The sequence below is a fragment of the Triticum aestivum genome, chromosome 6D, assembly GCF_018294505.1.
Source record: "Triticum aestivum cultivar Chinese Spring chromosome 6D, IWGSC CS RefSeq v2.1, whole genome shotgun sequence".
NCBI classification, from domain to species: Eukaryota; Viridiplantae; Streptophyta; class Magnoliopsida; order Poales; family Poaceae; genus Triticum; species Triticum aestivum.
This window is the reverse complement of record NC_057811.1, coordinates 94,712,304-94,784,392: the sequence shown is the minus strand read 5'-3', so window position 1 is coordinate 94,784,392 and position 72,089 is coordinate 94,712,304. Positions and strand designations below refer to the sequence as shown.

Below are 72,089 nucleotides of genomic sequence, written 5' to 3'. Positions count from 1 at the left end.
TTAACGCGTTACTCTGTTCTTATGAACTTAATACTCTAGATGCATGCTGGATAGCGGTCGATGTGTGGAGTAATAGTAGTAGATGCAGGCAGGAGTCGGTCTACTTGTCTCGGACGTGATGCCTATATACATGATCATACCTAGATATTCTCATAACTATGCTCAATTCTGTCAATTGCTCAATAGTAATTTGTTCACCCACCGTAAAATACTTATGCTCTTGAGAGAAGCTACTAGTGAAACCTATGGCCCCCGGGTCTATCTTCATCATATTAATCTTCCAACACTTAGCTATTTCTTTTGCCGTTTTTATTTTGTTTACTTTATTTTGCATCTTTATCATAAAAATACCAAAAATATTATCCTATCATATCTATCAGATCTCACTCTCGTAAGTGACCGTGTAGGGATTGACAACCCCTTATCGCGTTGGTTGCGAGGATTTATTTGTTTGTGTAGGTGCGAGGGACTCGCGCGTAGCCTCCTACTGGATTGATACCTTGGTTCTCAAAAACTGAGGGAAAAACTTACGCTACTTTGCTACATCACCCTTTGCTCTTCAAGGGAAAACCAACGCAGTGCTCAAGAGGCAGCAAGGTGCAGATGTCGTATGGGGCTCCTGGGGCGTCGTCCTCAGGAACTCATGATCCTTCCCTGGGGCGTCGTTCGCTGAGATGACGCAACACGCGGCTCCCGAGGCCGAAGCTCCGGAGGTCTCGGGAGGTCGCGCTGAGACGGCGCCCGACTGCTCTCCGCAACCCGGCACCCCTGAAGCTGTCCCTTCGAGCACTTCTCCGGTCGCACCCGTGCCGGCCGCCACGTCCAGCGCTTCGGCCGGCTTTGCATGGACTTCGAGGAGCTCCGCAAGAGAAAAGGATCCCCGAGCAGCAGCGGTATCTTTTGGCCGTTGAAGCGAAGGAAGTACATCGCCGTAGACGAGTAAGTACTGTACCTTTGTGATTTCTTGAGTGCTGCTTTCCTTCCTGACGGTGGTCCTTCAGGGTCCCTTCCGCCAAGGCCGTTGCATCTCCTGAGGAGCAGCCTCCTCTCTCCTTGACTCCCCCGCTGGCCTTGAGCGCCCTGCGCCCGCGCGCCTCTCCTGGCGCGGGGTCGGTTGGAGAGGCGTGCTCGCCTCCAAGGCGCCTTGAGCCCACGGCCTCGTCGCCCCTCCTTGGCGGCCTTGCTTGGAGCTTGGCGGTCGTGCCCAGAACCCCTCCTCTAGTTATGGACGGTGGCTGTTGGCTTTGGTCTTCGGCTCCTCGCCAGGCAGCGGGCCCCATCTAGTTCGGGCCCCTCGCGAGGCCCGGCTAGCGCATGGGGCAGCGCCAGCCCCCAGCCCCCTGCTGAGAGGGGCGCACCGCTCCAGGCCTCGCCCACAGCCCCCGTGGCGGAGGACGAGATGGGCCGTGCGCTTGAGTTCGAGCACGGGCGAAGCGTTGTTCGTCATGAGCTCTTCCAGGAGGCGATGGGCGCGATGAACCGACTCGATGAAGAACTTGCGGGTGTCGACGCGCGCCTTGTTGGCGGAGGAGTGGCACAAGTTGAAGGTGGCTATCAACCTCGGCCGTCGTCAGCGTGATCTTGACAATGCGAAGGCCGAGGCATCTCTTAAGGTCTCTCGTGAGACTTGCTCCAGAGCTTTGGAGGAAGCTCGCGAGGCTGACCGTCGTCGCGAGGCTGCGGAGAAGCGCGCGTGGGAGCTCCATGCCTGGAGCGTGTCCCTGGAGCAGCAGGTGGAGGCGCGCAAAGCCGTCCTTGCATCGCTTAGGGGAACGCACGCCGAGGAAGAAGAGTCCGGAGGCGCGAGGAGGCGTTGGCACTGGAGGCCATGGAGCGCAGCCTTGAGCTTGAGCAGCTGGAGACGAGGGAGTGTCATGTTTCCCAAGCGGAAGATGCCGTTGGTGCGCGCGAGGCCAAGGCTCAGGAGGAGGTCGATCGCCGGGTGGCCGAAGTTTGCGCGGGTCTTAAGGGTAGGCATGACCTGAAGCTACAGCCTGCGGAGACTGAGGCTGCAGGCAGGGCCGCTGCCCTTGGGACCAGGCTTGCTGAGGTAGAGAGGCACGAGGAGGCCACGGCAGCCGCCCTGGTCACGCCACAGGCAGAGTTGGCCTTCGCCCGCGCCGAGCTGCTCTCTCTTCAGAAATGGGTTGATGACACCGAGGCCGTTGCGCGGCTGAACAGGGAGGAAGTGCTTCAGCGGCGGACATTGGAGCGTGAGCACGCCCCCATGCTCCAGGTTCTCAGGAACAGGGCTAACACTGCGCTGGGCCATATCTGCCACGAGAATGCCCCTCATCCTCATACGGACGACTACGCCAGCCATCTTCGCTTCTTCTCCGACGTGGTGACGCATCTTGAAGCTCGATCCGATAGAGCTCGCCAGCTTGTCGAAGAGAGGAGTCGCGGCTTCCTCGGGCGCGCGTTCTCCCGTGTCTTTAGTTACCTCTAGAAAACCTACCAGGATGTTGACTTTGACGCCGCCATCGCCCCAGTTCTGCAGGCCATCCGGGGCAACCTGGCGTGGTGGGTGGAGGACAACGTGGATGCGATGGTCAGAGCCTTCGCTTCTGAATACGACGCGGTGGTGGTCGCTGCAGACGAAGGCGACGTGGTCGACGACGGCAATGCTGGCGCCGGTGAAGGTGGATGCGACGCCAACGACGGCGACACCGACGCCAGCGGTGCATCTGAAGATGACATGGGGGACGCGGCGAGCGACATATCCGGCTGATCTCACGTTTCCCTGCTGTTTACCTTGTAAAAACTTGCGCGCGGCCCCTAAAGATTGTAAGAGCATTTTGAGAGGGGGAGCCCCTCATGTAAACAAATCGCAGTTTTCATTGTTCTATGTCAAGTTGGGCATGCGCCTTTGCGTGACCGTGATTCCGATGGAGAGTCTTCGGTGTGGCTTACCTTAGAAAGCGCATGCCCCAAGCTGGGTCGTAAGGTCATGAGCTCCTAAGGAACTTCTGAAGAGTCTGCCGACTCACCCAAGAGGGCCTCGCGAGAATCCAGCACCGATAGTGGTGTTGATGTGCGCGGCGCGCATGCGGCGCCCTGCCCCGCTCGCGAGGAGCCCGCGAAGGGGAGGCAGCGAGCGTAAGCTCCGTGGTAAGGCAAGAACCAGATAGCGAGAAACCGTCGAACGAGAAAAAGTACCCCCCCCCCCCGCACTTATCAATGAAAATTCAATTTCAACTCAAATCCAAATCCAGAAGGCAAGGCTACAGAACAGAGATCCAAAGCAAATGGCCGCGTCCGGCGCCTAGTCTAGTCTTCTTGTCTTCGAGTCTTCTCACCAGCGCGGAGCTAACTGCTGCCACTAGGATGTGGGAGGGAGCCCCTGAGGCCCGAGGGTGGCTCTCCTGAGGCTCCGGGGCGTGTACAGCCCCACTCATTATTACGTGAGAGTGTCACGGGCGGCGATCTTCACAGGCGTGAGCCTTACTTCATATTGCCAGACGAGGGCCCCGCCTTGCGACACCCTCTACCACTGTTGGGACAACCATAGACCAGGACGGCACCAAAGGGGCAAAGGGGACGCCAGCGGTGCCCTCGGCGACCACGGGTCCTCTGCCGGGGTAGGGCTCGCCGGCGCCTCCCCGGCAGAGGGCCTACCTCCGGGTAACGCCTTGCTCCGTGCGGCGCGGGTAGGGGCCTTGCTCCTGGCTCCTCCCATGCAGCCCCCAGTGGGTCTCTGCTTATGGGGCGGGAATCACCATGCCGGAACCATCGCCTGGCGCCGCGACCTGGTTCACCTGTGACTCATGGTTAGCGTAAGCTTGTACCTGAGGGATTAGTGGTACCCTGTATCTGTTGTCGACGGTGCGGCTAGTGGGGCTCTCTGGCGGCTCATGGAAGGCTTCAGCTCCTAATGCCTCCTCCTCCCATCCTGGCCCGAGAAACGAGATGGGGTCGTCCTCCGGCGTATACTCCTGGTCCATCATGCGGGGCACATAGGCCTCCGAGGCCGCTGCCCCGAAGACCTCGCCGAAGTGCCCCACGCTCCATGTTACTCGGCCTGTCACGCTGTCCGGAGGATGGCAGGGCGGTGCTCCGATGGGGTCGTACGTGGCAACACTTTTGCCCGCACCCATCTGGTGTGGTGCCGGCGCGGCAGGGCGCCCTCCATCGTGGGTCATGTAGACGTCAACAAGGCCCCCGGGCGCACCCGGGAGCACGCGGGCACGGCGAGGCCCGCCGTGGGACCCAGCCGCCGTCTGAGGCATGAGCTGATAGCAGAAGGGCGGCGCTCCCGTGGCCGCTGCATCCAGTAGCTCGGCGACGCGTTCCAGCAGCGCATCCCGGCCGCTCTCCATCAGTCGGCACCGCAGTAGCTCCCGCGCCACTATGAGTGCGGCCCGCATGTTCGCCTGCTCCCACCGGATGTGTGGCGTCGTTGCCACGGCGTGGCTTGCGGCCCTTGCAGTGGCTCGTGCTTGTCGTGGAGTAAGGGTGGACAGTGCCTGGCCGTGCAGCCCACGCCCAGCAGCGTTCCATGCCACCTGGAGCGCGGGGTTGAGGTCTTCCTGGGCAGGCGGTGCCGCCCGGGCGGGCCAGGCTGCCGAGCAGTTGGCGTCAGCCCTCGGGTCATCGGACATCGGAACCGCGGAGCGTCGGCGGATCGACTGGTGGGGAAGAGGCTCCGGCGCACCCCTACCTGGCGCGCCAAATGTCGGATCACTAGTTCCGGCAAAACCCTCAAGGTTCGAACAATGGGGTGCGCACGAAGATTTCCTCCCTACCGATCCATGTCCTAGCTTTGCTAAGTTCTAACGGACTAACTCGACAAACTCACAACACAAGGGACACGAGATTTATACTGGTTCGGGCCACCATTGTGGTGTAATAACCTACTCCAGTGTGGTGGTGGTGGATTGCCTCTTGGGCTGATGATGAACAGTACAAGGGGAAGAACAACCTCCCGAGGTTGAGGTGTTCTTGTGCTTGGTGTGTGGCTAAAGATCAGATACCTGAGGCTCAGTTGTCTCTTGATCTGTCCCCCTACGGTGGTGGCTAGTGCTACTTACATGGTTTAGGCTATGTGATGATATTGGATCATGGAACTAAAACCGATTGAAATTGGAATTTCATCAGAAGTTTTATCCTATGCATCTGGTTCATCGTGATCGTAATTATAATTATATATATAATTTTTGGCCTCGCGAAGGAGAAAGTATCGCTCAAGCTTGGGGGAGGCTTAAGTCAATGTTATATTCATGCCCCAATCATGGGCTCTCAAGAGAAATTATTATTCAAAATTTTTATGCTCGGCTTTCTCTCAATAATCGCTCCATGCTCGATACTTCTTGTACTCGTTCTTTTATGATGAAGACTATTAAATTCAGATGGGATTTATTGGAAAGAATTAAACGCAACTCTGAAGATTGGGAACTCGGCGACGGTAAGGAGTCAGGTATAACAACTAAGTTTGATTGTGTTAAATCTTTTATGGATACCAATGTTTTCCGTGAATTTAGCACTAAATATGGACTTGACTCTGAGATAGTAGCTTCTTTCTGTGAATCATTTGCTACTCATGTTGATCTTCCTAAGGAGAAGTGGTTTAAATATCATCCTCCCATTGAATTAAAGTAGTTGAACCTATTAAAGTTGAAGAAAACACAATCACTTATAATGTTGATCCTATTGTTCCTACCGCTTATATTGAGAAACCACCTTTCCCTATTAGAATAAAGGATCATGCTAAAGCTACACCATCTGAGAAAATTAAAGTTGAACCTAGTATTGCTATGGTTAAGGATCTCTTGGTCGATAATATTGATGGGCATGTTATTTACTTCTGTAATGAAGATGCTAGAATTGCTAGACCCGATACTAAAATAAACATAGACCTGTTGTCGGCATGCCTGTTGTTTCTGTTAAAATAGGAGATCATTGTTATCATGGCTTATGTGATATGGGTGCGAGTGCGAGTGCAATACCTCATTCCTTATACAAAGAAATTATGCATGATATTGCACCTGCTGAGATAGAGGATATAGATGTTACAATTAAGCTTGCCAATAGAGATACTATTTCACCGGTTGGGATTGTTAGAGATGTTGAAGTCTTGTGTGGGAAAATTAAATATCCTACTGATTTTCTTGTTCTTGCTTCCCCACAAGATAACTTTTGTCCTATTATATTTGGTAGACCCTTCTTGAATACTGTTAATGCTAGGATAGACTGCGAAAAGGATATTGTTACTGTTGGTTTAGGAGATATGTCTCATGATTTTAAATTTGCTAAATTTCGTAGACAACCTCATGATAAAGAATTTCCTAGTAAAGATGAAATTATTGGTCTTGCTTCTATTGCCGTGCCTCCTAATGATCCTTTAGAGCAATATTTCTTAGACCATGAAAATGATATGTTTATGAATGAAAGAAGGGAAATAGATGAAGTATTCTTTAAACAGGGACCTATTTTGAAACACAACTTGCCTGTTGAAATTCTAGGGGATCCTCCTCCACCCAAGGGTGATCCCATGTTTGAGCTTAAACCATTACTTGATACTCTTAAATACGCTTATCTTGATGAAAAGAAGATATATCTTGTTATTATTAGTGCTAACCTTTCAGAGCAGGAAGAAGAGAAATTATTGAAAACTCTGAAGAAGCACCGTGCTGCTATTGGATATACTCTTGATGATCTTAAGGGCATTAGTCCCACTCTATGCCAACACAAAATAAAATTGGAGAAAGATGCTAAACCGGTTGTTGATCACCAATGACGGTTAAATCCTAAGATGAAAGAAGTGGTTAGAAATGAAATACTAAAGCTTCTGGAGGCAGGTATAATTTATCCCGTTGCAGATAGTTAGTGGGTAAGTCCTGTCCATTGTTTTCCTAAGAAGGGAGGTATTACTGTTGTTCCTAATGATAAAGATGAATTGACCCCACAAAGAATTGTTACAGGTTATAGAATGGTAATTGATTTCCGTAAATTGAATAAAGCTACTAGAAAAGATCATTACCCTTTACCTTTTATTGATCAAATGCTAGAAAGATTATCCAAACATACACATTTTTGCTTTCTAGACGGTTATTCTAGTTTCTCTCAAATACATGTGTCAAAAGAGGATCAGGAAAAGACCACTTTTACTTGCCCTTTCTGTACCTTTGCTTATAGACGTATGCCTTTTGGTTTATGTAATGTACCTGCTACCTTTCAAAGATGTATGACTGCTATATTCTCTGACTTTTGTGAAAAGATTGTTGAGGTTTTCATGGATGATTTCTCTGTTTATGGAACTTATTTTGATGATTGCTTAAGCAACCTTGACCGAGTTTTGCAGAGATGTGAAGAAACTAATCTTGTCTTGAATTGGGAGAAGTGCCACTTTATGGTTAATGAAGGTATTGTCCTGGGCATAAAATTTCTGAAAGAGGTATTGAAGTTGATAAAGCTAAAGTTGATGCTATTGAAAAGATGTCGTGTCCTAAGGACATTAAAGGTATAAGAAGTTTCCTTGGTCATGCCGGTTTTTATAGGAGGTTCATTAAAGACTTCTCAAAATTTTCTAGGCCTCTGACTAATCTCTTACAAAAATATGTTCCTTTTTCTTTGATGATGATAGTGTAGAAGCATTTGAAATACTTAAGAAAGCCTTGATTTCTGCACCTATTGTTCAGCCACCTGATTGGAATTTACCCTTTGAAATTATGTGTGATGCTAGTGATTATGCTGTAGGTGCTGTTCTAGGACAAAGAGTTGATAAGAAATTAAATGTTATCCAATATGATAGTAAAACTCTAGACAGTGCCCAGAGAAATTATGCTACTACTGAAAAAGAATTTTTAGCAGTTGTATTTGCTTGTGATAAGTTCAAACCTTATATTGTTGATTCTAAAGTAACTGTTCACACTGATCATGCTCCTATTAAATACCTTATGGAAAAGAAAGATGCTAAACCTAGACTTATTAGATGGGTTTTCTTGCTACAAGAGTTTGACTTGCATATTATAGATAGAAAGGGAGATGAGAACCCCGTTGCAGACAACTTGTTTAGGTTAGAGAATGTTCTTGATGACCAACTACCTATTGATGATAGTTTTCCTGATGAACGATTAGCTGTCGTAAATGCTTCTCGTACTGCTCCATGGTATGCTGATTATGCCAATTACATTGTTGCTAAATTTATACCACCTAGTTTCACATACCAGCAAAAGAAAAAGTGTTTCTATGATTTAAGACATTACTTCTGGGATGACCCACACCTTTATAAAGAAGGAGTAGATGGTGTTATTAGACGTTGTGTACCTGAGCATGAACAAGAACATATCTTACGAAAGTGTCACTTCGAGGCTTATGGAGGACACCATGCTGGAGATAGAACTGCGCATAAGGTATTGCAATCCGGTTTTTATTGGCCTACTCTTTCTAAAGATGCCCGTAAGTTTGTCTTGTCTTGTGATGAATGTCAAAGAATTGGTAATATTAGTAGACGTCAAGAAATGCCTATGAACTATTCACTTGTTATTGAACCATTTGATGTTTGGGGCTTTGATTATATGGGACCGTTTCCTTCCTCTAATGGGTATACACATATTTTAGTTGCTGTTGATTACGTTACTAAGTGGGTAGAAGCTACTCCAACTAGTAGTGCTGATCATAACACCTCTATTAAGATGCTTAAAGAAGTTATTTTTCTGAGGTTTGGAGTCCCTAGATATTTAATGACTGATGGTGGTTCACACTTTATTCATGGTGATTTTCATAAAATGCTTGCTAAGTATGATGTTAATCATAGAATTTCATCTCCATATCATCCACAATCTAGTGGTCAAGTAGAACTAAGTAATAGGGAGAATAAATTAATTTTGCAAAAGACTGTTAATATATCTAGAAAGAATTGGTCCAAGAAACTTGATGATGCATTATGTGCCTATAGAACTGCATATAAAAATCACATGGGTATGTCTCCGTATAAAATGGTTTATGGAAAAGCATGTCACTTACCTCTCGATCTAGAACATAAGGCATATTGGGCCATTAAAGAGCTCAATTATGATTTCAAACTTGCCGGTAAGAAGAGACTATTTGACATTAGCTCACTTGATGAATGGAGAACCCAGGCCTATGAGAATGCCAAACTGTTTAAAGAAAAAGTTCAAAGATGGCATGACAAAAGGATACAAAAGCATGAGTTTAATGTAGGTGATTATGTTCTGTTATACAACTCCCGTTTAAGATTTTTTGCACGAAAACTTCTCTCTAAATGGGAAGGTCCTTACATTATCGAGGAGGTCTATCGTTCCGGTGCCATAAAAATCAATAACTTCGAAGGCACAAACCCAAAGGTGGTGAACGGTCAAAGAATCAAACATTATATCTCAAGTAATCCAATAAATGTTGAAACTAATGTTATTGAAACTGTAACCCCGGAGGAATACATAAGGGACACTTTCCAGAACGTTTCAGACTCCGAAAAGGAATAGGTATGTGGTACGGTAAGTACACCGACTCCAAAACAGTTCTAATGGCAATTTTTCTCCATTTTGGAATATTTAAGAAAATAGGAAAATAAGAAGTAGTCCGAAAGGGACACGAGGCATCCACGAGGGTGGAGGGTGCGCCCTACCACTTAGGCGCGCCCCCTGCCTCGTGGGCACCTCATGTGCCCTCCGGACTCCATTTTCCTGCACGATACTTCCTTCGGTCGGTAAAAATTCATTATATAATCTCCCGAAGGTTTTGACCAGGGTACCACGACACAATCCTCTGCTTTTGTTTCGAGCTGTTTTTCTGACAGATCTAGATCACCATGACGTCTTCAAGCGCCCCCAAGGACAAATTCTTCGAGAAGGTCATCAACCCCTACCTCGCGGAGGTGCTGCAACACCCTCAAACCATTGAGATGCATGAGGGGGTGCTGCACATCCGCGATGTTGAGGGACCAAGGAGGACTGGAAGCATGGAGACAAGACTTGAAGCAATGGAGCAGCAAGTTTTCAAGTGCCAAGGGATGGTGGAATGCGAACTCGACGCCAACCACATGATGATCGCGGAGTTCACCAACAACCACAAGCTGGACGGCAGGAACATTGGGGAGGCCATCTTCAAGCTTCACGAGAAAATCGAGCACCTCCAAGCCCAGATCTCTGACCTGCAAAACCAAAACTTTGAGTATGAATATATATTCAAGAGGATGAGTTTGGCTGCAGGTTTGAGGATCCCGGAGACTCGATCATCTTTCTATGATGGTGAGCCTATGCCTTGGAAGAGGGACGACAAGCCTACATCATCGACAACTCCATCATCACCACCTCCGAAGAAGGAGAACTGAGTATCGGGTATGGGCACTCCTCTTGGCAACTGCCAAGCTTGGGGGAGGTGCCCCGGTATCGTATCACCATCGCACTCCTATCTTTACCGTTTTCTTAGTTCGGTCCTTTTAATAATATATTGATCTAGTAGAATAAAGTTTTAGTATGATCTAGTTTTGAGCTTTGCTTTATGATCCTTCTGTGTAATCGAGTCCGTGAGATATATATATATATATTAAAGATTAGTTTTGAGTCGAGGGCTTTGCTATCTTGCTATGATCTTGAGGGAATAAAATAAATAATAAAAATAAATAAAAGGATCATATTGATCTATGGAGAGTAATGACTTCACATTTAAAGAGTATGATGAATAAAAGTTGTTCAGAGCTGACAAACATAGTTTTGATCATTGTTGCAATTAATAAGAAGTAATAAAGAAAGAGAGGTTTGCACATATAAATATACTATCTTGGACATCTTTTATGATTGTGAGCACTCATTAAAATATGACATGCTAAAAAGTTGAGGTTGGGCAAGGAAGACAACGTAATGGGTTATGTTTTCTTACATCCGAAATAAATTATATTGTCATGGATCATCCAACATGTTGAGCTTGCCTTTCCCCCTCATTCTAGCCAAATTCATTGCACCAAGTACAGATACTACTTGTGCATCCAAATATCCTTAAACCCGGTTTTTTCCATGAGAGTCCACCATATCTACCTATGGATTGAGTAAGATCCTTCAAGTAAGTTGTCATTGTTGCAAGCAATAAAAATTACTCTCTAAATATGTATGATCTATTAGTGTGGAGAAAATAAGCTTTATACGAGCTTGTGATATGGAAGAAATAAAAGCGACAGACTGCATAATAAAGGTCCATATCACAAGTGGCAATATAAAGTGGCGTTCTTTTGCATTAAGATTTTGTGCATCCAACCATAAAAGCACATGTCAACCTCTGCTTCCCTCTGCGAAGGGCCTATCTTTTATTCTTGTCTTATACCTTATACAAGAGTTATGGTGATCTTCACCTTTCCTTCTTACATTTTATCCTTTGGCAAGCGCAATGTGTTGGAAAGATCCTGATATATATATATATATATATATATCTATTTGGATGTGGGTTTTCATAAAGAATTATTGTTGACGTTACCCTTGAGGTAAAATGTTGGGAGGCAAAACTATAAGCCCCTATGTTTCTCTGTGTCCAATTAAAACTTCATACCCATAAGTATAGCGTGAGTGTTAGCAATTATGAAAGACTAAATGATAGTTGAGTATGTGGACTTGCTGAAAATCTCTTATATTGACTCTTTTCGATGTGATGATAAATTGCAATTGCTTCAATGACTGAGATTATACTTTGTTAGTTTTGAATGAAGTTTCTGATTCATACTTTACATTGTGAATAGATTGTTACTTTAGCATAAGAAATCAAATGACAATATATATATGTTGTTGTTTTAAGAAAGATCATGATGCCCTCATGTCTGTATTTTATTTTATCGACACCTCTATCTCTTAACATGTGGACATATTTTTTGATATCGGCTTCCGCTTGAGGACAAGCAAGGTCTAAGCTTGGTGGAGTTGATACATCCATTTTGCATCATGCTTTTATATCGATATTTATTGCATTATGGGCTGTTATTACACATTATGTCACAATACTTATGCCTTTTCTCTCTTATTTTATAAGGTTTACATGAAGAGGGAGAATGCCGGCAGCTGGAATACTGGGCTGGAAAAGGAGCAAATATTAGAGACCTATTCTGCACAACTCCAAAAGTCCTGAAACTCAACAAAAGTCAGTTTTGGAGTATATTAAAAATATCAGGCGTAGAAAGCACCAGAGGGGGGCCACCCACCGTCCACAAGGGTGGAGGGCGCGCCCTACCCCCTGGGCGCGCCCCCTACCTCGTGGCCCCCCTGGCAGGCCTCCGGTGCCCATCTTTTGCTATATGAAGTATTTCGCCCTGGAAAAAATAATAAGCAAGCTTTCGGGACGAAGCGCCGCCGCCACGAGGTGGAACCTGGCGAAACCAATCTAGGGCTCCGGCGGAGCTGTCCTGCCTGGCAAACATCCCTCCGGGAGGGGGAAATCGTCACCATCGTCATCACCATCAATCCTCTCATCGGGAGGGGGTCAATCTCCATCAACATCTTCACCAGCACCATCTCCTCTCAAACCCTAGTTCAATGTCTTGTATCCAATCTTTGTCTCAAAACCTCAGATTGGTACCTGTGGGTTGCTAGTAGTGTTGATTACTCCTTGTAGTTGATGCTAGTTGGTTTAATCGGTGGAAGATCATATCTTCAGATCCTTTATGCATATTAATACCCCTCTGATTATGAACATGAATATGATTTGTGAGTAGTTACGTTTGTTCCTGAGGACACGGGAGAAGTGTTGCTATAAGTAGTCATGTAAATTTGGTATTCATTCGATATTTTGATGAGATGTATGTTGTCTTTCCTCTAGTGGTGTTATGTGAACGTCGACTACATGACACTTCACCATTGTTTGGGCCTAGAGGAAGGCATTGGGAAGTAATAAGTAGATGATGGGTTGGTAGAGTGACGGAAGCTTAAACCCTAGTTTATGCGTTGCTTCGTAAGGGGCTGATTTGGATCCACATGTTTCATGCTATGGTTAGGTTTACCTTAATTCTTCTTTCATAGTTGCGGATGCTTGTGAGAGGGGTTAATCATAAGTGGGATGCTTGTCCAAGGAAGGGCAGTACCCAAGCACCGGTCCACCCGCATATCAAATTATCAAAGTAACGAACGCGAGTCATATGAGCATGATGAAAACTAGCTTGACGATAATTTCCATGTGTCCTCGGGAGCATTTTCCTTTATATAAGAGTTTGTCCAGGCTTGTCCTTTGCTACAAAAAGAACTGGGCCACCTTGCTGCACCTTGTCTACTTTTATTACTTGTTACTCGTTACAAATTACCTTATCACAAAACTATTTGTTACCGATAATTTCAGTTCTTGCAGAGAATACCTTACTGAAAACTGCTTATCATTTCCTTCTGCTCCTCGTTGGGTTCGACACTCTTACTTCTCTAAAGGACTACGATAGATCCCCTATACTTGTGGGTCATCTTGGATCAGGATGGAAGACAGTATCAAGCCAAACAGTAAATGGTCTTCACTCAGTGAAGTCAAACAGATCAGACAAGCAAGCAATGACTTCACGAAGACAAACTATAAAGTAAAGGGAAGTAAGGGATAGAACCAGTTGCTTGGTGAAGACAAGGATTTGGTAGACCAGTTCCAGTTGCTGTGACAACTGTACGTCTGGTTTGGGAGGCTGAGATTTAACTCAGAAGACCGTGTCTTCACCTTATTCCCCTCGAGCTAAGGACACCCAGTCCTCGCCCAATCACTCTGGTAAGTCTTCAAGGTAGACTTCCAAACCTTCATAGACTTCGTTCACCGGCAATCCACAATGACTCTTGGATGGTCAGAACGCGATGCCTAACCGGCTGGAGGATTCACAATCCTCAAGTGTAACAAGTTTTCAGGTCATGCAGATAGAAAGACTTCAGTGATGCCCAACACTCTTTGGCTCTGGGTGTTTTGGGCTTTGTCCTCACTAGGATCTCTCTCTCAACTGCTTCGGAGGTGGGTTGCTCTCAAACGAGAAAAGCCGTGCACTATCTCTGTGCAGCCACCAATTTATGGTGTAGGGGTGGGCTATTTATAGCCAGGAGGCAACCTAACCTGATATGTCCGAAATGACCCTGGGTCAATAAGGAACCGACACGTGTTCAACGGTCAGATTTCAAACACACGCGACAGCTTTACTTGGGCTACAAGTCAAGCTGACTCATCCAGCTCTGGATAAGATTTGCTCTCATTATCTTAGCTCGAAGACATAGGATTTAGGTTGAGCATCACATCAGTCACTCTGACTTTGTTCACTAGGAACCCACTTAATAGTACGGTGGTTCCTATGACCCAACAAAGAAGAAAAGGAAACTACAAAACAACTATGTCTTCGCACTCCATAGTCTTCAAGTGAATGTCTTCACATGTCATAATCTTCATCGTGAATGTCTTCACGAACCGCCATTGTCTTCAATGTCTTCACACAGTTTAGGGGTCATATCTGGTAGGTAAACTGAATCATTAAGGGACTACTGTCGGTGTCAAAACCGGCGGATCTCGGGTAGGGGGTCCCGAACTGTGCGTCTAAGGTTGATGGTAATAGGAGACGGGGGACACAGTGTTTACCCAGGTTCGGGCCCTCTCTATGGAGGTAATACCCTACTTCCTGCTTGATTGATCTTGATGTATATGAGTATTACAAGAGTTGATCTACCACGAGATCGTAATGGCTAAAACCCTAGAAGTCTAGCCTGTCTGACTATATCTGGCCTTCGGACTAAGCCCTCCGGTTTATATAGACAACGGAGGGGACTAGGGTTGTACAAAGTCGGTTACAGAGAGAGGATCTTCATATTTGGATGCCAAGCTTGCCTTCCACGCCAAGGAGAGTCCCATCCGGACACGGGAGAGAGAGTCTTTGGTCTTGTATCTTCGCAGCCCACTAGTCCGGCCCATGTCCAACAGGCCAGACGCCCGAGGACCCGTTAGTCCAGGACTCCCTCAGTAGCCTCTGAACTAGGCTTCAATGACGAGGTGTCCGGCGTGCAGATTGTCTTCGGCATTGCAAGGCGGGTTCCCCTTTCCGAATACCCCAAGATAGTCTTTGGACGCAACAAACGTGTCCGGATCTGCAACACAAGTACCATACACACAACCGCTGAGAGTATAATATTTCATGAGTCCAATCCGCTGACAACTTTTCATAATGTGACATCACGTTTGCCCGGTCATTATTTTGAACCGTTTCTTGTCCTGCCGTTCCACGTTTCAAGGTGCGGTTTTTATTGGCACGTCTTGTCGAAGCAGAGATCGTGTCCCCTTATTGCGGGATTCTCATCAATACGAGCGTGGGTAACCCAACTGTTCCATTGAGATGATTCCCTAGGAATAGGCAGGTTTTCAGGATTAGGAGGAGGCGTTCGATACCCGTTGCCTTAATAAAGGAGCCAAGGGCCGTCTCTTTTTACGCCAACCCTTTCCTCAGCCCTTCCAACTTCGAGTTCTAGCACCCAAGGTTCGACTTCCACTACAAGAAATATGTCAACTAGTGACCTTCTGTGAGTGACCCTGGAAGAATTGGTCATAGATCTATGACCATTTCAGACCAATTGGTCAAAAGCTGTTCGGGGGGCTCCAAACCCTAAACTATAATGACAATTTTGGTGAGAAAGGTCGTAATTTCCTTACATGAAATGGTCATAAAGCAGATAGCACTGGTCCGCCGCCTTATTTCTAGCTGATCACGACCAATATAGATGGTCATAACCTTATAAATTGTGGTGGGTTGCTATGACTAGGCGCCACCTCATCAGTTTTGCCTATGTGTCATGTCCATGTGGCATTTTTTGCCCCAGGTTCTGAAGCAACCTATATTTCTGTCATTCCTGAAATTCCCAAAAAAATCTCATAAATTCTTTGGCTCATATCTTCGTCAAATATGTAAAAAACCTTCCTTGCCTAGTTCAAAAATAATTCAAAAATATTCATTTTCCTATTCTGTTCAGAACAACACTTTGTGAAGGAAGTACCACTTTGGCATGTCCAAATAGTATCCATTTTCTACAGTGCTTTCCTATGCCCAAATAACCATCCTCCGCCAAATGCCAGCTCAATCCATTCATTATTTTGAGCCCAGCTTCAACATTCGTATTTATGTCCAGTGTGGTACTTTGCAAAACAAGTACCACCTAGGATCCTCCTTTTGAGCTGAAAATTTGTGAAGACGGTCTTCTTAGTAACTGATCATCCTCAGCCAAAACTCACGCCCATTAGCCATTTAAATTTCCCATATCGCTAATCAAACACTTGGCTGCTAATTCATGTTTGAGCATCGATCGGTCTCCTCGTGAGAATCTTATGTTGTAACTTTCTTCCTATCACCTACCTGGGGAGTGCCCAACCCACTAGACATGCCTAGGCCGCCCAGAACACATGGCAACGCCACGGTCACGCGGTGACCACGCGGCGGGCATGCGAGTTTACGCGCTCTAGAGTTGGGGCCCTCGGCGACCGCCCAAACCTCGACGTATCGCCACCAAACCATGCATTTATGATTAAATAGGTACTTATGTAACTAGAAATGTTTTTAGAAAAAATAAATAGCAAACTATGAGGCAACTGCAGTTCAAATTTGACCCGCTTCCAGCTGAATCGGCGGAAATTTGTCTTTTTCACGAGAGGTGGATCAAAACTTTTTACACCCAACCATTTGGTCAATTGTGCATTAAATATGTCCTAGTATTTTATAAAATTTATTTGGTCCAATTTTGCAACAATTATTTGGGAGGTCCTTCACAAAAAAACCTCCTTTTGGGCACTCGAAAAATGGAAAATGGTTTCTTCGTCCAAAGAAAATGAAAACTTCCTTAGGCAACATTGTTTGCCATTCCAATATGCACCCTTGTGCACAATATGAGATCATTTAAACATACTATGCCATGAATGTGGCCATAAGATTGATCATTTGGCTTGAAAGCCATTGATCTCCACACGTGATAGCTCGTTTCTGAGCACACTTTTTTAAAATAACTGCCGTATTACAAGTTTATTATTTTTCCTGGGAACTTGGCCACATATAATGACACAATGCGAAGGTTTCCCAATTTTTTGATTTTTTTGAATTTTTTATGCCCGTTTCATAATGCGGTCAAAACGGCGGGAATGACCGTTCCAAGCTAGTGGTTGAATCTTGGAATTTTTTTGGTGTTTCTCTGATAAAATAGATACTTATGTACCTAGAAATGATTTTTGGAAAAAATAAAGAGCAAACTACAAGGCAGCTACAGTTCAAATTTGACCCGCTTCCAACTGAATCGGTGGAAATTTGTCTTTTTCACGAGAGGTGGATCAAAACTTTTTACACCCAACCATTTGGTCAATTGTGCATTAAATATGTCCTAGTATTTTAGAAAAATTATTTGGTCCAATTTTGCGACAATTATTTGGGAGGTCCTTCACAAAAAAACCTCCTTTTGGGCACTCGAAAAATGGAAAATGGTTTTTTCGTCCAAAGAAAATAAAAACTTCCTTAGGCAACATTGTTTGCCACTCCAATATGCACCCTTGTGCACAATATGAGATTATTTAAACAAACTATGCCATGAATGTGGCCATAAGATTGATCATTTGGTTTGAAAGGCATTGATCTCCACACGTGATAGCTCGTTTCTGACAACACTTTTTTAAAATAACTGCCGTATTACAAGTTTGTTATTTTTCCTGGGAACTTGGCCACATATAATGACACAATGCGAAGGTTTCCCAATTTTTTTATTTTTTGAATTTTTTATGCCCGTTTCATAATGCGGTCAAAACGGCGGGAATGACCGTTCCTAGCTAGTGGTTAAATCTTTGAATTTTTTTGGTGTTTCTCTGATAAAATAGATACTTATGTACCTAGAAATGATTTTTGGAAAAAAATAAAGAGCAAACTACAAGGCAGCTACAGTTCAAATTTGACCCGCTTCCAACTGAATCGGTGGAAATTTGTCTTTTTCACGAGAGGTGGATGAAAACTTTTTACACCCAACCATTTGGTCAATTGTTCATTAAATATGGTCTAGTATTTTAGAAAAATGATTTGGTCCAATTTTGCAACAATTATTTGGGAGGTCCTTCACAAAAAAACCTCCTTTTGGGCACTCGAAAAATGGAAAATGCTTTTTTCATCCAAAGAAAATGAAAACTTCCTTAGGCAACATTGTTTGCCATTCCAATATGCACCCTTGTGCACAATATGAGATTATTTAAACAAACTATGCCATGAATGTGGCAATAAGATTGATCATTTGGCTTGGAAGCCATTGATCTCCACACGTGATAGCTCGTTTTTGAGAAAACTTTTTTAAAATAACTGCCGTATTACAAGTATATTATTCTTCCTGGGAACTTGTCCACATATAATGACACAATGCGAAGGTTTTCCAATTTTTTTTGAATTTTTTATGCCCGTTTCAAAATGCGGTCAAAATAGCGGGCTGGACCGTTCCTAGCTAGTGGTTGAATCATGGATTTTTTTTTGGTGTTTCTATGATTAAATAGGTACTTATGTACCTAGAAATGATTTTTGGAAAAAATCATTTGAAAACTATGAGGCAGCTGCAGTTCAAATTTGACCCGCTTCCTCCTGAATCGGCGGAAATTTGTCTTTTTCACCAGAGGTGGATCGAATCTTTTGACACGAAACCATTTGGTCAATTGTGCATTAAATATGTCCTAGTATTTTAGAAAATTGATTTGGTCCACTTTTGCAACAAATATATTATAGGTCCTTCACAAAAGAACTCATTTTGGACACTCGAAAAATAAAAAGATTATTTAAAAGAACTCATTTCTCATAACTTTAAAAAAAAATATTTGTCTTATTTCAATTTATGATTATTCCTTAAAACTCTAGTCAAATTTGCTGACATAATGAGAAGTATTTTTTCAAGTTTTCAGTTCATAATGAAATAGCTAACATGATTTAGCACCTTACTTTTAATCGATTACGATCAATTTAAATCGTCAAAATATCATATCCGTATACTACGTTCTGATTGGTCCAGGGGCCTCTCACGCGGATCGCGGATAAATCACCGTCGGATGCTCCGGGATCCAATGGCCCGCAGCTCACCCTCTCACCCACCCACCGCGAGCTACCCCTAAAAAAACACACCGCACACCACTCCTCTCTCTCCACGCGCAGCGAACCCTAGTGCTCTCACCCTCTCCCGGATCCACCGCCGCCGCACACCACTCCTCCTTCTGGATCCACCGCCGGCGCCCCCAACCCCACTCCCTCCCTCTGGATCTCCACGCGCCACCGCCCCCACCCCACTCTCTCCCTCTGGATCTCAACGCGCCGCCGCCCCGACCTGCTCCTCATCGGGTTCCTCATCAGGCTCCTCATCGTCCTCCTCGACCTGCTGCTCCCACCCATGCTCCTCTCGAACTTCCTCCGCGTTGGCGTCCACCACGCCTCCGCACACAGCCTCCTCGACCAGGCTAGGGGCTTCCACTTCCACTTCCGCACACAGCAGCAACTCCTTCTTCTCCTTCCCCACTGCTTCCGCCTACGATCGATCCCACCGGAGCACCACCACCCACCGCCACCACCGCGCGGATCAGAGCGGAGCGCCGATGGAGGTGGTGAAGAGCCTCCTGAAGCCGAAGCCGACACCGCAGCAGCAGCTGCGCGAGTGGCAGCGCCGCCTCCGTAACGAGGGCCGCAACATTGAGCGCCAAATCCAAGGTCCCCCTCCCCTCCCTCCCCGATTCGATCCAATCTAGGGCTCTAGGCCTTCAACTGGTTGCTGATTTTTGGTTTTGGGGCCGGTGCGCAGACGTGCAGAAGGAGGAGAAGAAGGTGGAGAAGGCCATCCGGGACGCCGCCAAGGTACCTACCTACACATATACTCTGCGCCATGAATCGATTTGGGCTAATTTACTGATTTGGTTTCCTCTGCTGGTGACGCTTGTTCCTGAAGGCGCTGGCCAAGGAGCTGGTGCAGTCCAGGAAGGTGGTCAACCAGCTCTACGAGAACAAGGACCAGCTCAACTCCATGTCCATGCACCTCGGAAAGATCGTCGGTAATGGACACCGCCTGCATCGTATCTATCTTTCTAGATAGCATTCAGTATGGTAACATTTAGTAATTTACAGGTGTTGTTCATGATGCTATTACAAACTCTGAAATATGGTACTTTAGTCAAATGTGCTTCCTTTCTGAACAACTGTGCACCTTGGTGAGCTTGTTGGTAGCAAACAATTTCTACTGGCCTCGTATCATTCTATACTAGTATGGATAGATAGCATCCAAGTTTCTGCTGGTGTCTTGAAATGCTTGGGAATGGCCCGTCCTTCTGGACATGCAGTTAGTCTGAATCTTTTCTGGACATGCAGTTAGTCTGACTACCTGCTTGCTCGATTCATGGCACTTGAGAACAATCATGTTCTGTTTTATCCATTCTTACATTCTGGCATCTAGTAGTTGAAAGATCTCACAGTGGCACCGTGGCGGTTTAGGACATGCTTGCCCTTGCAAAAAAAATTGAGCTCAGGCAATACTACTTTTTATATCTAACATTCAGTACTACTGTTTATATCTAATCAAGACCTTATGATTTGGGGATCATGTAATACCAGTGCTTATATGCTTTGCGCTGATGAAAAATATCTGACCATGGCGACAGGATGCTGTGATCGACGGCCTGAACAGCAAGACCCACATGAAGATCCTGCTGAAGTGGATGTGGGGCAGGAGGATCATCAAGCTCTTGTGCACGTAGCGAGGAGCTGCTCTTCGCCTCGCCTTGCGCTGATGAAAAATACCAGTGCTTTCATTGCTAATAATACACGCATGCTCCACAACTAATATAGAAGATGCATTTCCATCCCATCTAGTAGGTGCTGACTCGATGCAAACAAATAAAATAAAATTAGTAGGTGTTATATGCTGAACGATGCTAGCTGTTGTACCAATGTGATTTTGCTTGCTTGATTGATGACTGCTTGTCATTAATTAGAAAAAAGACGAAGAAAACCTTGTCTATTTTATTTGAGGAGAATCATGTAGCCCATTCACTAGACAACCAATACTACTACTTGTATTTGCATGTTTGCTTGCTTGCTTGCTTGTAGCACTATCAAGTGTGAGGAAATTCAGTACTAGGATGTGTGGAGCGACATGAATACATTGCTGCCGTGGTATCTGTATTCCATTGTCCAGATGATTGGGCCATGGAAGTTATGCATGGTAGCATACATGACGTCTTCCTTTTTAGCCTCTAGGCTGGCGCAGTTTGCCTGTTCTTAGTGTAGGTAGCTAGATAATATCTACCTCGGTTTTCATGATGCTCTGTATGGTTGCCATGTTTAGAATATATCCACCTCCTTGTTGTGATTGCAATAACATGATTATAATATGTTAAGTAGTTTCTAGTTTAGTATTCGAGGTGAAATGCTTGGAACATCTGTGTATACATTCAGTATTCATCAGCTCAGCTCAGTGACATGCTCTTATACACATCTACACAACTTTTGAGATCTTTTTAATTAATGTAAGTATGGATGGATTCTTATTACAGTAAGACACGTGGTATGGGAGCTGGGCGCAAGCTCAAGACCCACCGCAGGAACCAGAGGTGGGCTAACAAGGCATACAAGAAGAGCCACTTGGGCAACGAGTGGAAGAAACCCTTCGCTGGATCTGTACATCAGCTCCCATGATGTTGCATTAGCTATAATCTGTACTGCTAAAAGAGGAGTATAAACTGGAGTAATTTTTTCAGCCATTATATTTGTTTTCTTTTGGGCTGATGCTCTCCACTGGAGTACAGCTGGGTACTGCATCTCTTTTTGCATTCCTTTTTTAGTCAGTCCTTGAACATTTTTTAAAAGATGAACTAGAGTACTCCTGGAGAGCAGTACATGGAGTATAGCTGTAACTTCTTGCAGTATAGCTGTAGCAGTCCATTAAGAGTAGTTTTGCATAAGTAGCATTATGAGTGTGATGTGGAGGTAAGAGTGGAGTCTCTACTCTAGAAAGAGGGCTCTGAATCGCTGTTTAGCCCATTCGATTTCTGTGGTTTCCAGTTTAGTGTAGGAACACAGAGCAATGTGGCTGGAGTTTGATTTTCAGTCGGCATAGTCTGCCTATCCTACTGATTTGTTGCACGTAATTAGAATTTGTAGGTTTAGTATGAACGTTCCTTAATCCATTGGATGGCCTCTGGCTAGTTCAGTTGGTATCTAGTCTAGAATAAATTATTTTTCCCATTTTTTGTTTCCTTGCTGGACATGAGTTGATGCTGCTGTTGACTACTCCCGTCGTAAAGAAATATAACACCGTTTAGATCACTACTTGAGTGATCTAAATTCTTTTATATTTCTTTACAAGAGAGTACATGGTATTATTGCTAGCTACATATATATGCCTGGTACTGATTGATGCTCTTGTGGTTAGGATTCTACACCTCGAAGTGATACTTCTGCATTGCTTTCCTTCCTCATGCACTTGCAAACTATATGCTATTCCCTTTTTGATTTGACCACAAAATTTCTGACTCCTCCTATCCATATGCAACAGCGATGCTTTGGATATCATCCTGTGATGCCCCCGATTTGACCGTACACTAATCATGCACGTAAATGTGTACGATCAAGATCAGGGACTCACGGGAAGATATCACAACACAACTCTAAAACATAAAGAAGTCATACAAGCATCATAATACAAGCCAGGGGCCTCGAGGGCTCGAATACAAGTGCTCCATCATAGACGAGTCAGCGGAAGCAATAATATCTGAGTACAGACATAAGTTAAACAAGTTTGCCTTAAGAAGGCTAGCACAAACTGGGATACAGATCAAACGAGGCGCAGGCCTCCTGCCTGGGATCCTCCTAACTACTCCTAGTCGTCGTCAGCGGGCTGCACGTAGTAGTAGGCACCTCCAGTGTCGTAGGAGTCATCGTCGACGGTGGCGTCTGGCTCTTGGACTCCAGCATCTGGTTGCGACAACCAGGTAGAAAGGAAAAGGGGGAAAAGAGGGAGAGAGGCAACCGTGAGTACTCATCCAAAGTACTCGCAAGCAAGGAGCTACACTACATATGCATGGGTATATGTGTAAAGGGGCATATCAGTGGGCTGAACTGCAGAATGCCAGAATAAGAGGGGGATAGCTAATCCTGCCGAAGACTATGCTTTTGGCCATCTCCATCTTGCAGCATGTAGAAGATAGTAGATTGAAGTCCTCCAAGTAGCATCGCATAGCATAATCCTACCCGGCGATCCCCTCCTCGTCGCCCTGTTAGAGAGCGATCACCGGGTTGTATCTGGCACTTGGAAGGGTGTATTTTATTAAGTATCTGGTTCTAGTTGTCATAAGGTCAAGGTCCAACTCCAGGTCGTCCTTTTACCGAGGGACACGGCTATTCGAATAGATAAACTTCCCTGCAGGGGTGCACCACATAACCCAACACGCTCGATCCCATTTGGCCGGACACTCTTTTCTGGGTCATGCCCGGCCTCGGAAGATCAACACGTTGCAGCCCCACCTAGGCTCAACCGAGAGGTCAGCACGCCGGTCTAAATCCTATGCGCGCAGCGGTTTGGGCCCATCGCCCATTGCACACCTGCATGTTGCGAGGGCGGCCGGAAGCAGACTTAGCCTAGCAGGCATTCCAGTCCAATCCGGCGTGCGCCGCTCCGTCGCTGACGTCAAAAAGAGCTTCGGCTGATACCACGACGTCGAGTGCCCATAACTGTTCCCGCGTAGCTGGTTAGTGCGTATAGACCAAATGGCCAGACTCAGATCAAATACCAAGAGCTCGTTAAGCGTGTTAAGTATCCGCGAACGCCGACCAGGGCCAGGCCCACCTCTCTCCTAGGTGGTCTCAACCTGCCCTGTCACTCCGCCACAAAGATCCACTTGCGGGTACTCCTACGAGCCGACCCGACTTTAGTCACCAGATGTGTCATGTACATAGTATATAAGTATATACCCATGATCACCGCCCAAGTGATCACGGCCCGATAGTATAGCACAGCAGACGGACAAGAATGTAGGGCCACTGATGGAAAACTAGCATCCTATACTAAGCATGTAGGATTGCAGGTAAAGGTAACAACAGTAGAAGTAAGGACAGGCGATGCATCAGGATAGGATTAACGGAAAGCAGTAACATGCTACACTACTCTAATGCAAGCAGTATAGAGAAGAATAGGCGATATCTGGTGATCAGGGGGGGGCTTGCCTGGTTGCTCTGGCAAGTAGGAGGGGTCGTCAACTCCGTAGTCGAACTGGACAACAGCAGCGTCGGTCTCGTAGTCTACCGGAGAGAAGGGGTGAAGAAACAGTAAATACAATGCAATCATAAGCATGGCGATGCGTGACATGACAATGAGCGGTGTTAGGTGTGCCCTAACGCGGCAGTAGGTGTTACCGGGGAAGGGGGGGAACATCCGGGAAAGTATTCCCGATGTTTCGCGTTTTCGGACAGATGGACCGGAGGTGAAATGTTGCAGGTTCACTATGCTAGGGACGTGTGGGGAATGAACGGGTTGCGTATTCGGAATTCGTCTCGTCGTTCTAAGCAACTTTCATGTAGAAAGTATTTTCATCCGAGTTACGGATTATTTTATATGATTTTCTAAAGATTTAATTATTTTTTGGAATTATTTAATTTAACAGAAAAGGAATATGACGTCAGCATGACGTGATGATGACCTCAGCAGTCAACAGAGCGGCTGACCAGGTCAAACTGACCAGTGGGTCCTACCTGTCATAGACAGTGGACTAACATAAGTTTAAACTAACTAAATTTAGATTAGTTAACTACTGGACCCCACCTGTCAGTGTCTATTCAACTAAACTAATTAGTTTTAATTATTAAAATGTTTTAATTATAGGATTAAGCGGTGGAGCCCGCACGTCAGTGGCTGGGGCCTGCCCAGTCAGCCCAGTTGACCAGGTCAACTGGTCAACAGGGGGCCAGGGGGCCCACTGGCAGTGACCCAGGGGGTGGCCCCAGGTGTGCCAGCTCAGCGCGGCCGGTGGCTCAACGCTAGCGACGCCAAACACGGCGGCGCGGCTCGGATCTCGCCGGAAAATGCGTACATGGCTCGAGGAGGGGCGGGGCTAGTCTCATTCGAACGAGCTGTCAGCGCCGCATCCAGTGGTGGCCGTAGCATCGCCGGACTTGGCCGGAATCGGCGCCGGCGACGAGCAGAGGCGGCGGCGCCTACGGGTGCTCGACGGAGACGGCGCTACGGCGTGTAGCAGCTTGAACGGAGGGGCTGGGCGTTCTCTAAGCAGCGCGGCGAGCACGTTGGGCACTAGCCCGTGACCAAAAGGTCACCGGAGACGCGCCGGCGACCAAACGAGGCGGCGGTGGTTCGGGCTTCGTCGGGGTAGTGGCTACGGGCGGCTAGAGAGGGAAGGGGATGGCGCGTTCGGCGCAGGAGCTCACCGGGGGAGCGTGGGGTCTGGGCAGAGGGCTCGGGGAGGACCGGTGGCGTAGATCAAGGACGAGGACGATGCGGTGGCCGAGCCGGAGAAGAAGAAGAGTGCGGCGACGCGAGGGGCTCCGGGGCTCGATCAAGCGGCGCAGTGGAAGCAGAGGACCACGGCGGAGCTGTAGGACTTGCCGGGGCGACGAACGGACGACGGTGGCCACGGCTACGGCGATCGACGGCGACGGGGGCGCTCGGGCATCTCGAACAGAGGCGAGGAACGGGACGAGTGGGGGATTGTGGGCGCGCTAGGGTTTCGGGGGAGGGCGAGGGGGCATGTGGGGTGGGCAGACGAGGGGAGCCCGTGGCTTTGCCCTTATCCTCTCCCGGCGAGGCCGGCGAGGAGGTCGGGGTGGACTTCGCCCCTGTAGCGACACAGAGCAGAGGAACAGGAAGGGGAGGGAGCGACCGGTGAGGGGGGAGTGGGCCGGCCTGCTGGGCCGGCTGCTCGGGTGGGCCGAAGCCCAAGTGGGGCAGGGGCTTTCTCTCTCTCTGCTCTTCCTTTTTCTTCCTTTTCTCTATTTTTCTTTTCTGTTTATTTCACTTTAAAATACTTAGGCACTTTCTAAAAAAATGTTTTCTCCACAATAATTACCAGTGTAATATTTGGCACCCACCGAACATTTTTGTTTTGACTGTTGAAAACTTTGGGTGTTTGTCACTAATTCATTTTTTTAAATTTGAAATGTTAATGAACTAATAGTTGATTAGCAACAGTAACAGAGATGACATGGCATCATCAAGAGAGTTTTACTGTAGCCTAATTATCCGGGCATTACAAATCTACTCCACTACAAGAAATCTCATCCCGAGATTTAGGAGGTAGAAGGAAATAGTGCGGGTATTCGTCACGCAGGCGATCCTCGCGTTCCCAAGTGGCTTCATCTTCAGAATGGTGCGACCACTGGACTTTGAGGAACTTGATCGCCTTCTGACGTGTGCGGCGTTCAGCTTGGTCGAGAATGCGGACCGGGTGCTCTTTATAGGAGAGGTCCTGCTGCAATTCGAGCACTTCATGATCCACTGCTTGGATTGGGTCCTTGAAGCAACGGCGGAGCTGTGACACATGGAACACATCGTGAACTTGAGAAAGGTTCGGCGGAAGCTCCAGTTGGTATGCCACTTTTCCATGCCTTTCGAGAATAGTGAATGGACCAATATATCGAGGAGCTAGTTTGCCCTTGATTCCGAAGCGGTGAGCACCCTTCATTGGTGTGACTCGAAGATAAGCCTTTTCGCCAGGTTGATAGACCATGTCTTTATGATGACGGTCATACTGACTTTTCTGACGTGACTAAGCAGTCTTGAGATTCTCACGAATAATGCAGACTTGTTCTTCGGCATGTTGGATAATATCCGGACCGAAGAGTGGACGTTCGCCAGTTTCTGACCAGTTCAGAGGGGTTCAGCACTTTCGTTCATATAACACTTCGAAGGGGGCCATCTTCAGACTAGCTTGATAGTTATTACTATAAGAGAACTCAGCATACGGGAGAGATTCCTCCCATTTCTTGCCGAAGGAAATAACACAAGCTCAAAGCATGTCTTCTAGAACTTGGTTGACGCATTCAACTTGCCCTTGCGACTGAGGATGAAACGCAGTACTGAATGACATATGAGTTCCCATAGCTTCTTGGAAACTTGCCCAGAATCTTGAAGTGAATAAGCTGCCAGGGTCTGAGCTGATAACCAATGGAGTACCGTGGAGTGAAACAATCCTGGACATATAGAGCGTTGCCAGCTGACTAGTAGTGATCGTTTCTTTGACCGCCAGGAAATGTGCAACTTTGGAAAGCCGGTCAATGACGACAAGAATAGCATCATTACCTTTCTGTGATTTGGGAAATCCAGTGATGAAGTCCATCTCAACATGGTCCCATTTCCATTCAGGAATAGAGATAGGTTGCAGAGTTCCAGCAGGCCTTTGATGTTTTGCTTTGATACGACGGCAAACGTCACACTCAGCAACATAACGAGCAATGTCTTGCTTCATATTAGACCACCAAAATCTCTGACGGATGTCTTGGTACATCTTTGTACTACCAGGATGGATACATAGAGGCGTATCATGAGCTTCTTTCATAACTTCCTGTGTCATATCCAGGTTTTTCTCTGTACATGGCACCACTAGGCGGCCCTTGAAGTACAAAGTGCCATCTTCAGCAATAGTGAAGAATGAGGGCTTTTCTTCTGCAAGGTAGCGCTTAATCTTGTGGGCTTCTGAGTCATATCCCTGTATTCTCTTGATGGAGTCCAAGAGATCTGGTTCGACGGCCAGGGTATTGAGGGAACCCTGGGGAACAACATGGAGGTTCATCGTGCGAAACTCCTTAGGAGGGGGAGTGAGTGCACCCGGAGGAACAATATGGAGGTTCAGCTTCCTGAATTCTTCAACAAGCGAAGGCTGAACTTTGGCACCTGGAGGTGGTTGCAGTAAGACTTGCGGCTCAAGGCATCAGCCATTACATTAGCCTTGCCTGGCGTATAGGAAATACCCAAGTCAAAGTCTGCAACAAGCTCCATCCATCTCTGCTGATGGAGGTTCAGGTCTGGCTGAGTAAACAGATACTTCAGACTTTGGTGGTCAGTGAAGATCTCGCAACGATTACCGAGAAGGTAATGTCGCCACTGCTTCAGCGCATGAATTACAGCAGCAAGTTCGAGGTCGTGAACTGGGTAGTTCTCTTCGTGAGGGCGCAATTTCCGAGAGGCATAAGCAATCACTTTGCGGTCTTGCATTAGGACACAGCATAATCCTTGACGGGAAGCGTCGCAGTAAATGACGAAGTCCTCCTTAGTATCAGGTGGAGCTAGAACTGGGGCAGAAGTCAACTTGTCTTTGAGTGCCTGGAAACTTTCCTGACATTTGTCTGTCCATTGGAACTTGATGCCCTTATGGACCAGGTTAATCAGAGGCCTGCAAATATTGTAATATTGTAACATTAGGCATATTGGGGTTGTAATAGACTATGTACAGATTGTAGTAGGCTTAGTGTTATTTGATGAACTACATTTGTACTCTTCGGTCTGAAATATTGATTATGTATGTGATTTGAAAACGTGTGGAATGGAAACCTGACTCGTGGGACCAACTTTATGAAAATAATCTGAGCAGTTTTGGAATTTCTGTCAAGTGGGCCCAATGTGTGAGATGATGACAAGTGGGACCCGTGTGATTGATGGGACCAGCTTCAAAATATAATGGCCCAAACAATGTTAAAAGGCCACAGCCTAGAAATAAATAAAATGCCGAATTGTTGGTCCAGGCCCAGGTATCTAACAAAAATTGGCAGATTTTATATATATATAAATGGGCTGAATTAATGGGCTCGGCCCATATAAACACCCAATTGGACCAGGCCGATTCTAATTTTTGACCTTTTCAATTGGTCGCAATTTTGCCACGTCAGATTGCCACGTCGGATCCGACGTGGCCTGGGTAGACAGCCATTGACCAAAACAAAAGGTCATGGGTTCAACGACCTTCCATTTTGGTCGTAAACGTCTACGACCTTCTCACAGAGAAGGTCGCTAATTTCATCTTACGACCGCCAGCTTTTGACCTTCTGTTTTTGGTCACAAAAAGGTCGCAAATGAAAAACTATGACCTTTCAACGGCCAATAGTGAGGGTCACAAGTTGACATATTTCTTGTAGTGTTCATTGCTTCAAGCTTCCCAATCATGTCCGGACCCAGCCCACAGGGCTGATGGGTGGCTTCCTCTGTTACAGAGGAGTACACTGTGAAGCTTCGTGCGGCGAGATACCTGACCGCGGAGATCCCCCACAGGCTTCCTGCTCGAGGACAGGTTATCCCTACTCCCAGATCCGGTGAGAGGGTTGTATTCATCTCCCACTTCCTCCGAGGTCTAGGATTCGTTCTTCATCCCTTCGTCCGGGGGCTCATGTTTTATTACGGACTAGATTTTCACGATCTAGCCCCAGTTCTTTCCTTCACATATCGGCACTCATTATTACGTGCGAGGCTTTTCTCCGTACCCCCCCACACTTCGGCTTATGGCTCAAAATCTTTAGTGTGAAGCCGAAGGTAGTCGCCGGGGAAGAAGCGGAGTGCGGCCGTGCTACAGTGAGCAAGCTCACCAATGCTCTCTAGCCAAAAGGCTCCTTCACCGAAACTCCCAACCTAAGGTAGCGGGAGTGGTTTTATGTCACTGAACCCCATGGCACCAAGTGGGCAGCTATACCTGCGTTCCGACCTGGCCCTCTATTATAGCTTGCATCATGGATTAATAAGGGGCTGGACTGGGATCAATTGACGAAGTGCAGACTCTACAGAGCCGCATACGGAGCCTCCTTGAGAAGGACATCGATCTTATCAATGTGATTCAAGTAATGCTGGTCCGCCGGGCCCTGCCGTGCTAGCGTCGGCCTCTCCGTATGTGGGAGTTTAATCCGGAAGGACCATGGACCCTCCAACACTTCTTCGGCACTACGCACAAAGGAATGTGGAAGTTGTTTTTCGGGAAACGAAAACAGTGGCCGGACACCACTGAGGACAGCAGCCTCGACTGCAACCATCCGGATACCTTGGTAAGCGCTCGACTCCCAAACAATTTTTAGCTATGTATGCCATACTATGACACTGAGCAAACTATCTTCTTCCAGGGCTGGATAAAGAAAGCGGAGCAAATTAGGTGTTCCGCCCCCCTTCCTGAAGACTCAGCGGATCCCGTACTAACAAGGATGCTGGCCCCGGCACCATACCAGATGCCTGTGAAGGAGGACAAGGCGGAGAGCGGGACGACCAAAGGTGGCCTCCATCCCGAAGGTATATCAGACACCGTGTCTGGGGAGATCAAAATGCCACCGCCCGAAGACAAAAGTGAAGGAGAAGCCAACATCCCTACTCCCCATGGTAAGAAAAGGGCCGCCTTCGAAGGTTAGGAAGAAAAGGCTCCTAAGCAAGGCAAGATGCCCCTGTCGGGTGGCTCGGGCTTGGAGGACGACGTCATCGCACAGTCCCACAGCGAGGACAAGCCTTTAGCCAAATCGTAGGTGAACAAGGTTTTTTTAAGCATATCCCGTTCCTTCCCTCTTACCAGGGTAACATCTAGAATATATGCTTTTGCAACTCGCACACAATCTTCTTCAACAATCCTCTTCCTCGGGGGATCTTCTCCCGGAGATGATGGAAAGCGAGACACCTCCACCGGCCTCTTCGCCCAATAGGGCGAACGACTTCGAGGTGTCATCCCAGAGGGTCTCTCCTGATCAACAAGTGGTGCGAGGGATGATGAAGACACTACCCGAAGGTGATACTTCGGTAGCCTAGAGTCCAGGGGTCAACAATAAAGGCCCCGGATTGTCTGGCATACAGCCGGAGACGACTCTAGGGATGAATGAACGGATCCCTTCAAAGGGAGGCCGTACTCCTACAGCAGCTTCTGGAGATCCAGAAGCGCCGGATATATTGACGAACATGCTGGGACAGGCGTCTGTCTCAGAGGAACATCGTACCTTGATGGATACGGTGGTTGAAAAGGTTCTGTCCGTGAAAAGCGGATTGAATGAAGCCTTCACGAGCTTGCTAAGAGGCTTCGAGGTTTGTACTGTAATATTTTCGATTGTGTTTTATTCACAAAATGCACCTGTGTATAGATAGTAGCCCCTGAGACTCTAATTGGCTTCCCAAGGGGGGCGATCAGAGGATCAAAAAGATATGCCCAGGAAATAATCTGATTAATTGGAACATAGGTTGTTACCTCCCTCGCTACTACCCGAACTACAGAGGTTGCAGATCTGCAGCGGAAGATTGATGAGGCGGACGATGACATCACGCTTATCAATAGGTGGCTTGACGAGGCGCAAGGTATGTTTTTGGGGCAGTCATTATATGCACGTGCTTATAATATGAGCATAACGCTAAGAATTATATATTGAGATATGCATGACTGCAGATGGTGCCGCCGCAGTTGAGATCCTTCGGGCTGAGCTAGCCTGGGCCAAGGAGTAGGCCCGGATTAGTAATGCGGCTGCCGAAAAGGAATCTGCCGAGTTAAAGGCCAAACAGCCTGCTCGGCGACAATACGAGGAGAGAATATCCACGATGGCGCTTAAGCTAAAGGATGCCGCTAGCCACTGTGAATTTCTCGAGAAGGATAATAAAGCCAGAGCGGCTGATCTTGACAAGGCCTTACGGGAGGGGAAAGAAGCGCGGTCTGAGTCTAGAGCGGCCCGGGAGGAGATCGGGCAAGCTGGGGAGATCGAGGCTGGTAAGGCCTTTTTGTTACAAACTAAGTTCGGTGATCCAAATTATGCCCCGCTTAATCAAGTGTGGAGTTCTCCAGACGCATTGTTGGACTTGTCGAAGAGTGTCTCCGATGCGACGCAGTTTTTCCAAGAGCAAGAAGGACGTGCAACAGAAAAGCTGTTCTGGTCACAGTTTAGCATGCCGAAGCGTCTGTTGTTGCTGAACGAACAGATGGCCCAGTGGGCAGAGCTCCACAAGATATCCGGATCTTCCATGAAGGACGTCGTGGTCCGGCTATGGACTACCGAGCCAATTCTGGATAGTTATTTCGGTTTGGTGCAGCGACTTGTTGATGCGGTGCCGCGTATCGACGCCGTTAAGCGGTCATCGTGCATTGAAGGTGCACGGATGGCCTTTGCCCGCGTCAAGACATACTGGGCGAAGATGAAGGCCACCAACGTTGCAGCGAAGAGTCCACCCAAGGGCGAGCGCCACCACGCACCAGAGCATTATTTTGAGGATGTCTTAGAGGGTGCCCGCTTGATAGAGGGTCAATGCTCGAAAGACATGATATTTGAGTGAAATGTATTGAAATTGTAAAAGACAATATTATGATATGATAAAGCTATTTTTCATTTTAGTGTCGCCTAAAAGCGTTGGTTCCTCCTGTGCAGCTGTTTTTGTATAATCTGAAAGTTTTCAAGTCGTCGGCTTCAGCCCCCTCGTAGAAAATATAGGGGTGTTCGGAAAAGCACTTGATCACTCTTAACCCAACGTCTTGGTCCATGAAGGAGGTATCAATGCGGCTAACTAGGCAATCGGACTATAGGGCGTTAACACTTTCACTTAGCCATAGGAGTTTTACGGTGGGTCTACGATATAGACCCTGGTATGTACGCGGTTGTCCCAATATGGTGCGCTACATGCATGACCTGAAGAAAGGTCCTTCGTGTAATACGGAGGGAATCACGAAAGATTCCGATAAGTCATCGAGTGGTTGACCAGCTCTCGCCGCATCATGACAGTTAGTTTTCGGCTTTCTGTACTGAGGTGTTTGACCAGATGAACCGGAAACACAATCGCAGTAGTTCTCCCTTTACTACCTTAGCCAATAGAGCGGAATGTAAGGTAGCAAGCACAGGAGCTGGGCAACCCAACTATTGACCCAAGACATGATTCCGAGCTGATGCATATAAGGCCAAACTCGCAACGCCGAAGTATGCTATAAAGCTATTCGGACTTGTTGGCAACACATTTTGTTCCCGTACCGAGCCCCTGGCAAGTTTTTTCGGGGTGCGTGTGTGAAACAACCAAAGGAGCATAATTCAGTGCTTTAGAGAAAAGTGAATACTGGATACGGATTATGTTCACTGGAACCTGAGTGATATGCCAATCGTCATTTTATAGATAATAATGCCACAACCCCGGCTATTTGACATGCCAGGGGTCGACAGCTGAGGAAACACGCACTTTATAGGCTCGCAAAATAGAGAGTGCAGTCTACAAAAAGTTGTTTTGGACCTCCTGTCGCACGTCTGCGCCGCCTTTCCTCGGTGAAGGGGCTCCTTAACAGGAGTAGCTTTTGGGTAAATGTACGAACCCAAACTCTGATAGAGTCCGTGAGATGACCAGCCTTTGAGCCACCTGTGGTAAAGGATAATGAAAAAGAAAGAGTAGTTAGAAAAGAAAAAAGAAGGAGGTTATGGGAGTACTTGTAGGCCCATCCGTATTGTGCTTCCGCCAATGCCCAGGGTATTTCAAGTGCATAGTTATGTATGCGCGGTACAGATTTCGCAGGTATATGAGGCGGACGGCGGAAGCCGAACTTCTAGTCGAGCTCCGAAATTGGTCGGTCCTATTGAATGGTGACCGGCGGCTTAATGGCCGATAAGGTATGTGGTTTAATAAGACCCCTTTGTACTTTGGCTGAAGTAACCGTAGTATGATCCTCTGTCCGGAGGGAGCGCTTCTTATGCTCCCCTGTAGAGGTGTGTGTCACGTATACCATGTTCACTATTTTTACATCGGGGGAAAATTGCTTCTGGCCCCCGGTATTTGGTTGGTGAGTCTCTTTGTTGTCACTATCACTGGGTGGCCTCTTTCCCTTGTGTTCGGCGTTGAGCTTGCCGGCCTATTTGAAGACCCAAAAACTTTTGTTGGTGTGATTAGCTGGTTTATCGGGGTTGCCATGAATCTGGCAGGGCCGATCCAATATCTTGTCTAAATTGGATGGTTCATCTCTGTTTGCCTTGAATGGCTTTTTCCATTGACCGGATTTGGGGCCGCTGAATCCGGCGTTGACCGCTGTGTCGTGCGTTCCCTCATTATCATTGCGATGTTTGTGTTTACTGTGTCGTGGCTTGCCGTTGCCGTCTCGGACTTCGGAAGTGCCCGGATCGCTGGCGTTGTTGCTTCTACGAGCGAGCCAGATGTCTTCTCCCGCAAAAAAGCGGGTCATCAGGGCGGTAAGGGCTGACATGGATTTTGGTTTTTCTTGTCCGAGGTGGCGGGTGAGCCACTCGTCCCGGACGCTGTGTTTGAAGGCCGCTAGGGCCTCCGCGTCCGGACAGTCGACGATTTGGTTCTTTTTAACTAAGAACCTAGTCCAGAGCTTCCTGGCTGACTCTCTGGGCTACTGGACGATGTGACATAAGTCATCGGCATCTGGTGGCCGGACATATGTACCTTGGAAGTTGCCGCGGAAGGCGTCTTCCAAATCCTCCCAGCTGCCAATAGAGTTTTCAGGCAGACTGTTTAACCAGTACCGAGCTGGCCCTTTGAGTTTTAGTGGGAGTTATTTGATGGCATGAAGGTCATCTCCGCGGGCCATATGGATATGGAGAAGGAAATTCTCGATCCATACCGCGGGATCAGTTGTTCCATCATATGATTCGATATTCACGGGTTTAAACCCTTCTGGGAATTCGTGCTCCATTACTTCGTCTGTGAAGCAAAGAGGGTGTGCGGCGCCTCTATATCGGGCCTCATTGCGACGTAGCTCCGATGGAGTCCATCTGCGGTTTTCGGCCCGGGCGTGACTAGGCTTCTCACGTCCGAGTAGATAGTCGTCGCCGCGTGTCGGGGCACGTCCTCGCGATCTGTAGATCGATCTGGTATGTCCTACTCTACTATCCAGGTCCTTCCGAAGGTCATATGTATAATCCCGAGCTATTTTATCTCTGCCTTTATGGTGAGGTGGGGCGGGCTGGTGTTCGGCTTGAGTTGCCGCTCTGTCCCGACCGCGTGGTGGTCGGTTAGCCGCATTGTGCGATGATGGTATGGGCTCCAACACCTCATCATCCAACTAAGGTAGCAATTTGCGCTTCGGGTAACTTTTGTCTGGGTGCTTGAGGCCGTATTCCTCGACTGCCAGGACCTCAGTCCATCTATCGTTGAGCAGGTCTTGATCAGCTTGAAGCTGTTGGTGCTTCTTTTTCAGGCTCCATGCAGTGGCTATTAGCCGGCGCTTAAAGCGCTCCTGCTCGAGAGGTTCCTCAGACATGATAAAATCCTCATTGCCAATGCTCACCTCATCCTCGGAGAGCGGAAGATAATTACTATCCTCCGAGTCTTCATGTATGGCCTGTTCATCAGGACTGACCTGCCCGTCCTCCCGTTCGTCCTGTTCAGAAGTTGCCTCAATGGGATCTTCATTGTCTTCGGCATCGTTCAGAGTATTGTTCTATCCCATGCCAGTATTGTTGTCTTTTCCCCGACGTGACTTAGAGCAGTGCCGCTGACGCTGGCACTTTGGCTGTGTCTCAGGAGGTTTATCCTCGATTGGATTTTCTTTGTCATCGTTGTTAGTTTCTTTAGGTGTTTCCACCATGTACACTTCATAAGAAGAGGTGGCCGTCCAGCGTCCGGTAACCGGCGGGTTTTGGCCCTGGTCCTCATCAGCATCGTCGTCCATACCGTCGATGTCTTTGGAGCTGTAATCGAGCGTGTCAGTTAAGTCTTCGACAGTGGCTATGAAGTGGGCGGTAGGTGGGAAGCGAAATTCTCCATCATCAGCCTCCAGTTCGAACCGGATATAATTCGGCTGCGAGCCCCCCGCTAAGGATAGTGCTTTTAACGAGTTTAACACGTCGCCCAAAGGCGAGTGCCGAAAAATGCCCGCGGAGCTGAATTCAACGATCGAAGACTGATCGAGCTCAACGCACGTGAACGCACATGGTTCAGAACCTGTAGCAGGAAACGAGTCCGAGGCTCCAGTGACACAGATTCCATTCAAGGTTGGGTCTGTGTGCGGCTCTGATGCCGCTGTGAATGCGGCCTCCGTGGCAGGGTTGAGCTTCCCGTCTTCGGACGACGCGATCTGCTCTGGATCTAAGGCCAGAGCAGTTACAAGTACTATCTCCTGGGTATGGTCCGATGACAGATTTAAGTCATGTTCATCATGGTGACGGGGAGCGCCTGCCGTGGTCTCAAATCCATCGAAGATCAAGTCCCCGTGGATATCCATGACGTAGTTCAAGCTCCCGAATCTGACCTGACGGCCAGGGGTGTAGCTATCGATCTGCTCTAGATGGCCAAGCGAGTTGGCCCGCAGTGCGAGGCCGCCGAACACAAAGATCTGTCTGGGAAGGAAGACTTCTCCTTGGATAGCATTGTTGTAGATGATTGAAGGGGCCATAAAACCTTTTGAGGACGGCACAGTGGAACTCTCAATGAAAGCACCAATGTCGGTGTCAAAACCGGCGGATCTCGGGTAGCGGGTCCCGAACTGTGCGTCTAATGCTGACGGTAACAGGAGACGGGGGACACAATGTTTACCCAGGTTCGGGCCCTCTCTATGGAGGTAATACCCTACTTCCTGCTTGATTGATCTTGATGAATATGAGTATTACAAGAGTTGATCTACCACGAGATCGTAATGGCTAAAACCCTAGAAGTCTAGCCTGTCTGACTATATCTGGCCTTCGGACTAAGCCCTCCGGTTTATATAGACACCGGAGGGGACTAGGGTTGTACAAAGTCGGTTACAGAGAAAGGAATCTTCATATTTGGACGCCAAGGAGAGTCCCATCCGGACACGGGAGAGAGTCTTCGGTCTTGTATCTTCACAACCCACTAGTCCGCCCCATGTCCAACAGGCGGGACGCCTGAGGACCCCTTAGTCCAGGACTCCCTCAACTACTACCTGTGTTATGCTGCAATTCTCACAAACACATTAGTCCATAAACCAAGTTTTTCGTCAATACTCCAAAACCAACTAGGGGTGGACTAGATACACTTAAAGTCCCCCCTTTTTGGTGACTGATGACAAACTGGGTGAAGTTTCCAACGGGGATAAACGTATGTGAAAGTTAAGGATTAAGGTCATTGTCTTCATAAGTTGCAAAAGGCTCCCCCTGAAGATGTGCATATAAGTAGTTTGCTCTTGAATGCAAATGCACATGGCAGGTTTTACTTTGTGGAGATCCTCTTCAACTTAAGAAGACAATTCATCATGCATATATAAACATAACAAAGATAATGACATGCATAATGAAAAATGGGCGTCTATAGAATGACTTCATGCGGAATTTATCACCACATCACAAAGTAGCAGAAAAAGTAGAAGACGGCCATCAAGTTTAAGTGCTACAACTCAAGAGCCAAATAGTTTCAAAAACGAGAGTTGTAAGAACTTAGCAAAATAATGTAACCACCCATATGGACCCGCTTAAAGACTATAAACCTCATATGTTTCTCCCCCTTTTGTAAGTAATGACCAAAAAGGTCTGAAGATATAGAGGATCTACTTGTTCCCAGTTGGAGTAGAAGATGGAGCATGGTCGATGTTGGAGTTTGGTGGTTGTCGGTGTACAAAAGTAGGGGCGTTTCTGTACCCCTTTACTTGTGCACGGGCAGTCGTAGCCTCGCCTGCGGCCATACTTGGCGGGGCAGAGGAAGGAAAGGTACGAGACTGCCAAGGCAGCACTCGAACTGGAAGCATGAAGAGCGAAGGGACAAGATGGGCTTCCGTCGGCAAGACCCTTGCCGGGGCGGCCTACATGGCCCCGGCAAGCGCCTTGCCGGGGCAACTTGCCCAATGCCAGCAAGGCCACCACCCTTGAGCCTGAGAGTTCTGACACCATCGGCAACATCAAGACGAAGACTCGGGGGCGCCTACGTGGTGGCATGCAGATCTTTGTGAAGACCAAGGGCCTGCAAGCCTAGATGAGAACTAGAAGATGATGACCCTCGGCAAGATCATTGCCGGGGAAAGCCGAAGACCCCTGGCAAGATCCTTGCCGGGGACGGCCGAAGACACCCGGCAAGATCATTGCCGGGGACGCTCGCAAGCCCCCGGCAAGCCTCTTGCGGGGGACGCCTCCGAGACCCCGGCAAGACCCTTGCCAGGGGCGTCTGCGGGGCCAAGGCCAGGCCCGCACCTGCCAACGTTTCGCTGCCTCGCGCCCGTTCCGACGTGGCAACCAGCCCGCCAACTAGGCGAGCGCATGTGTGGAAGCATGCAGCTTCTAGGCCAACTAGCCAAACACCTACGTGGTGGCATGCAGATCGTCGTGAAGACAGCCAGCATGGTGCTGCATGCCTCATCATCTTGGACACGCGTCGAAGCAAGACGAGGCGGTGACGGACAGGACGAGCTTCGCTGCCGTCCCCGATAAAGCAAGAGGGCACGTAGATAGCCCATTAAATGTGTTTGTCCTACTGGTAACGGCCACGATGCGGCTATATCTCCCACGTGTCGAGGCACGACTTAGAGGCATAACCGCATTGTGGTTTTGTCGCAAGAAGGGTCATCTTCACACAATCCCATGTAATGAACAAGAATGGGATAACGAGAGTTGGCTTACAATCGCCACTTCACACAATACATAAATAATATTCATACATCATCGAAAATCCACACATAGACCGACTACGGTTAAGTCCAAATGAAAATAAGATAACCCCAAATGCTAAATCCCCGATCGTCCCAACTGGGCTCCACTACTGATCATCAGGAAAAGACACATAGTAACGACCACGTTCCTCATCGAACTCCCACTTGAGCTCGGTTGCGTCATCCGCACTGGCATCGTCGGCACCTGCAACTGTTTTGGTAGAATCTATGAGTCACGAGGACTCAACAATCTCACACCCGCGAGATCAAGACTATCTAAGCTTATAGGAAAGGATGGTGTAATGAGGTGGAGCTGCAGCAGGCACTAAGCATATATGGTGGCTAACATACGCAAAAGAGAGCGAGAAGAGAAGCAACGCAACGGTCGCGAAGCTAGAAGTGATCAAGAAGTGATCCTGAAACTACTTATGTTCATGCATAACTCAAACCGTGTTCACTTCCCGGACTCCGCCGAGAAGAGACCATCACAGCTACGCACACGGTTGATGTATTTTAATTAAGTCGAGTGACAAGTTCTCTACAACCGGACATTAATAAATTCCCATCTGCCTCATAACTGCGGGCATGGCTTTTGAAAGATAATACCCTGCAGGGGTGTCCCAACTTAGCCCATTATAAGCTCTCACGATTAACGAAGGTAAACCTTCTCCTAGGAAGACCCGATCAGTCTCGGAATCCTGGTTTACAAGACATTTCGACAATGGTAAAACAAGACCAGCAAAGCCGCCCGATGTGTCGACAAATCCTGATAGGAGCTGCACATATCTCGATCTCAGGGCACACCGGATGAACACTACGTACAACTAGAACCAGCCCTCCAGTTTCCCCAAGGTGGCGCTGCAACTGGCTCTAGTTTGGACCAGCACTCAGAGGAACACTGGCCCGGGGGTTTAAATAAAGATGACCCTCGGGCTCGCGAAAACCCGAGGGAAAAAGGCTTAGGTAGCAAATGGTAAAACCAAGGTTGGGCCTTGCTGGAGGAGTTTTATTCAAGGCGAACTGTCAAGGGGGTCCCATAAATCACCCAACCGTGTAAGGAACGCAAACTCAAGGAACATAATCCCGGTATGACGGAAACTAGGGCGGCAAGAGTGGAACAAAACACCAGGCATAAGGCCGAGCCTTCCACCCTTTACCAAAATATATAGATGCATTAATTAAATAAGAGATATTGTAATATTCCAACATATCCATGTCCCAACATGGAACCAACTTCAACTTCACCTGCAACTAGCAACGCTATAAGAAGGGCTGAGCAAAAGCGGTAACTTAGCCAAACAACGGTTTGCTAGGGAAAGGATGGTTAGAGGCTTGACATGGAAATATGGGAGGCATGACATAGCAAGTGGTAGGTAGCGCAGCATGGCAATAGAGCGAACAACTAGCAAAGCAAAGATAGAAGTGATTTCGAGGGTATGGTCATCTTGCCTGCAAGGTTCTCAGAGTTGTCGAAAGCTTGATCCTCGTAAGCGTACTCAACAGGTTCCTCGTTCACGAATTCGTCTCCTGGCTCTACCCAAAATAAGAACACAAGCAACGGAACCACAATCAATCACGGGAAATGCACAAGCAACATGATGCAATACAGGAATGATATGCAAGATATGATATGCGATGCATGTGCGTGCTCCGTAAGAAAAATGATGAACAAGGCAGTAACTTGGCAAACCAAGCATGCCAATGGAAATATGAGATGATTTCGGTCGAAATCGATATAAAGATCACCGGAAACGGATGCACGGTTTGCAAATGGCAAGCAAAACAAGAATGACACGAATCTTCGATTAACAGCATGATAGAACTTAGAATGCAACAAGTAACAATGCTACAGCACCCCAACATAGCAACGAAGTATATGGCAGTAATATACAGGAGATTCTTGACAAAAGATGGACACTGAGCTACGGCTAGATCACAACATAACAGGTTCAAACAAGCATGGCAAAAGTGCAAAAGATATCAGGTTCACAGACTTAGTGAAATTACTGGACATGGCTGAAACAACATCAGGTACTAATGTTCAGAGCAAGCAATCAATATGCTACAGGAACTTAACATAGTAAAACAAGGCATGGCATGAATCTAACAAATGCATAGAACAAAAGTCCCTTACTGATCATGAGCCAAAAAGGACCAGAAGATATGATGGCAACCATGTAAACATAGCAAGTTTCGTAAACATAGCAAGATGGCATGTTATGAAGCTATCCATGGCAAGAGAAAATACATAGCATGTATGAAACAACTACAACAACCTTGGCAAAATTGAATATCATGTTAACAATCTGCCAGAAATATTTTATAGCAAAAATAGAGCAAGATTGAGTCATGCTATGGCACTCCATAATTGCAAACAGGGGCATGGATGGATATTGCAGAACTATATCTATAAAACATCCTTACTGAACATCTCCAAAAGGAGCACGGATCTCGCTGTAGACACATGGAGACATGGCAACAAAATAACAGCAGTCACAGACTTAGTAAAATTACTAAGTCCCTGAAATCAGAAACATCACGAAGCCTAGTTTGCATGCTTGTCCTAGTCACCACAGAGATCACAAAAATATATGCCATACACCTCTGTAAATATGGCATGGAATACATCAAAACACATGTAGAGCTCATGCCCATAAGATGCACACATCAAACGCAACAAAAATAACAAATCCTCAAGTTCTGATAAGTAACAGCAGTTAACAGCATATAGCACTCTTGCACCAGAGATTTGGGCATCAAGATGGACACAAATGAACATGGCACACTGGAACAAAATTAAGAGCATCTCGAGACAAACATTTAGATATATTACACGCACGAAACGGAGCTATATGCAGAGAGTTATGATGCAATGAACAGGGCCACATATTGTAAAATTCTCGGGACTTGGAGGATTTCAGGGGGGAGAAAGTCAACCTCCTCTGGTGGATCTGGATCGGCTCGCCGGAGATCGGGCTCGCTGGCCGGAGATGGAGGGGAAGAGGGCGACGCGACGGCCAGAGGAGAGGAGGGAGCCGGCGAGAAGGAGCGGGGAGGAGGCGCCGACAGCGGGGAACGGCGGGGCGCTGCGGGGACGCGGCTCGCCGGCGGCGGCGCGGGCCGGAGGAGGCGACGGAGGAGCGGCGGGCGGCAAGGCGGTGGGGCGCCGCGGGAGCGGGCGACGGGCGGCGGGAGGAGGCGATGTGGGCCGCGGGGAGCGAACGGGCGGGGCGCGCGGGCCGGGAGGGCTTGCCCCGGGCCCGGGCGGGCCGGTGGCGATGTGGGCGCACGGGCGCCACGTGGCGCGCAGTGGTTGGGCGAGGGCGGCGGCGGCTGGTTCGTCCGGCGGCGGCGGACGCGTCCGGCTGCGGAGAGGGGAAGGGGACTAGGGTTTGCACCGCGAATATTTCGGAGGGGGAGGTGTATATATAGGCATAGGGAGCTAGGAGACTCCAAATGGAGTGCGGTTTTCGCCCACACGATCGTGATCGAACGCCCTAGAGCATGGAAGTGACTTGGATAGGTTTTGGGCTGTTTGGAGGGGGGTTTGCTGCAACACACAAAAGGACTTTGCGGTTACCCGGTTACCCGTTGGAGCATCAAACGACCTCCAAATGGAACGAAACTTGACAGGTAGTCTACCGGTGGTATACCAAGGCCACTTGACAATACTCGGTTCATTCCGAGAATGTTCAACACCCGCTCACGAAAAGAAACAAGAGGGGTGCGCCGGTGCATGTGGGAGTGCCGGATTGCAAAACGGACAACGGGGAAAATGCTCGGATGCATGAGATGAACACGTATGCAAATGAGATGCACATGATGACATGATATGAGATGCATCACATGAACAAAATGCAAAACCAAAAAACAAAACCCGAACATGAAGGGAATATCATAACACGTAGCCGAAAATGGCAAGAGTTGGAGTTACAAATATGGAAAGTTACATCCGCAGTGTTACAACACTCAACCACTACGAGAGGATCTCGTCCCGAGATCTAGGACTGAAAGAACTCCGGATATTCAGAACGGAGGTGGTCCTCACGCTCCCAGGTGGCTTCTCGGTCGGAATGGTGTGACAACTTCACTTTCAGGAATTTGATTGACTTGTTGCGAGTCTTGCGCTCAGTTTCCTCAAGAATAGCAACGGGGTGCTCATGATAAGACAGATCTTCTTGGAGGTCAATCTCTTCGAAGTTGATGGTGCACTCAGGCATCTTGAAGCACTTGCGAAGCTGTGACACGTGGAACACATCGTGCACGTTCGCGTAGTTGGAGGGAAGCTCAAGTTGATAGGCGAGGTCGCCTCTTTTGCCAATGATCTTGAAAGGACCCACGTATCTAGGGGCAAGCTTCCCTTTGATACCGAAACGATGAGTGCCTTTCATTGGAGAGACGCGGAGGTAGACATGGTCTTCGATCTCGAAAACCACATCACGGTGCTTACTATCATAGTAACTCTTCTGGCGCGATTGCGCGGCTTTGAGATTTTCACGGATGACTTTACACATTTCTTCAACTTCTGTGATTAAGTCATTGCCAAGAAGTTGACGTTCACCAGTCTCTGACCAATAGAGAGGAGTACGGCACTTCCTGCCATAGAGAATTTCGAATGGGGCCTTGCCCGAACTCGCTTGGAAGCTGTTGTTGTAGGAGAATTCGGCATATGGAAGACAATCTTCCCATTTCATGCAAAAGGAAATGACACAAGCCCTGAGCATATCTTCAAGAATTTGATTGACTCGCTCGACTTGGCCACTAGTTTGAGGATGGAAAGCTGTGCTGAAGCGAATGTTGGTGCCCATGGCCTTCTGAAAGGAGTCCCAGAACTTAGAAGTGAAGATGCTTCCATGATCTGAAGAAATCAATTATGGAATGCCGTGCAAGGAGACAATTCTGGAGGTGTATAGCTCTGCCAACTGAGCTGCTGTGATAGATTCTTTGATTGGAAGGAAATGAGCCACTTTAGAAAGCTTGTCGATGAAAACGAAGATAGCATCATTTCCGTGCTTGGACTTTGGAAATCCAGTCACGAAGTCCATTTCGATATGATCAAACTTCCATTCTGGGATAGAAAGAGGTTGGAGGAGACCAGCTGGTCGTTGGTGTTCTGCTTTCACCCTTCGACAGACATCACATTCATTCACGAATTGAGCAATTTCTCGCTTTATTCGAGTCCACCAATACGACTGCTTGAGGTCATGGTACATCTTCGTACTTCCAGGATGAATGGAAAGAAGAGAATTGTGTGCCTCGTTCATAACGACTTTCCTTAGATCACCTTTAGGAACCACAATCCGGTCCTCAAAGAATAAAGTGTCTCTGTCATCAATGCGATAGCACTTGTATTTGGAAAGACCCTTGTCGATACCACGTTTCACCTTCTTCACCATGGTATCCAGGAGTTGTGCCTCACGAATCTGATGTTCCAAAGTAGGAGAGACTATGACGTTGGCAAGAAAGCCTTCGCAAAGATCCGGTTGGAATGGCTTGAGGATTAAGCTGTTGCAATAAGCCTTCCTGCTCAAAGCATCTGCAATGACATTGGCTTTGCCTGGAGTATATTCAATACTCGGATTGTACTCTTGAATCATTTCGACCCATCGAGTTTTCCTGAGGTTGAGGTTGGGCTGAGTGAAGATGTACTTGAGACTCTTGTGATCGGTGAAAATGTCCACTTTTCTTCCCAACAAGAGATGTCTCCACGTTATTAATGCATGGACAACTGCCGCCAACTCAAGATCGTGAGTGGGGTAGTTCTTTTCGTTGGACTTAAACTGACGAGAGGTATAGGCCACAACTTTCTTCTCTTGCATTAACACATCATCGAGACCTTGAAGAGAAGCATCACAGAAAACTTTGAATGACTTGGATTCGTCAGGAGGAGTTAAGACAGGAGCTGTGACGAGTTTCTCTTTGAGAGTTTTGAAAGCCACGTCACACTCAGGAGACCAGACATACTTCACATGCTTCTGGAGGAGGTTGGAAAGAGGCTTTGCAATCTTAGAGAAATTCTCAACGAATCTTCGGCAATAGCTTGCAAGACCAAGAAAACTGCGAAGCTGCTTGACATTCTGAGGAGGTTCCCAATTCACAATTGCGGACACCTTCTCGGGATTAACAGCGATGCCCTTGGCAGAGATGATATGACCAAGGTAAAGAACTTCATCGAGCCAAAACTCACATTTGCAAAACTTCACATAAAATTGATACTCTCTGAGCTTGTCGAGCACCAATCGCAAATGTTTGGCATGGTCCTTCTTATTCTTGGAGAAGACCAAGATATCATCGAGATACACCAGGACAAATTCATTGGTATAGGGGTTGAAGATGAAATTCATCATCCGAGAGAATGTTGGAGGACCATTGACAAGGCCGAAAGACATGACAGTATATTCATAAGAACCAAAGCTTGTTCTGAATGCTGTCTTGGGAATATCTTCTTCACGAATGCGAATCTGATGATAACCCATCCGGAGGTCAAGCTTGGAGAATACTTTAGCACCTTTGAGTTGCTCGAATAGCTCATTGATGTTGGGAAGTGGATACTTGTTCTTGATTGTCTTCTTGTTCAATGGACGGTAGTCGACGCAAAGTCGGTCCGTGCCATCCTTCTTCTCGACAAAAAGAACACCACAACCCCACGGAGATGAACTCAATCTGATCAAACCCAGACGCTCTTGTTCATCGAGTTGTTTCTTCAATTCCTTCAGCTCCTTGGGTCCAAGATTGTATGGACGCTTGCAAACGGGTTCCATGACCGGCTCAAGATCGATAACGAACTCAACTGGCCGGTGAGGAGGCATACCCGGAAGCTCTTCTGGAAAGACATCTTGGTACTCACAAACGACTGGAATTTGAGAAATAGCATCCAATTCGCCCTTCTCATTGAGAGAAAATAACCGAATGGTTTCATCACGAGCGGCATAGATAATCACATCCTCAGAAGAGTGTGTCAATTGAATTTCCCTGGCATCACAATCAAGTTGAGCCGTGTGCTTAGAAAGCCAGTCCATCCCGAGAATTAGATCAATATCCGAGTCACCAAGAACAATTGGTTTAGACAGAAATTTATAGTTTCCCATCTTGATGGAAACATCCGGGACACAATTATTAGATGTCATTTGCTTGCCCGGGGACACAATCTTCAACGGGATAGGAATCTTTTCCGTCACAAACTCATACTTGGCAAGAAAAGGTCTTGAAATGAAAGAAAGAGATGCACCAGTATCAAATAAGACTTTTGCAGGAATATCATTAACTGAGAGATTACCCATTATCACATCAGTAGATTCCTCCGCTTGAGCTGCATTCATCATGTTCACCTTTGCAGACTTGGGATTATGCTTCACCACTGTATTGCTGGAAGATCTCACAGGAGGAGGAGGCGGAAGGCGCCTTTGGTTGAAGCACTTGTTAGCATAGTGGCCTTTCTGCTGACACTTGTTGCAAGTCACCTCCGAGAGTGGACGATGATAAGGAGCATTCGACTTTGGAGTTTGATTCTGAGACTTGTTCTGATAGCCAGGCTTGGGTGGGTGGGAAGATCCATGGCCACCTTTGTTCTTCTGCTGATAAGGCTGACGAAATGGAGGAGGAGGCAACCAGAACTTCTGTTGCTTAGCAGTCACTAGTGAGGAAGAAGAAGACTGAACTGCTTCCCTGACTCTCTTCTTAGAAGCCTCACACTTGAGCTGAGCAGCCTCTTGCTTCAGTGCCATATTGTAGAAATCATCATACTTGGTCGGCTCAAAAAGCACGAGAGGTAATTGCAGATCTTCTCTGAGGCCACCTCTGAATTGATAGATCATGCTCTTTTCATCAGGAACGTCTTGCTTAGCGAAGCGAGCGAGTTTCTGAAACTGAGTATTGTATTGATACACGGACATGCTACCTTGCTTAAGATTGCGGAACTCCTCATGCTTGCTCTCAACAACACTTTGTGGAATGTGGTGAGCTTTGAAGTCTCGGCAGAAATCATCCCAGGTAATCACACGACCTCCTCTGGAACCTTTGTATTGTTGATACCACTCGGCAGCTTGATCCTTGAGTTGAAAAGAAGCAAACTTGATAAAGTCCTCAGGCCTTGCTACATTCAAAATGCTTGTTGATGTCCACGAGCCAATCATCGGCATCTGCGGCACAGTAGCTGAAAGACTTGGGCTGATTTGCGAGAAACTGGTAGAGGGTAGCGAAGTGAGGCTGATTGTTGCCTTGGCCTTGATTTCCTTGATTGCCTTGCCCTTGGGTGCGTTCTTGCAAGAGTTGCAGAATCATCTGAGCATTGGTGTTGGTGGCTGCCATGATAGCTTGCCATGCCTCCGGAGGCGGAGGTGGTGGCGGAGGGTTCGCCTGACTCCCTTCATTGCGTTCCGGATTCTGACGCGTTGGCGGAGCCATCCTGAAGAGGGTGACATCCGTTAGCATCTTGATAGACAAATAGTCAAGTTGAATCAACGAATAGAAATTGCAACATATAGTCTTCACAATAAACATTCGAACGAGGATGAACGAATGAATTCCATAGTAAATCATCACACTTCCATTAAGGTGAGAAGCCACTTGATAAGAGATTGATGAATAAAATAAAAAGGTACGAGTGGAACAAATAAATGGTAAGGATTACCCAATCACAAACCAAATATCTGCGGGAAGAAATGCTAAGAGCTACTTGAATCCCACCTATAAACTCCCGAAACTTTCTGGTTATGCAATCTGGTGTTGGGGATACAGGGGACACAAAATATATCACCCAAACTAGCAATCCCTAGATCCAGATGTATCCATCCGTCAACACATAACCAAGAAACCATCGGAAATCGTGTACCTCAACCTTCGAAAAGCATCCGTTATACGAGTTATGGCAATACTCCTGAACTCCCGCCCCAGTACTGGGTGGCGTCGAGGTGATCTCACCAACAACTGCATAAAAGAGATTTTCGATGTCGGCGAAACTCAGGTATTCCAGAACTGTAACGATAAAATTGTGACGACAACACCTCGGAGCTCAAATCATGCATATAAGAATTCAGAAAAGAACCAAATAATATTCATAGATAATCTTGTTCATAAATCCACAATTCATCGGATCTCGGCAAACACACCGCAAAAGAGTATTACATCGAATAGATCTCCAAGAACATTGAGGAGAACTTTGTATTGAGAATCAATGAGAGAGAAGAAGCCATCTAGCTAATAACTATGGACCCGAAGGTCTGTAGTAAACTACTCACGCTTCATCGGAGAGGCTATGGTGTTGATATAGAAGCCCTCCGTGATCGATTCCCCCTCCGGTAGATCGCCGGAAAAGGCCCCAAGATGGGATCTCACGGATACAGAAGGTTGCGGCGGTGGAAAAGTGGTTTTGTGGCTCTCCCTGATGTTTCTAGGGTATAAGAGTATAGATAGGCGAAAGAAGTACGTCGGTGAAGCTACGAGGGGCCCACGAGGGTGGGGGCGCGCCTACCCCCTGGGCGCGCCCTCCTGCCTCGTGGCCGCCACGTGGAGTTCCAAACTTCAACTCCAAGTCTTCTGGATTGCTTTCGGTCCAAGAAAGATCACCGCAAAGGTTTCATTCTGTTTGGTATTCCTTTTCTGCGAAACTCTAAAATAGGCAAAAAAACAGAAACTGGCACTTGGCCTCCGGTTAATAGGTTAGTCCCAAAAATAATATAAAAGAGCATATTAAAGCCTATTAAACATCCAAAACAGATAATATAATAGCATGGAACAATAAAAAATTATAGATACGTTGGAGACGTATCAAGCATCCCCAAGCTTAATTCCTGCTCGCCCTCGAGTAGGTAAATGACAAAAACAGAAATTTTGATGTGGAATGCTGCCTAAAATAATTATCAATGTAATTTTCTTTATTGTGGCATGAATGTTCAGATTCGAAAGATTGAAAACAAAAGTTTAATATTGACATGAAAATAATAACACTTCAAGCATACTAATAAAGCAATCATGTCTTCTCAAAATAACATGGCCAAAGAAAGCTATCCCTACAAAATCATATAGTCTGGCTATGCTCCATCTTCATCACACAAAATATTTAGATCATGCACAACCCCGATGACAAGCCAATCAATTGTTTCATATTTTTGATGTTCTCAAACTTTTTCAATCTTCACGCAATTCATGAGTGTGAGGCATGGACATAGCACTATAGGTGGAATATAATGGTGGTTGTGGAGAAGACAAAAAGGAGGAAGATGGTCTCACATCAACAAGGCGTATCGATGGCTATGGAGATTTGCATCAATAGATATCAATGTGAGTGAGTAGGGATTGCCATGCAACGGATGCACTAGAGCTATAAGTGTATGAAAGCTCAAAAGGAAACTAAGTGGGTGTGCATCCAACTTGCTTGCTCACGAAGGCCTAGGGTAATTTGAGGAAGCCCATCATTGGAATATACAAGCCAAGTTCTATAATGAAAATTTCCCACTAGTATATGAAAGTGACAACATAGGAGACTCTCTATCATGAAGATCATGGTGCTACTTTGAAGCACAAGTGTGGTAAAAGGATAGTAGCATTGCCCCTTCTCTCTTTTTCTCTCATTTTTTAGTTTTTATTTTTTTTGGGCCTTCTCTCTTTTTTTATGGCCTCTTTTTTTTTCTTTTTTTTTGTCCGGAGTCGCATCCCGACTTGTGGGGGAATCATAGTCTCCATCATCCTTTCCTCACCGGGATAATGCTCTAATAATGATGATCATCACACTTTTATTTACTTACAACTCAAGAATTACAGCTCGATACTTTAGAACAAAATATGACTCTATGTGAATGCCTCCGGCGGTGTACCGGGATGTGCAATGAATCAAGAGTGACATGTATGAAAGAATTATGAAGGTGGCTTCGCCACAAATACGATGTCAACTTTATGATCATGCAAGTCAATATGACAATGATGGAGCGCGTCATAATAAACGGAACGGTGGAAAGTTGCATGGCAATATATCTCGGAATGGCTATGGAAATGCCATAATAGGTAGGTATGGTGGCTATTTGAGGAAGGTAAATGGTGGGTTTATGGTACCAGCGAAAGTTTCGCGGTACTAGAGAGGCTAGCAATGGTGGAAGGGTGAGAGTGCGTATAATCCATGGACTCAACATTAGTCATAAATAACTCACATATTTATTGCAAAAATCTATTTGTTATCGAAACGAAATACTACGGGCATGCTCCTAGGGGGATAGATTGGTAGGAAAATACCATCGCTTGTCCCCGACCACCACTCATAAGGAAGACAATCAAAAAATAAATCATGCTCCGACTTCATCACATAACAGTTCACCATACGTGCATGCTACGGGAATCACAAACCTTAACACAAGTATCTCTCAAATTCACAACTACTCTACTAGCATGACTCTAATATCACCATCTTCATATCTCAAAACAATCAGAAGGAATCAAACTTCTCATAGTATTCAATGCACTTTATATCAAAGTTTTTATTATACCCATCTTGGATGCCCATCATATTAGGACTAATTTTATAGCCAAAGCAAATTACCATGCTGTTCTAAAAGACTCTCAAAATAATATAAGTGAAGCATGAGAGATCAATAATTTCTATAAAATAAAACCACCACTGTGCTCTAAAAAGATATAAGTGAAGCACTAGAGCAAAATTATATAGCTCAAAAGATATAAGTGAAGCACATAGAGTATTCTAATAAATTCCGATTCATGCGTGTCTCTCCCAAAAGGTGTGTACAGCAAGGATGATTGTGGTAAACTAAAGATCAAAGACTCAAATCATACAAGACGCTCCAAGCAAAACACATATCATGTGGTGAATAAAAATATAGCCTCAAGTAAAGTTACTGATAGATGAAGACGAAAGAGGGGATGCCTTCCGGGGCATCCCCCAGCTTAGGCTTTTGGTTGTCCTTGAATTTTACCTTGGGGTGCCTTGGGCATCCCCAAGCTTATGCTCTTGCCACTCCTTATTCCAAAATCCATCAAATCTTTACCCAAAAGCTTGAAAACTTCCCAACACAAAACACAACAGAAAACTCGTGAGCTCCGTTAGTATAAGAAAATAAACCACCACTTTAAGGTCCTGTAATGAACTCATTTTTTATTTATATTGGTGTTAAACCTACTGTATTCCAAATTCTCTATGGTTCATAACCTCCGATACTAGCCCTAGATTCATCAACATAAGCAAACAACACACGAAAAACAGAATCTGTCAAAAAACAGAACAGTCTGTAGCAATCTGTAATGTTCGAATGCTTATGGAACTCCAAAAATTCAACAAAATTAGGATGACCAGGGTAATTTGTATATTAATCTTCTGCAAAAAGAATCAAAGTAAAATCTCTTTTCTGTGATTTATGAAAATTATTTTTGTGAGCACAAAGTTTCTGTCTTTTTCAGCAAGATCAAACAACTATCATCCAAGAAGATCCACAAGGCTTTACTTGGCACAAACACTAATTAAAACACAAAAAAACACAATCATAACAGAATCTAGATGAATTATTTATTACTAAACAGGGGCAAAAAGCAAATAACAAAAATAGAATTGGCTTGCCTCCCAACAAGCGCTATCGTTTAACGCCCTAGGCGAAGATATTTCAATGATGCTCACATGAAAGACAAGAATTGAAGCTCAAAGAGAGCATCATAAAACACGTGACAAACACATCTAAGTCTAACATACTTCCTATGCATAGGCATCTTATAGGCAAACAAATTATCAAGGCAAGCAAAAACTAGCATATGGAAGGAAGCGAAAAGAAACAATAGTAATCTCAACATAACGAGAGGTCATTTAGTAACATGAAAATTTCTACAACCATATTTTCCTCTCTCATAATAATTACATGTAGGATCATAAGAAAATTCAACAATATATCTATCACAAAACATATTCTTAACACGATCCGCATGTATGCAAAGTTGACACTCTTCTAAAATAGTGGGATTAACATTAACTAAAGTCATGACCTCTCCAAACCCACTTTTATCAAAAACTTCATCAGATTGAACATTCTCCAAATATGTGGGATTTAAAGTTGACACTCTTCCGAACCCACTTTCAATATTATTGCAAACATTATTATCAATCTCATATTCATCATGGGGCTTAAATAAATTTTCAAGATCATAAGAATAATCACTCCAATCATGATCATTGCAACAAATAGTAGTCATAGCAAAATTAGCATCCCCAAGCTTGGGGTTTTGCATATTATTAGCACAATTGAAATCAATATAATTTATAGTAAAACCATTGCAATCATGCCTTTTATTCAAGGAGCTATCATGAATTACTTCATAAATTTCTTCATCACAATTTTCAGATTAACGAATTTCAAGCAAAACTTCATAAAGATAATCTAGTGCACAAAACTCACTAGCAATTAGTTCAACATAATTGGATCTCTTAAAAAGATTAGCAAGGGGGTGAGGATCCATATCAATAGATTTTTATCAAGCGAAGATGCAAGCAAATAGAAGACACATGGCACCCAAGCAAAGAAAAATCAAATGAAAAGACGAACAGAAGAAGGGCGAAGAAAAGGAAAAGGTTTTCGAAAATCTTTTTAGAAGTGGGGGAGAGGAAAACGAGAGGCGAATGGCAAATAATGTAATGCGAGGGAGAAGAGTTTATGATGGGTACTTGGTATGTCTTGACTTGGCGTAGATTTTCCCAGCAATGGCGTTAGAAATCCTTCTTGCTACCTCTTGAGCATGCATTGGTTTTCCCTTGAAGAGGAAAGGGTGATGCAGCAAACTAGCGTAAGTATTTCCCTCAGATTTTGAGAACCAAGGTATCAATCTAGTAGGAGACAATGCACAGGTCACCTAGTACCTTCATAAACAATCAAGAACCTTAAAACTAACGGGATAAATAAATATTTTTTGTATCTTTGTTGTATAGATTGGAAAGTAAAGATTGCAAAATAGTAAACGAGATGCGATGTAAATAAAAGAGATGCAATATAATAGGAAAGAGACCCAGGGGTCATAGGTTTCACTAGTGGCTTCTCTCAGGATAGCATGTATTACGGTGGGTGAACAAATTATTGCCGAGCAATTGATAGAAAAGCGCATAATTATGAAGATATCTAAGGCAATGATCATGAATATAGGCATCACGTCCATGTCAAGTAGACCGAAACGATTCTGCATCTACTACTATTACTCCACACATCGACCGCTGTCCAGCATGCATCTAGAGTATTAAGTTCATAAGAACAGAGTAACGCATTAAGCAAGATGACAGGATGTAGAGGGATAAACTCAAGCAATATGATATAAACCCCATCTTTTTATCCTTGATGGCAACAATACAATACGTGCCTTGCTGCCCCTACTGTCACTGGGAAAGGACACGGCAAGATTGAACCCAAAGCTAAGCACTTCTCCATTGCAAGAGAGATCAATCTAGTATGCCAAACTAAACCGATAATTCGAAGAGACTTGCAAAGATATCAAATCATGCATATAAGAATTCAGAGAAGAACCAAATAATTTTCATAGATAATCTTGTTCATAAATCCACAATTCATCGGATCTCGGCAAACACACCGCAAAAGAGTACTACATCGAATAGATCTCCAAGAACATCGAGGAGAACTTTGTATTGAGAATCAAAGAGAGAGAAGAAGGCATCTAGCTAATAACTATGGACCGGAAGGTCTGTGGTAAACTACTCACACTTCATCGGAGAGCCTATGGTGTTGATGTAGATGCCCTCCGTGATCGATTCCCCCTCCGGCAGATCGCCGAAAAAGGCCCCAAGATGGGATCTCACGGATACAGAAGGTTGCGGCGGTGGAAAAGTGCTTTCGTGGCTCTCCCTGATGTTTCTAGGGTATAAGCGTATATATAGGCGAAAGAAGTATGTCGGTGGAGCTACGAGGGGCCCACGAGGGTGGGGGCGCGTCTACCCCTGGGCGCTCCCTCCTGCCTCGTGGCCACCTCGTGGAGTTCCAGACTTCAACTCCAAGTCTTATGGATTGCTTTCGGTCCAAGAAAGATCATCGCGAAGGTTTCATTCTGTTTGGACTCCATTTGATATTCCTTTTCTGCGAAACTCTAAAATAGGCAAAAAAACAGAAACTGGCACTGGGCCTCTGGTTAATAGGTTAGTCCCAAAAATAATATAAAAGAGCATATTAAAGCCCATTAAACATCGCCAAATTATAGCATGGAACAATCAAAAATTATAATAGATACTTTCCACCTCCTGTGTGCCACTGTGGCGACCCCTTTGACATATAAACGGAGGCGTGAGGCGTACTTGAGAAGGATTCGGACTTTTTTGACTGGGCATGCACCGCAGCTAGTTCAAGGGATCAAGAACACCAAATAAACACACAAAGCAGGACTAGGGTTTTACGCATCATTTGCGGCCCGAACCTGGGTAAAATTCCCTCGCGCTGATCTTCTAGACCCACTCTTTGCGTAGCTCCACGCTCCGCCAAGCGTAGAAGGGATTCCCCGGGATCCCATAGTTGTCGTTTCGCCTGACATCCTTGGCGCGCAAGGTAGGGGGCGCTGAGGCTGTGAAAATCTGGTTTTGAAGTCAACGCATCGACTCCTTCATCGCGATGGCTCCCAAGAAGAAGGCGATCATGGCGATTGGTTCATCTGGGGCCAAACCGCCCGTTCCAGCGCGGGCTGGCGACGGGGCGGCCGCAGATGGTGGCAGAGGCGTGGCCCGCGAGCATCCACGACACTCTGGCAATTGGAGCCAGGCGAGTGGCATCGTATGTGCCCGAGACGACGAGCCACACGCCGCTGGGTCCGGGGGCGGCGGGGCCGTTCTGCCCACGGGTGGAGGGGCGACCTCTTGGATGCCCCAGCCGATGCCCACGCCGCGGCCTTCCCAGGCCGCGCATGACAAGAAATGCCGCGATGTCGGTGCCTCCGGGCACTGCCGCGGGAAGAGCCCTTTGCGTTACTCTCAAGACGCACCGGGCCAGCATGCGCTCCCAGACGCTGGCGGAAACGGCGCGCGACAGCGAGACTGTGATAGAGCTCCTTCTAACATGGTTAGAAGTCAGAGCGCGTCATGGTCCACGCAGCATTTGTCGCCACCCACGCCAACGGAAGCGTTGGCGCGCGTGCAACTGCTCCTCGACTTCCCTAATGCTGCGGAGAAGCTCGACGAGGGAAGGCCACCATTCGGAGCCTCATCAGCTTTGCCAATGAAGATGAGTCGTGACGAGCGGGACCCTCGTGCTGGCGCTCTCTCGAGCCGGTGCACGCCGGCGGTGGAAGGACCGGAGATGCTGCGACCACGGTGCATTCTCCTCCCCCACATGTTGTGACAATCTTTTACCTTGTATTTTGCAAGGAGGAATCTGGCCCAGAAGTGGTGGACCGTTCCTGAGACTGCTGTTTTATGCTCATGAGAGCGCTTATATCCGGGTGGGTGGGTGGAATTAAATCCGAACCCTGACCCAATCGATTATCCGGAGTCTGAAGACCTTCCAAACTCAACAGTCCGGGTTCCGGAGTATCTTCTGATTGTTTAAGCCCGCCGTCCGATTCTATGTTCGGAGGGCCGGTCGCATCCTTTCGTCAGTGGGTATCCAGCTCTTCCTGATCGGCGATCCGAACATAGTCTGCTTTCGATATAGAAGAAGACTCGTCGTCCTGCTCCTCGACTACCGCTATCTGGTGGGTGACCGGTGGAGTTTTGATTTCTCCTTGATCGGTTTTAGGCCCGATCTGATCGTAATCTGTGGCGATTCCCAAAGCGGCGATGCGATCTAGGAGCTCATTTAAGGACGAAAACTCTGCCGGATCCATCTTCTTGGAGTGTTCGGAGTTGATGTGAAGGGGATTTTCGATGGCCCGAGAGGTCATCGTCGGCTCGACGGCCGAACGGGCGGTCATGGTAAAGCCGCCCAGCCGGAGGGTTTGTCCCGGGGCCAGTGCTCCTCCGGAGGTGCTGTTGTCTTTAAGGACAAGGCAAGCCATCGATCCGATCGTCGACGTCATAGTGGAACTCACAATGAAAGCACCAATGTCGGTGTCAAAACCGGCGATCTCGGGTAGGGTGTCCCAAACTGTGCGTCTAAGGTCGATGGTAACAGGAGACAGGGGACACGATGTTTACCCTGGTTCGGGCCTTCTCTATGGAGGTAATACCCTACTTCCTGCTTGATTGATCTTGATGAATATGAGTATTACAAGAGGTTATCTACCACGAGATCGTAATGGCTAAACCCTAGAAGTCTAGCCTGTATGACTATGGTAATGAGTATATCTCTTCCGGACTACACCCTCCAGTTTATATAGACACCGGGGGGATCTAGGGTTACATAGAGTCGGTTACATAGGAAGGAATCTTCATAGTTGATCGCCAAGCTTGCCTTCCACACCAAGGAGAGCCCTATCCGGACACGGGTACAGTATTCGGCCTTCGTGTCTTCATAGCCCATCAGTCCGGCCCATGGATAACAGGCCGGACGCCCAAGGACCCCTTAGTCCAGGACTCCCTCAGTAGCCCCCGAACCAGTCTTCAATACCGAAGTGTTCGGCACACAGATCGTCTTCGGCATTGCAAGGCGGGTTCCTCCTTTAATGATTTCCAAGTAATGTATTCGGCCTTAGATTCAATGTCGCTCACCTTAGCTTCTGCGCGTTAATAACCTCGTCTTCCACGTGTCAAGCGAATGCGGAAGGTCAGGGTATTTTGCAAATAACACCCCATTCAGGCCAGGAAGAGCGCCTATTTATAGAGATCGGATGTTAGATCCATTCGGCATCCCATGGAGAAAATCCCCAAAGACTACTAGGAGAAGCCATTCCAACATGGCTCGCATTCCCAGTTCCTCCTCCGACTCAGAAAGAGGCGAGTGGGAGAGGTGCTCAGTGGCCCATGGTCAATTAGAGAAGCTGCAAACGCAGGGATTTCTCCCCCCTGCAGATCTGGTCCCTGTTCGAGCAGGGCTAGCCTCCCTTAACGGTGAGACCCAGGCGGAGGATTTTCCCAATCCATCCGGGGGGAGCGAGTTTGTTTCGTCCCTTATCTCCTAAGGGGCGTTGGGTTTCCAATCCATCCGTTCCTCCCGGGGCTTCTGGAATACTATGGCATTCAGCTGCATAACTTTACTCCCGCCTCCATTCTGCATATTGTGGGCTACGTCGCTTTGTGTGAACTTTTCTTGGGCATTGAGGCCCATTTCGAACTATGGAGAAAGTTGTTCTGTCTTGTCCCGCGCAACCACAAAGGGTCAATATTTGAAGTGGGCGGAGCCGAAGTATGGCGCCTCGCCGATACCGGATACCTGTCCGGCACACCAAGGAAGGCATCTGAAGAATGGCCTTCCAAATGGTTCTATATAGAGGACGTCGCTCTTCCCGACCCAGTCCGCAAGGGTCTCCCGGAATTTACAAGTGTCCTGCTGAAGAAACGTCATAGCTGGAGTCCCCGAAGTCTTGAAGAGGAGGACAGTGCGGAAGTTTATCAGCTCCTGGGCAAGATAAAGATGCTTGCCCAGTCTGTATTTACAATAGTTGAGGTAATGGCGACCTCCATAGCGCGAGGGGTTCAGCCACTTCAATATAGAGGGCTCCTAATGTGGCACTACAATGGGGAGGATGATGCCTCCCGCTGTGGTCGGAAAGGTCCGGACACCCCCGTCGCTCTAGCCAAGATACTAGCCGAGCTGTTCAAAGGGGAGGAAGAAGAATTTCTCCGCATCAATCGTAGAGACGGGTACTCCATGTACAACCCTCCCAGGTGGGTAAGTCCTAACCCCTTTGCTTTTATTCACTCCGCTCTCTTAGCCATTTTTAATGAATTCCTAATCTACTTATTTTGAAACAGCACTGGCGGAAGGTAACCGAGGGGCTTAATAGCCCTGCCCCACAGCCGGAGAACCACAACCGGGAGCTTGATCCGGGGTTTGACGAGGACCCGGATATATTCATGGTACTCGCGGAAGGGGTGTTTTACTAGGCGAGCTATGACGGCATGGAAGTGGCCATCATCGCCGATTATCCTGTTCTTCTTCCAGCTTCCCACGTAAGGTATCAGGAGAAATTCCTCTCGAAAGAGTTTCCTCGCACTGCCTCACCCACTGCACTGTGTCATGCTTCAAAGGGGAGGCGTTCGGCACATCATGCTACACCGGGGATGACTCCAAGGAGAGCGGCTCCCGCGCGGAGCAAGGCCTCGAAAAGGAAGGTCTGCGAAGACAAGGCCGATCCTTCGTCGAAGAGGTACGGATTTGAAGGTATGCCTTAGCAATCGTACCCATCCGTGATTGTTATGTTGGTCCTGTATCAGGAAGAAGGTTCGCCGGACTATGTCCGGGGATCCGGCTGGTCGCACTCCCAGCAACCGGGATTTAGATCCTACCGGAGAGGTGGGGCCGCTGTGGGGACAACGCCGGACTTTCCTTCGACCGAGGGTTCGAAAGTTATGTCCGTTACCAACTCGGAAGTGGAGAGCGCCATGAATCATCGGCGCTGCAGGGCTGTCTTACGAGACCCTAAGTTCTCAGAAGAGGCATTCAATACCTTCAGCTCGGCTGACGCATATCCGAGCTGCTCGAGATGGGCTTAGAAAAGCCACAAAGCAATATTTGACAGAAATGCAGATAAGTTTTCTTTGTCCGAAAAGGATAACCATATGCCCGTAGCCCCCGAGACTGAAAGCAGTTGGTACAACTGATTTAAGGATCATTGTATAACCAGGTCCTTACAGAGAAGAACGACCTGCTAGCCCAAGAGCTGGAGCAGTGTCAGGCACATCTAAATGCTGCTACCGCCAAACTAGAAAACTCCAAGAAGGCGTCTTCTGGTAACATTCCCCTCAACCGAGGAACAATAATTGTATACCAATTGTACTAATACTGTTGCTGATCACATAATAGGATCGCCGGATAAACTTGAAGAGAAGTTGAAGATCACCCAAGCGGGAGAGAAAGAGGCGAAAAGGCTATACGCCGCAGGCGAGCCTGTGCTGACCCTAGTCAGAGGGGAGAAAAACAAGCTTCAAGATTCCAACACTGCATTGAGTGAAGAATTGAAAGATGTGCGGGCCCAGCTAGCCGACTCCGTGAAGGGAGAACAAGAAGTTGTGGGCCGGCATATTCAGGATGTGTCTGAACTACCCTTAAAGTAGTTCGGAGATAAATGGAACTGATATAGTTATGATTACAGGTATATTGATGGGCCGTCCCGAAGAGGAGGTGTCCGGATCATCAAGTGATCTGCTGCAAGGGTTGTCGCAAGTGCACGAACAGGCTCAGCTGGCGATGCGGAGTGTTGTCAAGGCCCTATGGCCATCCGCCTCCCCTCCAGGAAGCATGGAGAAGCTCGTAGAGCTGTTCAAGGGAGCGCGACGGCGTATCCGACTATGGACGATATCGGCCTGCCGAGAGGTGCACGAGAGGCCTGGGCCATGGTGAAAACGTGATATACCAAGCTGGATCCAAATCAGATGGCACGTGTCGGACCACTAGGGTCAAATGGGGAAGAAATTCCCGTTAGTTTAGTATATGACCAAGTAGAGGTGGCCGCCAAATACTCCCAACATGATTGTAAGTTAGACCGCCTGTTGGACGGTGTAGAGGAAGAAGTGTTTGAGTCCAAGTGACTATGTACTTTCCTTGATATATGTAACTCTAGCTGAATTGTATAGCATTTTTCATGGAAGACCTTTTCACTTCAACCTCCGGACCCGAAGGTGCGGAGTGTTTCCGAATACCCGCGCGGCCGAATAGACCGGAGTATGCGTGGAAACTAGGCGTAGGGGTCATAGTTGCTTGAACAGACAAGTTGTATCCGGCTAGTTATGTTATATTACATTGAGATTGTAAGAAACATCTTCTAGAGAGAATAGTTTCGTTAAGGGTTCCTTTCCTAGGTGTGCATGCATTAGTGTACATGTCCGAATTGTGATGTGAAAATCACAGTGTGTATAACTTCTGGGGGTTCACAATGGAGTGAATGCAAAGAACATCTTTAATTCACCGACCGAATATTCCCTTAAGAACGCTAGCTTTCGGCTTCACCCAGTCTGAGGTACACATCCGGATGACCCGGCAGTAATAATTGCAGAGGTGCTCCGTTTATGCCCTAGCCGAACTAACGGCAACGTAGGGCATAAGCGCAGGAGCCAGGCAACCCAGCTTGGCCAAAACTTAAGTCATATCGATGCATATAGTGGCGAAGAAAAGGTACATATGGAAAACGCATATGTGAAGAGCTTGATGCTCGAAGAATAATAAAAAGCTTCTGTCCAAGAAGCCCCTAGGTATAGTGGGCGTACATATTTAAAGATGTATGCGTCAGGGGTGTGCGGTCTAGCCGTACGAATGCTTTAAAGCGAGAAAAAAAGAAAAATCAGAAAAGAGAGAAAAAATAATGGAAACTACAGGGGAGAAGGAGACGAACAAGGAGTTCGGCGCTAGGCATAGAATCTTCGGAGTCTGGCCGCGTTCCAGGGGTTCGGCTCGAGGCGATTTTCTGATGCATCACGCTCCGGTGAGAACTTCGTCAATTATGAAGGGACCCTCCCATTTGGGCTTGAGTTTGTCCTTTTTCTTCTCCGGCAGGCGTAGAACGAGTTCGCCAACGTTGTATGTCTTGGCCCGTACTTCTCTGCTTTGATATCCTCGAGCCTGCTGTTGTTAAAATGCTGAACAAGCTTTTGCGACATCGCGCTCCTCCTCCAGGACATCTAGGTTGTCCTGCCGATCAAGCTCGGCTTCTGTCCCTTCGTACATACGCACTCGAGGTGAGTCGTGAATAATATCGCAGGGCAACACAGCCTCTGCGCCATACACCATGAAGAAAGGTGTGTGTCCGGTAGTACGGTTGGGAGTGGTCCGCAGCCCCCAGAGTACGGAGTGGAGCTCCTCAACCCAGTGCTTGTATGATTCTTTCAAAGACCGCACTAGTCTGGGCTTTATGCCGCTCATAATAATACCATTGGCTTGTTCGACTTGACCGTTTGTTTGCGGGTGGTAGATGGAGGCGTAATCGAGTTTAATGCCAAGATTAGCACACCAGGTTTTCACCTCGTCGGATATGAAATTAGAGTCGTTATCGGTGATGATGCTGTGTGGGACACCATAACGGTGCACAAAACCGGATATGAACTCTATCACCGGACTGGACTCAGCCGTTTTGACTGGTTTAGCCTCTATCCATTTAGTGAATTTGTCCACCATGACCAGCAGATATTTTTTCTGATGGCTTCCCCCTTTAAGGGGTCCAACCATATCCAGTCCCCAGACCGCGAAAGGCCAAGTAATGGGGATAGTTTGTAAGGCAGTTGGGGCATATGGCTTTGGTTGGCGAAGAGTTGGCATCCGACGCAGCGTTGGACAAGGTCATGCGCATCTGCTCGGGCCGTCGGCGAATAAAACCCAGTACGGAAGGCCTTGCTAACAAGGGCCCGAGCTGCGGCGTGGTGTCCGCCGAGACCAGCGTGAATTTCCGCTAAAAGCTGCCACCCCTCCTCCTCGGAGATACATCTTTGAAGTACTCCGGTAGTACTTTTCTTGTAGAGCTCTCCGTCGTGAAGCTTGTAGGCCTTCGAACACCGGACAATGCGGCGAGCCTCATTCTGGTCTTCGGGAAGCTCCTTCCTATTAATGTAGGCCAAGAAGGCTTCAGTCCATGGGGCAATGACTGCCATAATAAGATGGGCCGACGGTGTTATCTCGGTGGCTGAGCCCCCGATGATATCAGTGTGTTCGGGATTTGGGGTTGTGTTCGGATCTGGACTGTTGTTGCCGCCCTCCCCTTGCCACACCACGGATGGCTTGAAAAGCCTTTCCAGGAAAATGTTAGGTGGTACGGGGTCGCGCTTAGCGCCAATGCGAGCAAGGACGTCCGCCACCTGATTACTTTCTCGGGTGACGTGATGAAATTCGAGCCCCTCGAACCGAGCTGACATTTTTAAGACGGCATTACGATAAGCTGCCATCTTTGGATCTTTGGCATCAAAGTCTCCGTTTATTTGAGATATTGCGAGGTTTGAGTCCCCGCGCACCTCTAGGCGTTGTATGCCCATGGATACGGCCATCTGAAGACCATGCAATAAGGCCTCGTATTCAGCTGCGTTGTTGGAGTCTGTGTATAGTATTTGGAGTACATACTGGACGACATCTCCAGTGGGGGACGTTAACACGACTCCCGCTCCTAGCCCCGCCAGCATTTCAGAGCCGTCAAAATACATAACCCAATTGGAATATGCGCCATACTCTTTAGGGAGTTCAGCCTCTGTCCATTCGGCAACGAAGTCTACCAGTACTTGGGATATGATGGCTCGACGTGGCTTGTATGTTATGTCAATCGGAAGTAGCTCTATGGCCCATTTGGCGATCCGGCCCGTGGCATCGTGGTTGTTTATTATGTCATCGAGTGGTACTTCAGAGGCCACCGTGATTGAACACTCCTAGAAGTAGTGTCATAGCTTTCGGGATGCCATGAAGACCGCGTATGCTATCTTTTGGTAATGGGGGTACCGCGATTTGCATGGTGTGAGGACAGTAGATACGTAGTATACTGGTTTTTGAAGCGGGAATTTGTGTCCGTCCTGTTCTCGTTCAATGACGAGCACGACGCTCACCACCTGATGTGTTGCCGATATGTATAGCAACATGGGTTCGCCGGCGTTTGGTGCGGCCAGGATTGGGTTGCTCGCTAGGAGGGCCTTTATTTCTTCGAATCCGGCAGTCGCCGCGTCTGTCCATTCAAAGTTATCGGTGCATCGTAAGAGGCGATAGAGTGGTAGTGCCTTTTCTCCTAATCTGGAGATAAAGCGACTTAAGGCTGCCACGCAACCAGCGAGTTTTTGGACTTGTTTGAGGTCTGTTGGCGTAGCCAATTGTGACAGAGCTTGGATTTTGGCTGGATTTGCTTCGATTCCTCTATTGGAAACGATGAAGCCCAGCAGTTTTCCAGCGGGGACGCTGAAGACACACTTTTCTGGGTTGAGCTTAATGTCATACGTACGGAGGTTGTCAAATGTAAGACGTAAGTCGTCTATTAGTGTTTCGACGTGCCTAGTTTTGATGACGACGTCATCGACGTAAGCTTCTACTGTCTTGCCGATCTGCTTCTCCAGGCATGTTTGAATCATACGTTGGTATGTGGCGCCGGTGTTCTTGAGCCCGAAGGGCATGGTGTTGAAGCAGAATGGCCCGTATGGGGTAATGAATGCTATTGCAGCTTGATCGGACTCCTTCATTTTGATTTGATGGTATCCGGAATATGCATCGAGGAAACACAGTGAGTCGTGTCCTGCGGTGGCGTCAATGATTTGATCAATGCGGGGGAGGGGGAAGGGATCCGTAGGGCAAGCCTTGTTGAGGTCTTTGAAATCGACACATAGGCGCCAGGATTTGTCCTTCTTTGGTACCATCACCAGGTTTGCCAGCCAGTCCGGATGTTTGATTTCTCTAATGAATCCGGCCTCGATAAGCTTGGCCAGCTCCTCCCCCATGGCTTGTCGCTTGGGTTTGGAAAAGCGCTGCAGTGTTTGCTTGATCGGTTTAAATCCCTTTAATATATTGAGGCTATGTTCGGCCAGCTTGCGTGGGATCCCTGGCATATCGGAGGGGTGCCAGGCGAATATGTCCCAGTTTTCGCGCAGGAATTCTCATAGTGCGGCGTCAACTGTTGGGTTTAGTTGTGCTCCGATAGAAGCTATCTTCTTGGGGTCCATTGGGTGGACCTAGAATTTGACTATTTCTTCTGCTGGTTCGAAGGAGGTGGATTTGGGGCATTTGTCGAGGATCACGTCGTCCCTGTCCACCGTGGAGCGCAGTGCGGTTAATTCTTCGGCCGCGAGGGCTTCGGATAGCGCCTCAAGGGCTAGGGATGCGGTTTTGTTTTCAGCGCGGAGTGCTATGTCTGGGTCACTGACGAGAGTGATTATACCGTTTGGTCCGGGCATTTTGAGCTTCATATACCCGTAATGAGGTATAGCTTGGAAGCGTGTAAAAGCATCTCGCCCCAACAGGGCGTGGTATCCGCTGCTGAAAGGGGCCACTTGGAAGGTGATTTCTTCGGACCGATAATTCTCCAGTGTGCCAAATACCACGTCAAGTGCGATTTTTCCCGCACACCGCGCCTCCCGACTGGGAATGATTCCTCGGAAGGTTGTGCTACTTTGCTTGATGCGGCTCCTGTCTATTTCCATTTTGTGGAGTGTATCCTCATAAATGAGGTTTAGTCCACTGTCGCCATCCATGAGGACCTTGGTGAGTCAAAACCCATCCACGATGGGACTGAGGACTAATGCGGCTGGCACTTGGACTGTCCTGTATTTTGGTTCGTCACAGGCATTAAATGTTATAGCCGTGTCGTTCCAAGGGTTTATTGCAGCGATTTGGCTAACTTCGGCGAGGTCGCGAAGTGCCCTTTTGCGCTTAGTGTTTGAAGAGAATGTCTCGAAGACCGTCAATACTCTTGTCTTGTCATTTTCTAGGGGTGCTGCTCTGGGGTGTCCTTGATAAGGATTTCCTCGCCGCTCTTAGCTACCTGCCGGAGTATCCAACATGCTCTAAGGTTGTGGGTTGATACGGTATCCGGTGTCGTGTGTATTTTGCATGGGCCATCGAGCCATCCCTCCAGAACGGTTCCGTGCCGCGTAATGGGTTTATGTTTCTTGACTGTTGGACTGGGCGTGCCACGGGGGTGCGCCCTTTTCGCCTGTAGGAGGAGTTGAGTTGGGACCGACGGCTCCCAACAAGCTGCCTGAGCTTTCCAGGCGCTTTCTATCATGATGTACTTCTGTATGATAGTTGCTAAGTCAGCAAAGTTTAGTATGCTGCAGCGATTGACGGCGTTGAGAATTCCTTCGTCCGCGCAATTCTTGCAGAACGCTGATATCACGTCCTCGTCGTGGAAATCTTTTACCTTGTCTTTTGCAAGGAGGAATCTACCCTAGAAGTGGTGGACCGTTTCCTGAGACTGTTGTTTTATGCTCATGAGAGCGCTTATGTCCGGGTGGGTGGGTGGAATTAAATCCGAACCCTGACCCGATCGATTATCCGGAGTCTGAAGACCTTCCAGACTCAACAGTCCGGGTTCCGGAGTATCTTCTGATTGTCTAAGGCCGCCGTCCGATTCAATGTTCGGAGGGCCGGCCGCATCCTTTCGCTGGTGGGTATCTAGCTCTTCCTGATCGGTGATCCGAACATAGTCCGCTTTCGATATAGAAGAAGACTCGCCGTCCTTCTCCTCGACTACCGCTATCTGGTGGGTGACCGGTGGAGTTTTGATTTCTCCTTGATCGGTTTTAGGCCCGATCCGATCGTAATCTATGGCAATTCCCAAAGCGGCGATGCGATCTAGGAGCTCGTTTAAGTATGAAAACTCTGCCAGATCCATCTGCTTGGAGTGTTCGGAGTTGATGTGAAGGGGATTTTTGATGGCCCGAGAGGTCATCGTCGGCTTAACAGCCGAACGGGCGGTCATGGTAAAGACGCCCAGCCGGAGGGTTTGGCCCGGGGCCAGTGCTCCTCCAGAGGTGATGTTGTCTTTAAGGACAAGGCGAGCCATCGATCCGATCGTCGATGTCACAGTGGAACTCTCAATGAAAGCACCAATGTCGGTGTCAAAATCGGCGGATCTCAGGTAGGGGGTGCCGAACTGTGCGTCTAAGGTGGATGGTAACAGGAGACAGGGGACACGATGTTTACCCAGGTTCGGGCCCTCTCTATGGAGGTAATACCCTACTTCCTGCTTGATTGATCTTGATGAATATGAGTATTACAAGGGTTGATCTACCACGAGATCGTAATGGCTAAACCCTAGAAGTCTAGCCTGTATGACTATGGTAATGAGTATATCTCTTCCGGACTACACCCTCCAGTTTACATAGACACTGAGGGGATCTAGGGTTACATAGAGTCGGTTGCATAGGAAGGAATCTTCATAGTTGATCGCCAAGCTTGACTTCCACGTCAAGGAGAGCCCTATCCTGACACGGGTACAGTCTTCGGCCTTCGTGTCTTCACAGCCCATCAGTCCGGCCCATGGATAACAGGCCGGACGCCCGAGGACCCTTTGTCCAGGACTCCCTCACCACGACCGCAACAGCAGCCGCCGGCTCGTCGGGCCGACGCCCGTGACAACATTTCCACGGCGTCGTCCGACCCGCGAGCCCGCTGCGACCAACGTCAAGTTCTTCGGGAGCGAGCTTAGGAAGACGCTCGAACCACTATCAAGCAGTGTCAGGAAGCGCGCCACCAGTCAGATATGCACGCAGGGCCCACTATGGACCACCCAGCGCTGGGGGGTGCCGGTGACCTACCTTACAAGGTCGGTTGTCCAGCCTTTACCCATGAGCTGCGGCAGTTCCGGTGGCCCACCCACCACACGTTCAAGCCTGAGGTCGGAGAGAAGTACAACGGCAAGACTCACCCGTCGGAGTTCCTTAGCATCTACACTATCGCGATGCAAGCTGCCGGGGCTCGCGACGACAAGGTGCTTGCCAATTATTTCCCGTTGGTCCTTAAGCCCAACATCATGTCATGGTTGATGCACCTGCCAGTGGATTCCATTTCTTCTTGGTCGGATCTGTGCCACGAGTTTGTTGGCGCATTTACCGGAGGCCACCAAGCTCCTGGCCAGGCAAGTGATTTGCATGTCATCCCCCAGAAGGACGGCGAAACCCTGCGCAAGTACATATATACAAAGGTTCAGCCGTGTGCAGTACAACATCCCAGATGTTCATCCCGCCACTGTCATCAGTGCATTCCATCAGAATGTGCGCAACCGCAAGATGCGCGAGGAGCTGGCGATGAACAAGGTTAAGGATGTAGCCGAGCTTTATGTTCTGGCTGATAGGTGCGCTCGGGCTTAAGAAGGGAGGAAGTACCCCGGCGAAGATGCCGGCGCGAAAACCGACTCCACAGAAGAAGACGCCGTCGCCTCAACAAAGAAGGGCCGACGCCGCAATAGGAAGCATAAGGGCAAGACCGTGCTTGCCGTCGAGGGATCCGGTGACCCTGGCGCCGCCAAGAAGGCCAAGGTTGACGGCCCCGGCAAGGAAGTCGCCGGGTGCGCCGCCTGCCGGGCCTTGGTGGCTGCCGACAAGCTAGGAGGCTCTGACAAGCAGTACTGCAAGAACCATCGCACCAAAGTCCATGACCTCCAAAATTGCCGGCAGGTTGAGCTGCTTGCAGAGAAGCAGGAAGCTGAGTATGAGAGGCGCGATAAGGAGAAGGGCCAGGATGGTGTTGAGGGGTCCGGCAAGAAGAGTGGCGGTCGAGGAGGTCGGCGCGACAAGGATAATCAACAACTGAGGCCCTCTAAGGGCCGCGACAAGAAGGAGGAATATGATGATCGTGATGAGGACGAGTCCAGTGAGCACGAGTTCCAGAAAGCTACAGAGGCCATGTGCGTCGACGGTGGTGCCTCGTTGCACACCTCTCACCGCCAACTGAAGCAGTCGGCGTGTGAAGTCACTAAGGTGGAACCATCGTTCGATGCCCAGAGGCCACTGAAGTGGTCCAGCATGCCTATCATTTTTGACACCGAGGATCACCCTGACTGCACAACTGCGGTCGGGTGTTTGCCGTTGTTGGTTTCGCCAACAATACGCAACCTCAAGGTGACAAAAATGCTAGTTGATCATGGGGCCGGTCTGAACTTGATCTCGCCCGCCATGATCGAGAGGCTGCAAATCCCCGATGGAGATCTCGAGGAGACGGGCATGTTTCAAGGGGTCAACCCGGGGAGGAGTCAGCCGAAGGGCAAAGTCACGTTGCCCGTCACATTTGGGGCGAGCTGAACTATCGGACGGAGAAGATTGTTTTTGATGTTGCCAAGATCCCCTTGCCCTATAATGGGATCCTCGGCCGCCCAGCACTGGCCAAGTTTATGGCGGCATCACATTACGCCTACAACACGTTGAAGATGCCCGGGCCGATGAGCATCATCACCGTCCCCTCCGACAAGAAAGACACGCTCATCTGCGCCGACCAACTCTACAAGGAGGCAGTTGTAGCAGTTGCCGCCAGGGCACTTGTTCCTGCCGCTGAGGCCCGAGGAGGGAAGAAAACCGGCAAGGCCTCTGCCTCTGCCAGCAAGGCCCCTTCCGGCAAGACTTCTGACCCCGGCAAGGGCTCCTGCACCTCCTCCGGCAAACGCGCCTCTTCGGAGCGCCGTGTTCCCTTGAGGATGTGCCAGAGTGTTCTGCCAGCGGGAGCAAGAGGTCCAAGGCGGCCCCACCAGAAACCAAGAAGGTGCCCGTCAGGGAGGATGGCACGGGTGGAGCTTTTACGATAAGCTCCACCCTTGACAGCAAATAGGAAAGCGCGCTCGTTGGCTTCCTGCGGGCGAATGTCGACATGTTTGCATGGCAAGCATCCGACATCCCCGGCGTTCCCAGGGAGGTGATTGAGCACCACCTTGTTGTCTGTCCCCATGCGCGGCCCGTCAAGCAGAAGGTCAGAAAGCAAGCTTTGGAGCGACAAGAGTTCATCATCGAGGAGATCAGGAAGTTGGAGGCGGCAGGCTTGGTCAGAGTAGTGCTCCACCCCACGTGGTTGGCTAATCCAGTGGTAGTGCGTAAGGAAAATGGGAAATGGAGGTTGTGTATTGACTACACAGATATCAATAAAGCCTGTCCCAAGGATCCTTTCCCTCTACCACGCATAGACCAGATAGTGGACTCCACTGCCTGGTGTGACCTGCTATTGTTCCTCAACGCCTACTCAGGATACCACCTGATCTTCATGATGAAGGAAGATGAAGAGAAGACTGCGTTCATCACCCCATGTGGTAGGTGTTTTGTATGGATGCCTTTAAGGTTGAAAAGCGCTGGTTCGACATTTGCCCGAGCAGTCCAAATTGGTTTTGAGCCCCAGCTGCATAGAAATATGGAAGCCTATATGGATGATATAGTAGTCAAAACGAAGGACAAGGCCACGCTTGTGCAGGATCTGGAGGAAACATTTGCCAACCTGCGCAAGAACAACCTCAAGCTCAACCCAGAGAAGTGTGTGTTCGGCGTCCCATCCGGCAAACTTCTTGGGTTCTTTGTGTCTCAACGCAGAATCGAAGCAAACCCCGACAAGATCAAAGCGATTGAGTAGATTGAGGCGCCAAGACGAGTCAAAGGCGTCCGTAGGCTCGCCGGCTGCGTTGCTGCTCTAAGTAGGTTCATCTCCAAATCTGCTGAGTGCGCCCTCCCCTTTTTCAAAGTTTTGAAAAAGGCGGGTCCAATGAAATGGACTCCGGAGGCAGAGGCAGCACTGCAAGATTTGAAGAAGTACCTCTCCTCCACGCCAATACTAGTCGCACCTAAACCGCAAGAGCCGTTGCTGCTATATCTAGCGGCAACGAATCAAGTGGTCGGTGCTATGCTAGTGGCACAGAGAGAATTTGAGGAAGAAGCAGAGCCATTGGATGGTGGGCCGGAGCTTTCCCCGGCAGGGCCTGATGCCTGCAAGGCGGAACCCTCGGCAAGGCCTGGTCCCAGCAAGACAGGGTCTGCGCAGGTGGGCGAAGTTGAACAGAAGAAGGTGATCCAGCACCCGGTTTATTTTGTCAGTTCCCTCTGGCAGGGGGCTAGATAAAGATATTCAGGTATACAGAAGCTACTTTTCGGCCTCCTCATGGCCTCGAGAAAGCCGCATCACTACTTCCAAGCACATGAGATCACCGTCGTCACCCGCCTCCCTTTGCAACGAATCTTGCACAACTCGGATGCAACTGGGAGGATCGTGGAATGGGCGTTGGAACTGTCGAGCTTCAGCCTCAGGTTTGAAAGTACTTCAACAATCAAGAGCTGACCCTTGGCAGTGTTCATAGCAGAATGGACCTCAATGCCCAATGAAGAGATTCAAGAGACCACCCTTCCCGGCAAGGAGATGAGCCGTGATTGGATTGTGTGCTTTGATGGAGCTTTCTCGCTGCAAGGTGATGGTGCCGGCGTGCTACTCGTTGCACCCACCGGAGAGCACCTGAAGTACGTAGTCCAGATGCACTTTCCCCGGGATAAAACAACAAACAACACGACAGAGTACGAGGGATTGCTTGCCAGTCTCATGATCACGGCAGACCTTGGAATGAGGAAGCTCATCATCAGAGGTGATTTGCAACTCGTCATCGAGCAAGTTAACAAGGATTACCAGATGTAAGGGCATATTTATCCCTTAGTAGTTTTGGTGATTGATGACAATGCTTTTGCGGACTAATCGTGTTCATTGAGCATTTCAGATATATCATGTCTAGGCACAAGACGATTTGGTGCCCCTCGAAGCCTATTGAAGACACCATTTCTCTACGTTTTTTGGTGGATTTGAGTCGTAGGAAAGCCGTACTATTAAGAGGGGGTCCGCTTTGGAAAGGTTTGGGTGGAATCATCACGTACACGTCTGTTCCTTTTTGCACGACCTTTCCTTTGGCTCTTTGGAGTATCCTCCGTTTCTACGTGTCTCTGCAAAATGAAGGACACCTAGTGTTGCTGTACCGGGGCATGTGGTAGTACTGCTCTTCGTAGCGGTAGTAACGCAGGCCCTTGCAGTAGTACCAGCCAGGGGCACGGTAGTATCGCAGGTCGGCACGGTAGTACCGCTCCTTGGGTGCGGTAGTACCATGGCCTTAGGCCAGGCACAACAGCACGAGCGGAAGTAGGGGCAAATGTAATTTTTTACATCCACGCCCTACGGGGTAGTACCGCTCCAGGCTTGCGATAGTACCGTGTCGGATTTTTGCACCGATCGAAATTCAGCGGAAGTAGCCACGGATGTATTTTTATATGTCCATACCTTCCCAGCCTAGACTAACCCTGCCTTGCGGTAGTACCGCACCAACGGTTCTACCGCTCTCTGCTTCAACGCAACAGGGCTGTTCTAGCTCCTGTCGCGCCAGCGGTAGTATCGCAGAGCCCCGCGGTAGTACCGCAGGCCCTTGCGGCAGTACCGCTTGTCTGGTGCAGTAGTACCGCTCGTCGCAGGCTGAGTTAGTGGATAACGTTTGGATTTGTTCTTTCACTATAAAAGGGGAGTCTTCTTCTCCGAGTTGACTACCTGTTCCATCCCTAAGCTCCATTGTTGCTCTAAGCTCCATTTTCGCCCGATCACTCTCCCTAGCCAATCAAACTTGTTGATTTTCTAGGGATTGGTTGAGAAGGCCCTGATCTACACTTCCACCAAGAGAAATTTGATTCCCCCCACTAATCCCTTGCGGATCTTGTTACTCTTGGGTGTTTGAGCACCCTAGACCGTTGAGGTCACCGCGGAGCCATATTCCATTGTGGTGAAGCTTCGTGGTCTCGTTGGGAGCCTCCAATTAAGTTGTGGAGATTGCCCCAACCTTGTTTGTAAAGGTTCGGTCGCCGCCTCCAAGGGCACCAATAGTGGAATCACGGCATCTCGCATTGTGTGAGGGCGTGAGGAGAATACGGTGGCCCTAGTGGCTTCTTGGGGAGCAGTGTGACTCCACACCGCTCTAAGGGAGACGTACTTCCTCTCAAAGGGAAGGAACTTCGGTAACACATCCTCTTCTTCACCGGCTCCATTCTTCGTTATCTCGCCCCTTTACTCATGCAAGCTTACCTTGTGTTACATTCCTTGCTTGCTTGTGTACTTCTTGTTGTTGCATCATATAGGTTGCTCACCTAGTTGCATATCTAGACAACCTACTTTGATGCAAAGTTTAAATTGGTAAAGAAAAGCTAAAAATTGTTAGTTGCCTATTCACGCCCCTCTAGTCAACTATATCGATCGTTTCAATTGGTATCAGAGCCTCGTCTCCTCATTAAGGACTTTGCTGTCCGAAGAGTATGGTTGACACCGTAGACGGTGAGGAGGAGCACCCTGGTGTGATTCCGTCCTCGTCTACGACCGATGGGGGAACCTCGGTCTCACGTGAGGAGTTCAATGTGGCTTTGGACACATTAAATTCCTCCATGATGGCCGAGGTCAAAGGCATGCTTAAGAACTTTCTTGATGGTCTCAAATTATCCACCGCACCATTGGAAGTGGTCGATCCCACTAACAAGGTGACAGATGCTAACTCCAACAAGGGGGAAGCTACTAGTGAGAAAGTTCCTTTGTCTACTGGTAGAAATGGTAGTGGCATCTTTGCCCATGTGGAAGTACTTATGGAGGACCGATTCCCTCCACTCATTTAAATCATGTCGGCTCTCCTCCTAAGATTGTGAAAAAATGAGGATTTTGACGCTTGGGTATATCGCTTTAAACGTCATTTAAATCATGTTAATACTAATCTTTGGAGAATCATTGAGCAAGGTTTTTATCCGCATGACCCAAGTAACTTCACCCCTAGAGAAGCCGTGGATCATCAATTCAACGAGAATGCTCTCTTCATCATCCAAGATGCAATTCCAATTGAAGATATTGCACATCTCCGACCTTTCACCATGGCCAAGGAAGCATGGCACCATGTTGTCTCCCTTTACAAGGGAAGCGCAAGCATTCAACGCTCCAACTATGAAGTGGTGCAAGATGAAGCCGACGAGTTTGCAATGAATGAAGATGAAGAACCTCGTGAGCTTTACCGGAGGTTAACCACTCTCGCGGTCTCACTCCGAGATCATGGGAGCAAGGATATGGATGACAATTGGATCAAGCGCAAGTTCCCCAAGGCCATGATGCCTTACCACAAGGCCATGTCCTCCGTCATCCGTCAATGGCCGGACTTTCACACCTTGTCCTCAAGTGAAG

The 72,089-nt window shown here is 47.8% G+C and overlaps 1 protein-coding gene across 3 annotated transcripts; it reads left to right on the top strand.

The window, feature by feature from the left end:
* Positions 1–19,032: 19,032 nt before the first annotated feature.
* Positions 19,033–22,153, top strand: LOC123143801 (vacuolar protein sorting-associated protein 24 homolog 1). Of its 3 annotated transcripts, none has more exons than XM_044562796.1 (5): positions 19,033–19,627; positions 19,719–19,771; positions 19,863–19,965; positions 20,569–20,778; positions 21,463–22,153. In XM_044562796.1, the coding sequence occupies exons 1-4, from the start codon at positions 19,516–19,518 to the stop codon at positions 20,748–20,750; spliced, it is 450 nt and encodes a 149-aa protein (XP_044418731.1). In that variant the 5' UTR covers positions 19,033–19,515; the 3' UTR covers positions 20,751–20,778; positions 21,463–22,153. The 3 variants fall into 3 exon arrangements, with proteins under 3 accessions (XP_044418731.1, XP_044418730.1, XP_044418729.1); XM_044562795.1 differs by having other exon boundaries at positions 20,569–20,782; XM_044562794.1 differs by having other exon boundaries at positions 20,569–22,153.
* The last annotated feature ends 49,936 nt before the right edge of the window (positions 22,154–72,089 follow it).

Excerpts from the sequence above, each read along its gene's own strand:
- LOC123143801 (XM_044562796.1), top strand. The coding sequence starts at position 19,516 with ATGGAGGTGGTGAAGAGCCTCCTGAAGCCGAAGCCGACACCGCAGCAG. Across the intron at positions 19,772-19,862 it reads CCATCCGGGACGCCGCCAAG|GCGCTGGCCAAGGAGCTGGT; the intron begins GTACCTACCTAC and ends TTGTTCCTGAAG. Across the intron at positions 19,966-20,568 it reads GCACCTCGGAAAGATCGTCG|GATGCTGTGATCGACGGCCT; the intron begins GTAATGGACACC and ends CCATGGCGACAG.